General features: G+C 44.7%; 1 protein-coding gene and 1 pseudogene across 2 annotated transcripts in view; both read left to right on the top strand.

The window, feature by feature from the left end:
- Window positions 1–14,904, top strand: part of LOC311128830 (interleukin-1 receptor type 1-like) — a 17,916-nt pseudogene extending 3,012 nt beyond the window's left edge. Inside the window, exons 4-9 of the transcript in view lie at window positions 7,161–7,223; window positions 7,350–7,485; window positions 11,123–11,274; window positions 11,441–11,584; window positions 13,646–13,819; window positions 14,118–14,904. The product of the transcript in view is annotated as an interleukin-1 receptor type 1-like (transcript). The remainder of the gene's footprint in view (window positions 1–7,160; window positions 7,224–7,349; window positions 7,486–11,122; window positions 11,275–11,440; window positions 11,585–13,645; window positions 13,820–14,117) is intronic.
- Window positions 14,905–21,601: 6,697 nt separating this feature from the next.
- On the top strand, window positions 21,602–42,467 carry LOC311128829 (interleukin-1 receptor type 1-like; the record flags this gene model as incomplete). Its single annotated transcript, XM_084161055.1, has 10 exons — window positions 21,602–21,662; window positions 29,134–29,386; window positions 29,493–29,673; window positions 30,818–31,007; window positions 34,401–34,463; window positions 34,612–34,747; window positions 38,904–39,055; window positions 39,262–39,306; window positions 41,368–41,541; window positions 41,840–42,467. The coding sequence occupies 10 exons, from the start codon at window positions 21,602–21,604 to the stop codon at window positions 42,289–42,291; spliced, it is 1,707 nt and encodes a 568-aa protein (XP_084017181.1). The 3' UTR covers window positions 42,292–42,467.
- Window positions 42,468–66,035: the final 23,568 nt, after the last annotated feature.

The following is a 66,035-nucleotide window of genomic DNA, read 5'->3' as shown; positions in this document are numbered from 1 at the left end:
GGCCCCCCGTGGGAATCAATCCCACAACCCTGGCGTTGCAAACGCCATGCTCTACCAACTGAGCTACATCCCTGCCGGCCATTCCCTCCCCTACCCTGCACGACGCTGGGCCAATTGTGCGCCGCCCCATGGGTCTCCCGGTCGCGGCCGGCTACGACAGAGCCTGGATTCAAACCAGGATCTCTAGTGGCACAGCTAGCACTGCGATGCAGTGCCTTAGACCACTGCGCCACTCGGGAGTTTGCCAAAAGGCACCTAAGGACTCACAGACCAAGAGAAACAAGATTCTCTGGTCTAATGAAACCAAGATTGAACTCTTTGGCCTGAATGCCAAGCGTCCCGTCTGGAGGAAACCAGGCACCACTCATCACCTGGCCAATACCATCCCTACGGTGAAGCATGGTGGTGGCAGCATCTTGATGTGGAAAGGTGAACGGAGCAAAGTACAGAAGAGAGATCCTTGATGAAAACCTGCTCCAGACCTCAGACTGGGGCGATGGTTCACCTTCCAACAGGACAACGACCCTAAGCACACAGCCAAGACAACGCAGGAGTGGCTTCGGGACAGGCCTCTGAATGTCCTTGAGTGGCCCAGCCAGAGCCCGGACATGAATTCGATCGAACAGCTCTGGAGAGACCTGAAAATAGCTGTGCAGCGATGCTCCCCATGTAACCTTACAGAGCTTGACAGGATCTGCAGAGAGGAATGGGAGAAACTCCCCAAATACAGGTGTGCCAAGCTTGTGGCATCATACCCAAGAAGACTCGAGGCTGTAATCGCTGCCAAAGGTGCTTCAACAAAGTACTGAGTAAAGGGTCTGAATATTTATGTAAATGTGATATTTCCGTTTTTAATTTTTAATTGATTTGCAAAAAAAATGTAAAACCTGTTTTTGCTTTGTCAATATGGGGTATTTTGTGTAGATTGATAAGGAAAAAAACACATTTATTTAAGGCTGTAATGTAACAAAATGTGGAACAAGTGAAGGGGTCTGAATACTTTCCGAATGCACTGTATGGCATTGTGTTAAATATATATATATATATATATATATATATATATATATATATATATATATATATATATATATATATATATATTTTATGACAACATATTCATTTAGGATCTCACTTTTTGAAGTCCGTAGGTCCAAAAATGGATGAATGCAACAACCATGTCTCTGTCACTTACAGTGGTGGTAACTCTACAATTTGCTTGAAAGGCAAGGCACTGTGGGAATATTTGGAAAAGGCTTTACACTAATCAGTGTGTTAATTTAACACTGTTCTGGTGTCTATATGGGTCCACAGACTCAACACTTTCAGTATTGATTTAACACCATCAGTGTTCTTAGTTATTATTTGTTTTACTGGAGAATTTGTTGTGAAGAGATATATTTTGAAGGGACCATCTCTGTAAAGACTCTGTCTATGCATACTACATGACACGCGGAATAATTGCATAATTTCTTTGCCGTGCATCATTTCTCCAACATGTGTTTTTCTTTAAGAGGTGGCCTCAATAAAAAAGATGGTGGTCCGCAAACAGTCCCTGTGCCGCATGTTTGTCTTTACTTTACTTTATATACTCTTTGTGTTCAGATCTCTGTGAGGACAAAGGACGAGAGGTTGAGCGGGTGTTTTCAGTTTCCGGTGATGCTGCCATGTTAACATCCACCCTGGTGGACCTCAATGTGTTTGACTACCGCAGCATCCCCTATAACATCTCATGGTATGACCCAAGGACTGGAAGAGAGCTGACCAGGGAGACAAGAAAGACTCTGCCGCGGGGAAAGACACTGTGGATTTTTAACATCGCGATGGAGGATGCTGGAAACTATGAGTGTGTTGTGAGGTAGGGGCAATACTTTTGTCTGCTGTGTGTGTGTGTGTGTGTGTGTGTGTGCGTGTGCTGTAAATCTTTCCTGTTACCTTTGATAAACAGACTACCCTCCCAGTGCTATAAGAAATCGGCCTTACTGATTGTGAACCACACCAACCCAGAAGAATGCGGTCGACCAGAAAAGGCCGACCAGGTCCTGACCAACAAAGACACCGGTTTTCTGAACTGCCCATTGAGTGACCATATCAGGGAAGTGGACAATTACTCCATTCAGTGGTACAAGGTGAGTCCTATGGGGTAAACAGACAGTGCAGTGCAATGGGAGAGTGTTGAGAGGGAACGCCTGACAGCAGGGGTGGACTGGCCATGCCGGATGGGCTGATACATTTTTAGCCCAATGGGATTGTCATTTATTTTATTTTTTTACATAATTATAATTATCTGGCTAATAACCAAATTAGTTCACCCAAAGTTCACCCAAATTACAATGACATTGGTTTCCTTACCCTGTAGGCCAGTCTATGGACAAGGTATAACAACAACGTGCTTTGGTTTGGTTTCCCTTGCACTGTTGTCACATGGAAGCGTTTTGGCATTTGTGGCACAAATCTCATTCAAGTCATTTGACCGATATTGGCATTTGTCGCGCATCAGTATGAAAAATGTATGCACTCACTAACTGTAAGTCGCTCTGGATAAGAGCGTCTGCTAAATGACTAAAACGTAAAATGTAATCATGTTCAAATCAATTTGAGATACATTTGGACATGATGTAGTCCCCTGTAGCTCAGTTGGTAGAGCATGGCGCTTGCAACGCCAGGGTTGTGGGTTCGTTCCCCACGGGGGGCCAGTATGAAAATGTATGCACTCACTAACTGTAAGTCACTCTGGATAAGAGCGTCTGCTAAATGACTAAAATTTAAAAAATTTAAATGTAATAACGGGGTCCACAGTGACAAAAATGGGCCTTTTGGGGGCCTCAAGGAAAGAAAATGGGCCAATGTCGGGGCCTCAAGGGAAAAATGGTCTGGTGTGTCAGAAATGCCAGGGCGGATTTCTGGTCCCAGTCTGCCCCTGCCTGACAGTGCTGGAAAGCCTGTTTGAACTCTTTCTTTTCAGTCATTCAGTCTGTCTCTATGTATTCTTAATTTCTGTTTAAAACTATAGGAATGTGGGGTTATTACTACTAGTGACTACATTTGAACAATGTTCCATCAGATACGGTATATACTCTTTACATTGTTCATTGCTCTCACACATTGTACTGCATTGAATTGTTCTGAGAGTAGGTCTTCTAAGGTAAGACATTATCACAACTTATCTGTAATTGTGTATTCATTTTGTTTTATTAGCCATATTCCATTACTATGATATTCCATTCCATTACCACTACCTTTCAGTGTGGATTTCTACTTTAAACCTTTCAGGGCTGTGAACCCATTGTGAAAGATGACCCATTGTGGAACAGGTTTAGCTATGTCAATAACAGTGTTACGGAGTTACTCCTAGTAAAAGCGGTCATCCCTGAGGACCATGCGTTCTACACCTGCACCATGACCTTTAACTTGGAAGGGCTCAGCGGCAGGATCTCAGAGACCATCAACGGTATGGTGGACGGTGAGTTTTGTTGGCACAGCTCATAAAAGTTGTCCCTAACCACAGATTATTACCATATACCCCCAATCCTTACCACAGCCATTACAGAGATACAGTGCCTTCAGAAAGTATTCACACCCGGTGACTTTCTCCACATCTTGTTGTGTTACATAGTGGGATTAAAAGGGATTTAATAGTCATTTTTTGTTAACAATCTACACAAAATACCCTGTAATGTCAAAGTGTAAGAAAAAGTCTAACATTAAAAATAGAAAAAAATAGAAAAATAGAACACTAATATATCTGATTACATAAGTATTCAACTCCCTGAGTCAATATATGTTAGAATCACCTTTGGCAGAGATTACAGCTGTGAGTATTTCTGGGTAAGTGTATAAGAGCTTTCCACACCTGGATTGTGCAACATTTCCCCATTATTCTTTTCAAAATTCTTCAAGGTCTGTCAAGTTGGTTGTTGATCATTGCTAGACAACCATTTTCAGGTCTTGCCATAGATTTTCAAGCAGATTTAAGTCTAAACTGTAACTCGGCCACTCAGGAACATTCACTGTATTCTTCGTAAGCAACTTCAGTGTAGATTTGGCCTTGTGTTTAAGGTTGTTGACCTGCTGAATGGTGAATTCATCTCCCAGTGCCTGGTGGAAAGCAGACGGAACCAGGTTTTCCTCCCTGGTCTTCGTGGTTGAATCTGTGTTTGAAATTCACTGCTTGACTTAGGGACCTTACATATAATTGTACTGTATGTGTGGGGTACAGACATGAGGTAGTCATTCAAAAATCATTTGAAACACTGTTATTGCACACAGAGTGTCACGATCGTCAAAAGGAGCGGACCAAGGCGCAGCGTGGAATGCGAACATACTTTATTTATATTCACCACACGAACAAAAACAACAAAACGATACGTGAAGTCCTTGGTAACAAACACAAACCAACACGGAACAAGATCCCACAAAACACAACTGCCAAACGGCTGCCTATGTATGGGTCCCAATCAGAGACAACAAGCAACAGCTGATTCCCGTTGCCTCTGATTGAGAACCACCCCGGCCAACACAGAAACACATGAACTAGATACTGAAACAATGAACACAAAACATAGACTCTACACACCCTGGCTCAACATAAAAGAGTCCCTAGAGCCAGGGCGTGACAGTACCCCCCCCCAAAGGCGCGGACTGCGACCGCGCCAACATAAACCGAACAGGGGAGGGCCGGGTGGGCATTCCTCCTCGGAGGCGGATCCGGCTCCAGGCGTGACCACCACCCTCTAATAACCCCCCCGTAGTGCCCCTGGTCTGGTCTGGCCCCGCTGGCTGGAGCTGGACTGGACATCGGTGGAGCGGATTGCTTAGGCTCCGGTGTGGAGCAGCTGACCGGTACCTGACCAGGCACCGGTGAAACGGGCACGGGCTGTGCCGGACTGACGACGCGCACCACAGGCTTGGTGCGGGGAGCAGGAATGGGCCGGACCGGGCTGACGACGCGCACCCCTGTCTTGGTGCGGGGAGCAGGAACGGGCCGGACCGGGCTGATGACGCGCACCCCTGGCTTGGTGCGGGGAGCAGGAACGGGCCGGACCGGGCTGACGATGCGCACCACAGGCTTGGTGCGGGGAGCAGGAACGGGCCGGGCCGGGCTGACGAAGCGCACCACTGGCTTGGTGCGGGGAGCAGGAACGGGCCGGGCCGGGCTGACGACGCGCACCACTGACTTGGTGCGGGGAGCAGGAACGGGCCGGGCCGGGCTGGCGACGCGCACCATAGGCTTGGTGCGGGGAGCAGGAACAGGCCGGACCGGGCTGGCGGCGCGCACCATAGGCTTGGTGCGAGGGGCAGGAACAGGCCGGGCCGGGCTGGCAACGCGCACCATTGGCTTGGTGCGGGGAGCAGGAACCGGCCGGGCCGGGCTGACGACGCGCACCACTGACTTGGTGCGGGGAGCAGGAACGGGCCGGGCCGGGCTGGCGACGCGCACCATAGGCTTGGTGCGGGGAGCAGGAACAGGCCGGACCGGGCTGGCGGCGCGCACCATAGGCTTGGTGCGAGGGGCAGGAACAGGCCGGGCCGGGCTGGCAACGCGCACCATTGGCTTGGTGCGGGGAGCAGGAACCGGCCGGGCCGGGCTGACGACGCGCACCACTGACTTGGTGCGGGGAGCAGGAATGGGCCGGGCCGGGCTAGCGACGCGCACCACAGTCTTGGTACGAGGGGCAGGAACAGGCCGGACCGGGCTGTGGAGACGGACTGGAGGTCTGGAGCGAAGAGCTGACACAACCCGTCCTGGCTGAATGCCTATCTTAACACACTCTGTGTGAGGCATCAGCACAGGACGTACAGGGCTGTGTACACGTACTGGCACAACAACACGTGACACTGGCGCAGGATATCCGGGACCGAGGAGGGGTACTGGAGGCCACGAGCGTTGAGCCGGCACACTCCGTCCTGGCTGCATGCCCACCTTAGCACGACACGTGCGTGGTGCTCGCACAGGACGAACCGGACTGTGCCGGACCACTCGCGGCACAGTATGCAGCTCCGCATATCTCGGAACCTGCCCTGTCTCACACTGCCTAGCCTGAGTACGGGGAGTTGGCTCTGCTCTACCTCTAGTTTCCGCCAACCTCCCTTCCGGCCCCCCAAACCCGGTGGCCTCCTCTCCTAATCCCCAACCTCGCCCTGTAGCTGCCTCCAGCAGCCCCGTCGTCCATGCCGTGTGCCCCCCCCCCCCCTAAAAATGTATTGGGGTTGCCTCTTGCGTGTCCGACGTCGGCCCGGTTGGCGCCGCTGCTACTCTCTACGGCGCGCCTCCACCGTCTCCTCCCACGGACGGCGATCCATACCGGCCTGGATCTTCTCCCAAGTCCAGGCTGTCTGCTCCTGGACACGCTGCTTGGTCCTGTTATGGTGAGATCTTCTGTCACGATCGTCAAAAGGAGCGGACCAAGGTGCAGCGTGGAATGCGAACATACTTTATTTATATTCACCACACGAACAAAAACAACAAAACGATACGTGAAGTCCTTGGTAACAAACACAAACCAACACGGAACAAGATCCCACAAAACACAACTGCCAAACGGCTGCCTATGTATGGGTCCCAATCAGAGACAACAAGCAACAGCTGATTCCCGTTGCCTCTGATTGAGAACCACCCCGGCCAACACAGAAACACATGAACTAGATACTGAAACAATGAACACAAAACATAGACTCTACACACCCTGGCTCAACATAAAAGAGTCCCTAGAGCCAGGGCGTGACACAGAGTGAGTCCATGCAACTTATGTGACTTGTTAAGCAACATTTTACTCCTGAACTTATTTAGGCCTGCCATAACTAAGGCATTGAATACTTCTTGACTCAAGACATTTCATCATTTTTAATTAATTTGTAAACATTTCTAAAAACATTCCACTTTGACATTATGGGGTATTGTGTGTAGGCCATTGATACAAAAATCTAAATTGCATCAATTTCAAATTCAAGCTGTAACACAACAAAACGTGGAAAAAGTCAAGGAGTGTGAATACTTTCTGAAGGCACTGTATATGACCCTGAATCAGAGGTTATGAGTTCATAGAGGCTGCTTTGAAACTTTGCTCTTTGAGAGCTTAGAAAGGGTTGTTTTCTATAGGGTCAGGTGACTGAATATTTCTGTGTCTTTCTATGATGTTTATGAATCATTGTCATAATTTCAGTGCAGTATTGCCTGGAGCCCAAAGTGGTTGAACCTGCCAATGAGATCATCAAAGCAGATCTGGGTGAGTAAACCACTAGAGAATGTGTGTGTGTGTGTGTGTGTGTGTGTGTGCGCGTGCGTGCGTGCGTGAGTTTATTATTTATTTTCATTCATGATCCAAATAAAGAATTCAATGTTTGCCCCCTAGGTTCTTCCTTCAGTAAGATGTGTCGGGTGTTTGTGCCGAGTGTGGGGAATAAAAGTTGCACGGATTTGAATTGGAAAGCTAGCAAAAACTCAATTTCCAAAATTGTCTCAGAACGCATCTTTCAGGAATCACAAAGGTAGGTTGAGACAACACAACAGTATCGCAATACACACTGTAAGAATTCTACAAATGTGTTGCTTTTTAACCATTTTCATGTAGACTTGATTGTGTGTTTTGGATCATTGTCTTGCTGCATGACCCAGCTGCGCTTCAGCTTCAGCTCACAGACGGATGGCATGACATTCTCCTGTAGAATTCTCTGATACAGAGCAGAATTCATGGTTCCTTCTATTAAGGCAAGTCGTCCAGGTCCTGAGGCAGCAAAGCATCCCCAAACCATCACAATACCACCACCATGCTTGACTTACAGTATGAAGTTCTTACTGTGTAATGCAGTGTTAGCTTTTCGCCAGACATAATGGGACCCATCTCATCCAAAAAGTTGACTCAAGTTTGCCAAAAAGCACCTGAATCATCAAGACTATTTGAAGAATGTTCTATGGACAGATGAGTCAAAAGTATAGCTTTTTGGACGTCATGGGTCCCATTACGTTCTACAGGAGAATGTAAGGCCATCTGTCTGTGAGCTGAAGCTGAAGCACAGCTGGGTCATGTAGCAAGACAATGATCCAAAACACATAATCAAGTTTACTTGAAAATGGTTAAAAAGCAACACATTTGAAGTTTTGTAATTTACTAGTCAAAGTCCAGACCCAATTCCAATTGAGATGTTGTGGTAGGACTTGAAACTAGCAGTTCATGCTTGAAAACCCAAAAATGTTGCATGCAAGAGTTGGCCAAATTCCTCCACAGCGATGTGAGAGACTGATCAACAACTACAGGAAGCATTTGGTTGCAGTCATTGCAGCTAAAGGTGGCACAACCAGTTGTTGAGTGTAAGGGGGCAGTTACTTTTTCACACTTGCATAACTTTGTTAATTAAATAAATAAAATAAGTATAATTTTTGGGTTTGTTATTTGTACACTCAGGTTCCTTTATCTAATATTAGGTTTTGGTTGAAGATCTGATAACATTCAGTATAAAAAATATGCAAAAATAGAGAAAATCAGAAAGGAGAAAATACTTTTTCACGGCACTGTATATGCCTGTATTCTGTGTCATCCAGATGGATGTTCTACTGTATAGTATCTAAACTGTTGGTATCGTATCAGGTATACTACTGAGATTAAGATAGGCTCCATATACCTTAATACATAGTGCTTGCTTTGAAACTTTGGAACTTCACAAAATCTAATCAAATCACATTTTATTTGTCACATGCGTCGAATACAACAGGTGTAGACCTTACCGTGAAATGCTTACTTACAGGCCCTTAACCAACAATGCAGTTCAAGAAATAGAGTTAAGAAAATATTTACTAAATAAAATAAAGTAAAAAATCAAATAACAAGTAACACAATAAAATAACAATAACGAGGCTAAATACAGGGTGTACCGGTACCGAGTCAATGTGCGGGGGTACAGGTTAGTCGAAGTAATTTGTACATGTAGGTAGGGGTAAAGTGACTATGCATAGATAATAAACAGCGAGTAGCAGCAGTGTAAAAACAAAGGGAGGGGGGTGTCAATGTAGATAGTCCAGGTGGCCATTTGATTAATGTTGACACAAATGAACTTGAAACTCTCGACCAGCTCCACTACAGCCCTGTCGATGTGAATAGGAGCATGTTTGGCCCTCCTTTTCCTGTAGTCCACGATAGCTCCTTTGTCTTGATCACGTTGAGGGAGAGGTTGTTGTCCTGGCACCACAATGCCAGGTCTCTGACCTCCTCCCTTTAGGCTGTCTCATCGTTGTCGGTGATCAGGCCTACCACTGTTGTGTCGTCAGCAAACTTAATGATGGTGTTGGAGTCGTGCTTGGCCACGCAGTCATGGGTGAACAGGGAGTACAGGAGGGGACTAAGCATGCACCCCTGAGGGGCCCCAGTGTTGAGGATCAGCTTGGCAGATGTGTTGTTGCCTACCCTTACCACCTGGGGGCGGCCCGTCAGGAAGTCCAAGATCCAGTTGCAGAGGGAGGTGTTTAGTCCCAGGGTCCTTAGCTTAGTGGTGAACTTTGTAGGCACTATGGTGTTGAACGCTGAACTGTAGTCAATGAACAGCATTCTCACATAGGTGTTCCTTTTGTCCAGGTGGGAAAGGGCAGTGTGGAGTGCGATTGAGATTGCGTCATCTGTGGATCCATGGGGGCGGGATGCAAATTTGAGTGGGTCTAGGGTTTCCGGGATGATGGTGTTGATGTGAGCCATGACCAGCCTTTCAAAGAACATCATGGCTACCGACGTGCTACGGGACGGTAGTCATTTAGGCAGGTTACCTTCGCTTTTCTGGGCACAGGGACTATGGTGGTCTGCTTGAAACATGTAGGTGTTACAGACTTGCTCAGGTAAAGGTTGAAAATGTCAGTGAAGACACTTGCCAGTTTGTCCACGCAGGATCTGAGTACACGTCCTGGTAATCCGTCTGGCCCCGCGGCCTTGTGAATGTTGACCTGTTTAAAGGCTACGGAGAGCGTGATCACACAGTCGTCCGGAACAGCTGGTGCTCTCATGCATGCTTCAGTGTTGCTTGCCCCGAAGCGAGCATAAAAGGCATTTAGCCCATCTAATAGGCTCGCGTCACTGGGCAGCTCGCTGCTGGGTTTCCCTTTGTAATCCGTAATAGTTTGCAAGCCCTGCCACATCTGACGAGTATCAGAGCCGGTGTAGTAGGATTCAATCCTAGTCCTGTATTGACGCTTTGCCTGTTTGATGGTTAGTCTGATGGCATAGCGGGATTTCTTCCAGTCTGTGCTAGCAAAACAGTCCTGCAGCGTAGCATCCGCGTCTTCTGATATTGAGCGAGTCACTGGTACTTCCTGCTTTAGTTTTTGCTTGAAAGCAGGAATCAGCAGGATAGCATTATGGTCAGATTTGCCAAATGGAGGGCGAAGGAGAGCTTTGTATGCATCACTGTGTGTGGAGTAAAAGTGGTCTAGGGTTTTTTCCCTCTGGTTGCAGATGTGATATGCTGGTAGAAATGAGGTAAAATGGATTTAAGTTTGCCTGCATTAAGTTCCTGGCCACTAGGAGCGCCGCTTCTGTCCTGCCGATGCACGGAAATCCAGCCAACTGTATATTATCCGTGTCGTCGTTCAGCCACGACTTGGTGAAACATAAGCTATTACAGTTTTTAATGTCCCGTTGGTAGGATAGTCTAGAACGGAGCTCATCCAGTTTATTCTCCAGTGATTGCACGTTGGCCAATAGAACGGAAGGTAGAGGCGGGTTCCCCACTCGCCGAATAATTCTCACAAGGCACCCGATCTCCGCCCCCTGTACCTCTGTCTTTTCTTCACACGAATGACGGGATTTGGGCCTGGTCTCGGAGAAACAGTATATCCCTTCTGTAAGACTCATTAAAAAAAAAATATTTGTGCAGTTTGAGGTGAATAATCACTGTTCTGATATCCAGAAACTATTTTCGGTCATAAGAGACGGTAGCAGCAACATTATGTACAAAAAAGGTTACAAACAATGCAAAAAACCACACAAAATAGCACAGTTGGTTAGGAGCCTGTAAAACGGCACCCATCCCCTCAGGCGCCAATAACAGTGTATGTTATGTTAACTGTTGCCATGATGGTTTGATTGTGCGTTCACAAGGGGGAACTTGTCTGTCTTCCCCCCCCCCCCCCCCCCCCCCAAACCAGGGAGTGGAGAGAAGAAGAGGAGAAGGGTGTATGGTTGGAGCGTCATTTGAATTTCTTGATGGTGGAAGAGGAAGACTTTTACATCAACTACACGTGTTTGGTTTCCAGTGACAGAGGCATTTCTTTAGCCTTCTTCATACTACAGCCTACAGGTTAGACAATACTGTCTGGAGGATAACATAAAGGTGTTTCAAAAGAGATCACACACATATTATCCTGTCCCTTTACCGTTGTTTTGATAGTGTATTATAACAACTGCAACCTCACCACTTTTGAAAAAACTGTTATAAATGCTATCTTCTCTCTTTTTCTGCACAGATCCAAACTATCTGCTCCCTATTGGGGTACTACTGACCAGTCTGGTATTGGTGTTTACTGTTAGTGTTGTTATTTACCATCGCTTCAAGATCGACATCGTGCTGTCGCTCAGGAGGATGTTCCCGCTTCTCTACACAAACACAGGTACGCAATGAGAGACACTTTACCGCACATATACTGCGCAAGCACACTCATGGAAACATTAATAGAAACATGCCTGAGCGCGCACACGTAGACATGCACACACTCATGCACACACACACACTATCTGCAGACTCATTGCATACTGTGCTTTCACGAAATGGAAACTCGCACTAACATAAATATACATTCCTACACCAGATACAGACAGAAATGCACATACAGCATGTCTCCCCACAAACCCCCAGGCCCACACTTAAACCCACACACACACGCATGTTGCATTGCTTGTGTTAGGTTCTGAACAAACTGAGTAAAAACTCAAACGGACAACTAGAAAAAGCTCAAACAAAGTTTATTCACCCACTGGGTCATATAGCTGCAAAGACAAAGATGTTTACACAATCACATATATTTATACCTTCCTACTAGGCGGAGTCAACCCCTTGCATATCTAGACAGCCAATACATCTCTGTTGCTAGTCAGGAACGTATTTGGTTCCTCTCATTGGTGTAGCCTCCTGCTAGAACCTTCATGGGCATGGAAATATACAGTTGAAGTTGGAAGTTTACATACAGTCATTAAAACTTGTTTTTCAACCACTCCACAAATTTCTTTTTAACAAACTATAGTTTTGGCAAGTCGGTTAGGACATCTACTTTGTGCATGACACAAGTAATTTTTCCAACAATTGTTTACAGACAGATTATTTCACATATAATTCACAGCAATTCCAGTGGGTCAGAAGTCTACATACACTAAGTTGACTGTGCCTTTAAAGTTGGCTTGCAAGCTGAAGAACACCATCCCAACTGTGAAGCACGGGGGTGGCAGCATCATGCTGTGAGGGTGCTTTGCTGCAGGAGGGACTGGTGCACTTCACAAAGTAGATAGCATCATGAGGAAGGAAAATTATGTTGATGTATTGAAGCAACATCTTAAGACATCAGTCAGGAAGTTTAAGCTTGGTCGCAAATGGGTCTTCCAAATGGACAATGACCCCAAGCATACTTCCAAAGTTGTGGCAAAATGGCTTAAGGACAACAACGTCAAGGTATTGGAGTGGCCACCACAAAGCCCTGACCTCAATCCTATAGAACATTATGGGCAGAACTGAAAAAGCGTGTGCGAGCAAGGAGGCCTCTTACACCAGCTCTGTCAGGAGGAATGGACCAAAAGTCATCCAACTTATTGTGGGAAGCTTGTGGAAGGCTACCCGAAACGTTTGACCCAAGTTAAACAATTTAAAGGCAATGCTACCAAATACTAATTGAGTGTATGTAAACTTCTGACCCACTGGGAATGTGATGAAATAAATAAAAGCGGAATAAATCATTCTCTTTACTATTATTCTGACATTTCACATTCTTAAAATAAAGTGGTGATCCTAACTGACCTAAGACAGGGAATTTTTACTAGGATTAAATGTCAGGAATTGTGAAAAACTGAGTTTAAATGTATTTGGCTAAGGGGTATGTAAACTTCCGACTTCAACTGTATGTGTGTGACAGGACTGACTGTTCCTCCTCACTTCATCTGACCTGAACTCGGGCCGAATTCCTCACTCCTCCTTACTCCACGGCTGTCCTACCTTAGCAGTGACTGAAACCAGACTGTTGCCCTTTGCCTCTCTCCATAGGGTACATGAGATTTAAGAATAACATTTCCCAACAGAATGTAAGCTCTGCACTCCCCTTTCTCACTCAGTAACTTTCCATACACCCGGTTCTAATATGGTAACATGAATAAGTATATTCCAAGCTAGAATCCAACACTTGTTTCCCACTCCCCACCTGACCACAAGTAAAATCAGTAGCAAGTGTAGCAATGTATTGTAGCACATCCCACAGCTATGCAAGCACAGCATTTTCCATGACTCAGAGGAAACAGAGAGGAAGTTTGATACAAGGCACTAAATAGGCCATGTAACCATAAAACACAAGCAACTATGGTGTCATAAATAACCAAGCCTCCTCTGTTAGGCAGGTCTGTGGAGGCTTTTGCTCTAGCCCAGCACTAACACATCTATTTTGTTTTACCTGTCCCTATCCTGCATGTGGCAGACTCTGATGGGAAGTTGTATGATGCGTACGTGGCATACCCCCGTCTGTTTGGGGATGGGGGCGGAGCCTGTGGGGAGGCAGAGATGTTTGCCCTCCACATGTTGCCCCAGGTTCTGGAGGGGAGGTGTGGCTACAGGCTGTTCATACTGGGCCGGGACAGCCTACCAGGGGAAGGTATGACATCTCAGCTCGACCCTGAGGCTCCAGGTTCCAGAAGACTAAGTTAGCCTTGGCATTAGTACATAAGTAGCATGATGATGAAATATGTGAAACCTTTCTGAAATCATAAAGACCTTCAGAAACCATTTCAATGGTAGAACAATGTTTTAATAACAATTTCCCCTGCTCCCTGACCCCCTCTTCTCCTCCCTCCTCCCTTTCCCCCTCTTCTCCTCCCTCCTCTCTCCTCCCTTTCCCCCTCTTCTCCTCCCTCCTCCCTTTCCCCCTCTTCTCCTCCCTCCTCCCTCTCTAGCCATAGTAGATGCAGTGGAGGAGAGCATGCTGGCAAGCCGGCGTCTCCTCCTGGTCTACTCTGGCTCTACGTTCTGCAGTGGAAGCCACAGTGACAGCAGCAGTGGTGTCCTGGAGGCCTGGCAGAGCTTCGAGAGGCAGACGGCCATGCACCGTGCCCTGTTGGAGGGCTCCCTTAAGGTGGTCCTTGTGGAGCTGGAGGAGGTCTCCCCCACACAGCTGACCCTCTTCCCCGAGTCGGTGCGCCACCTCCGGGAGCGCCAGGGCGCCGTCTGCTGGTGGAAGAGTAGCAGAGGGTTGAGGTGTGGGAGGTGGGGAGAAGAGGAGGAGGTGGAGGAGAAGAGAGGGGAGCTGGCTTCGTCCCCTCTCTCCTCACCCTCTCTTTCCTTGTCCTCACGCTTCTGGAAGGAACTGAGGTATTATATGCCAGTGAGGGGCACGAGGACGAGGTGACCAGAGAAGAACAGCCTGATGAAGTTGTGATGGGATGGATGGGCTTTGGAGAGGACAGTGTTAGACATAACGAGGAAATCTGTTGAATGACTTCTGGTACCTGACTCTCTCAACACATTTTCATGAAAAATTATTGAATCAGACTTTGGAGGACTGATCTTCTGCTGTGAGATTTATTTGAGGTGGGAAAATGCACAGTAAACAGTGTATTCATTCTGAACATATTGGCAGAGCCACTCACACACACACGCACGCACACACACACACACACACACACAATTTACCACCATGTTGTACATACACACCACATCTGTGAAAGAGCTTTAATAAAGAGTGCCCAGTACATTCTATATAATGTATTTGTTGTCTTTGTTTGTCTACTTTCTAAAAAATCCCTCCAAAATGTTCCTTTATTTATTCAGGATTGTTGATATAATGTTTTTATTCGATTTGTTAATCATACATTGAGATAAACTATAAGTGTTTAAACTAATATTTATGAACGCAGTTATTAATTAATAGGCCAAAGTATTTATGAACAGCTTTCTGACATTTGATATTAAATGTTTTATAAGTGGTGAGCTGGCTATTAACAAATACCTTATATTATTTATTAAAGCACATTCCAGAAGGTGGTTGCTTGCTAGCTCTTTTGTTATGGCTAGCTTACATACAGGTAGGACTATAGCTGTGACTGGTAACCTGCTTTACTGTAATCCAATGGGATCATAAGATAAGCCATTTAAAATAAAGTGTGGTTAGGACTGGGGATTCTCACATCCAGCTGAGGTTGTTTTACACCTCAAGAAAACCTTCTGCAGCATCGTCTTGTCAACCTGAAGTATCTTCCTTAAAATCACTCTTCAGGGAGCCTGAAACCACACTCGGTGTGAAACGAAGAGAAGAGGAGCACCTTGGGTTTATCGTCTCTAAGAAGGTACATGGATTCATGTAAGTATTGTAATTGTTACTGCAAACTGTTGGTACAATTGGGCTTATTATGTAGCATGAAGGTAGCCATTAGGAAGGATTAACAGAAGGTTTTAAGTTAGTTATGATAAAAGAGTAAAACGTAGATTTTTGAATGGTCCAGCAGCTAAGTCATGAGGTCCACCTGGCTACCACAACACACTGTCTTCGGTAAGGTTTGTGGTCCCCACGGAGAAGCACCTTCACCATGGGGCTCATGTTGTGTCTCAATTGCACTGGCTCATTAACTAGTCCCCACCATGCAGCTCTGCCTGGAGGCTCTCTAAGGCCTTGTCATACATAAAAGGATACTTTGGAATTTTGGCAATGATGCCCTTTATCTACTTCCCTAGTCAGATGAACTTGTGGATACCATTTTTATGTGTCCAGTATGAAGGAAGCTAGAGGTAGTCTATGGGTATCTGTTAGCATGCTAGTAGATACCTATAGATTCCCTACACTATTCAGTGCTTGTTTTCTCACATGAACAGAAATTGAGCGAACAGTGTATGATTTTTGCAACCAGGAAATGACAGAGGCATTTCCACTAGATAACACAGCCACCAAGTCAGAACAGCTTTCCCATTTTGACAACTGATGCCGCTCCGGCTGGAGAAAACAATAAGCGAATTTCACAGCCAATCACAACACTGGCGGGTAAGTAATACTGTGAAACACTATCATTCCACTATTACAGTAGATATATTATGGACATTTTCTCAAATTAAAATACAAAGAAAATCCTATGTGTAGCACCTTTAACCAGTGATAACTAGAGAAGTATCTTTAAAGCTAGAATCCTTATTTGAAACAATAACAAAGTGGTCACGCCGCCTGAGGGATGAACCTGGAGAAATGTAAGTGCTCAAATTCATAGACAGAGCTATGGATGCAAGCACTGAATCAATGGGTATACAGTATATCACTAATTTATAAGTCCAAAAATGGATGTAGCAACTAAGGGTTCCAGATTTAACCATTAGCTTCTTGTAAGATCCATTATTTGAGGTTTCATGATTTTGAGGAACTCCCTCTCCTGGTGTTGAAACTCTTATCACAAACAGCACACTTCCTGTTGTCATGTATATGCTTGGAGAGAATTGTGTTGAAGGCTTTGAAACGACGACAAATGAATTCCTCTTTTCCTCAGTCAGGAAGTTGTGCTATGTGTGCAAGTGACAGAATGATTAACCTTATCTGTCTTACCATGTGCATTGCTATAGTGCTAAGAATGTGTTAGTTGTTGCTGGTTAGTACTCTGTATGATCATGGTGTAAAATGCATGGGCCATGCACGTGTTACAGAGAGAGTGTGCAGAGCTGCGCCTTGCATGATGACTAAAGAGTAACCTGCTAAAAGGTCAACTGTTGACCCCAGGAGTGGAATTTCCAGTCTTGTGTAGTGTTGTGTGGTGTTGACTTCGGAGTAAAGTGTTGACAAGGGTTCAATCAGGTAGTTGACATTTTTAGTTTTTTGAATTGTATATTTTGTACTGTCTTGATGTTCTTCTCTGTTACGTTCTTTTGTGAGTTGCATTATCTTGTTTTGCACTCTGCAGAGTTTTTCACTCCAAATCTTCTCTTTGTTTTGGCTCAAGTCATTCACGTCTCTAACATCAGTTATCAGGTTCATTGTGAGAGGTCAATCATGTCAGATATGAGTAATTACATTGACACAGTGTGGGAAAGTAACTTTCAATCATTTTCCCCTATGCCGGATGTGGCGATCGTCCACTAATTAAATTACTTACTATAACCATCTTAATAATCTACTTCTCTCACCAGAGAGCTTTTCCACCATCCATTTCAATGGGTAGACATTGTTACTGTAGCTGGTTGACTAAAGCCGTTAAGTGGCCATTTCGGTCAACACTTTACTGTAGGTGTCCTTATTCATAAAGCCTTTATAACAGCTATATTACACATTATACCATTTGTCATAAGCTGTCATAAGTAGTTATAAATAGTAATGAGTAACGGCATAAGATGATATAAAACGAGTTATAACTGTTCATCCTGTTGTCATATTCTCTAATGTCAACTGTTAATAACAACTGCTATTATACAGTCTGCATGACAACTTATATCATATGTTATTACATGCTACAAAAGAGTCTACATACCAGATGTTATAACATGTTATGTCATTTACCAACCTCTGTGTCCCATTATTTAATTGAATAATGAGCGTCATAACCGTGTCATATGGCTTTCTAAAGTGTGCACAGACACCTTCAGTATATTGACATTAATTTGAGGTGTTATGAAACAGTTACTGTATGAATGTGCTTATACCACAGGATGAGTTGAGTATCACAAAATGTTACCATACAAATGATTTCTAAGAAACATGGACAAATGGGAGCACAGATGTAGATTCGATTCTGGTGCCTACTAGCACTTTTGTCTCAACATTTTGTAGTGCTTCTGTCAAGGCACAGCCTTATCACTGTAGCCTAGCGGTTAACAGCACGGGCCAGTTACTAAAAGATCACTGGTTCGAATCCCTGAGCCGACTAGGTGAAAAATCGGTTTGTTCCCTTGAGCAAGGCAGTTAACTCTAATTCCTCCTGTAAATCGCTCTGGATAAGAGCGTCTGCTAAATGACAGAAATGTAAATGCGTATCGCCAATGGTACACCATCCAGAAATAGACACTATGCTGTTACATAATATAAAGCAAAGATATCGAACTAAACTTCAGACAAACTCCAGAATGTACATTTGATATCACTCTCATTACAAGTTGACATAAGTGTGACAGTGTGACACCTCACAGTTGATAACTTAGTAATAACAACTGTTATACAGTTAAACAGGTATACACCTCCACTGTGAAGTGTGTCTGTCAGACTTAGTATAAACTGGCCAGTCAACCAAACATCCCCCCTTGATAAAGAGTGAAGCTTGTATTGAAGGAGGGAATTGAAAAGTCCTAGACTCAAGTCAATCCAGACTAGCTGGAAACAGGAAACGTAGCTTTCACAATCCTGACCTCATGACTTTATAACATTTGCTAAACTGTATATGCGACCAATAAACTTTGATTTGATTTTTGATTCAACTAATCAACGTCCTGGTGAGCAGCAAGTAGAATCAGGTGTTCTTATTAAGGGTTTGAGTGCAGCAGGGTTGTTCTCCAGGGTTAGGGTTGCTCACCCCTGGTGATCATTTTCTCTCTCCGTTAGAGTTGTTCTATGTCTTAGCTTTAGTTATCCATTTAACAGCAGAGCCCTGGAGATGTTACCAGTCAGTCAGTCAGTCAGTCAGTCAGTCTTCCTGTGGTGGAATGGGGAATGTGTCTGGCCCTGTTCCAGGTATGAGGTATGAGGTATTAGCCTGCCTGCCTGCCCGCCACGGGCTGTGGTTGTTGACTACCGTGGTGACTCCTGTAGTCAAATATTATTTGTTTTCCGTAAAGGCCTTACCCAAATTGCCTCTACACAGCAAATTCCCCTATGGACTTCACCAAGTGAGATCCTAAGTGAACATGTTATCATTCAAATGTAACTATTTAAAGGTCATGAACAGTCAAAATCATGTTATTCATGAAATTTGATGATATTTGAAGTAAACCAGATCAAACTATGATGACCAAAGTATGAAAAATGACTGTAGATTCTACATTGATTACGTTTGATCATAAAGTTACTGGACTCGTGCCCCATGTCAAACGCTTGGATTCATTATTAACGGGACAAGTTGACATCTCCTTATCTCCCATTTTAACACACCAATGGCAACATGATATTATCTTACCTAATTTAAGGACCGCCTTGTAACCAACATCGGAGAAGGTATGTTTGCATAGGGACGTGGTTTATATAGCTAGACAGCTACTCTACTGGTACCAAAATTTGACTGTTGGGTGTCAGCAAATATAATTATGGCAAAGATACTTTTATGTTTCCCATTTCATCTCTGTCTGGTGTTAGCTAGTTACTGACTAGCTAGGTCTTCAGCCAGCATGGAACAAAAGGAGGGGAAGGGTCGTTCAAAGCTCTGACGCAGTTGTCAAGTCAACTCATCCATCAGTGCTCTTGTGAACTGCGTCACAAGAGACATGCCAAACGGGACATGTATAAAAAAAAATGTTGATATCATTGACACAATTTCAATGTTGTTTGAGTGTATCACCAAATTTGCTTGAGATGATTTTACTGCAACACTGCTCACTGCATCGAAGTTGCTTGACATAGAAGTTTCACAGATCTGTCAGTCAAGGCGAGCTCATGACTATAAGCTCCCCGTACACTCAGGGTTGTTTGGATGACCGAACTATTGGGTTGCAGGCATTGGGTCACTTAGTTTGGTTGTTTTTTTAAAAGAGCAAGGTTTGTTTGGTGATGCTGGGTTATTGAGATATGACCCAGTGGGTCAAATCAGAATGATGGAGGCATGGCGCAGTAGGGGCGTGGCTTTCAGGAAGTTATTTTTGGCCACCCGTGAGAGTAAATGTAAATGATGTTAATCTGTTCTGTTGAATTGTTAGCACATATTACGGTTGAACGCTGACTTTTTTGTAGCTTTAATTATGCCTGCAGAAGAATATGAGCTCCTTAAAAGCCTATGCAAATCATAATGCGATGTCCCCAATGGGATAGTAACCACTTTAGTGCAATACGTAAATAATAATGTATTAGAATATGTGATGTGCAATAATATTAAATGGAAATGTAACATTGCAGTGTACAGAATTAACATGATCAACAGGAATTATACTTACTCTCACAGATGGCCAAAAATAACTATCTAAAAGCCACACCCCCTGAAAATAACCTATGGATTATATTAAAAAGACCAAGCTGCTTGGTCAACCCAAAAAGAAAGTGAATAAACACCCAAATGATGGTTAAATTAAACCATGTTTGGATAATCCAAAATATCCAACATGTTGGGTTATTCACGCAACCTGTCACATTATGCTGGCTTGCAGAATTATGTCTAATTCCGATAGAAATCCAGCCGGAATGGGGATATCCAACCTTCTGAATTTTATATCACCCGCAACCTGCATTCAGAATGACTGCCAGGATTGGGAAAACTTAAATAATATTATGAGACTACCTGAAGCATCTAAACTGGAACAACCATTTCAGTAACGGGTGCAATAAATACAAGTAACGTACCGAATTAGTTTAGAAAATGTATGACATTTATATTTGAGAAGCATAACATTAATTAATCAATTCAATTCAAAAACATAGATATTGAAACAAAAATTCCTAAAATCAACCTGAAATAGAGCACGCTTTGAAATATGATTATGATGGGCGTGGTTTTGTTTCAACTCTGGTTATTAACATTAACAATGAGTGTTAATTCAACATTTGTTTTGGTCAGAGTGTAGGCCCTTAACATTAGGCCATATGAAATACATATTGCATTGTGTTAAATAATAAACTATTAATGATAACATATTCGCTCAGGATCTCACTTGTTGAAGTCCCTAGGACAAAAAATTGATGAATGCAACAACCATGTCTCTGTCACTAACAAATACAGTCATGGATAGTACTGTAACTCTACAATTCACTTGAAAGGCAAGGCACTCTGGGAAACAAATAATACAATAAAAAAAATATATATATATATTCTTATACCAAGCAGTGTGCTAATTGAACACTTTCCAGTGTCTATAGGGGTCCACACTTTCAGTGTTAATTTAACACTCAGTGCTGATTTAACACTGGATAATTTGCTGTGTAGCTCTGGGGTGTGTAAGGGATTCAGTGGATGGTCAGAAGAAAGCATGATACTTTTGTGTGTGAGATCATTTCGCTTGCTGAAGATTTTGGACAGTGTGATGTGACCCTTGATTCTGATAGTTTGTTTGAGCCTATTATGGCAATGCCTGACTAAAACTCACAAGTGATTCTGTGTGTCTCTTTGTTTCAGCTATGGCTGGCTATAGGGTGAATGCACCAATTTGTAAGTCGCTCTGGATAAGAGCGTCTGCTAAATGACGTAAATGTGCCCTTGAGCAAGGCACTTAACCCTAATTGCTCCTGTAAGTCGCTCTGGATAAGAGCGTCTGCTAAATGACTAAAATGTAAATGAGTCAGATGTTGCAGCTCTCACTCTTCTCACTCCTCTGTCTCACTGGCAGCGCCAAGGCAGTAGGAGGTCAGTAGCATGAACTTTACCAACAGAATTCATCAGCCATTAATTAATCAATCAATCAATCAATCATGTTACGAGGACAGCTAGAAGTACTGATTGAATTAAACTGTATCAATTTAATAGCTCTATAGGCAGAAACATAACCTTCACTTTGTCATGACTTAACTCTGACCTCTGGTGGGTGTTGATGGAATTATATCCTTTGATATAGCAACCCTGTAAATATCTGTGTGCATGTTTCTTGTTGTTCTGAAAGGTTTAGCACACAGCAAATTCTCCAGTGTTAAAAAAAAAATAGTTTTAAAGGTCCTGAACAGTCATTCTGAAAAGTACTTTTTCTCTCATGGCTAACTACCAGGAAGTTGAAAAAGACAGGCTGAGTGGGGGGGGAGCTTATATTAATTAGTTCGCCTTGACTGACAGCTCTTTGAAACGCCTATGTCAAGCAACTTGGATGCAGTGAGCAGTGTTGCAGTAAAATCATCTCAAGCAAATTTGGTGACACAAAAAGCAACTCAAACAACATTGAAATTGCATCAATGATGTCATTTTTATTTATTTATATATATATATATATATATATATATATATATATATATATATATATACACAGTGGGGAGAATAAGTATTTGATTGGCGATTTTGCAGGTTTTCCTACTTACAAAGCATGTAGAGGTCTGTAATTTTTATCATAGGTACACTTCAACTGTGAGAGACGGAATCTAAAACAAAAATCCAGAAAATCACATTGCATGACATAAGTATTTGATACATCAGAAAAGCAGAACTTAATATTTGGTACAGAAACCTTTGTTTGCAATTACAGAGATCATACATTTCCTGTAGGTCTTGACCAGGTTTGCACACACTGCATCAGGGATTTTGGCCCACTCCTCTATACAGACCTTCTCCAGATCCTTCAGGTTTCGGGGCTGTCGCTAGGCAATACAGACTTTCAGCTCCCTTCAAATATTTTCTATTGGGTTCAGGTCTGGAGACTGGCTAGGCCACTCCAGGACCTTGAGATGCTTCTTATGGAGCCACTCCTTAGTTGCCCTGGCTGTGTGTTTAGGGTCGTTGTCATGCTGGAAGACCCAGCCACGACCCATCTTCAATGCTCTTACTGAGGGAAGGAGGTTGTTGGCCAAAATCTCGCGATACATGGCCCCATCCATCCTCCCCTCAATACGGTGCAGTCGTCCTGTCCACTTTGCAGAAAAGCATCCCCAAAGAATGATGTTTCCACCTCCATGCTTCACGGTTGGGATGGTGTTCTTGGGGTTGTACTCATCCTTCTTCTTCCTCCAAACACGGCGAGTGGAGTTTAGACCAAAAAGCTCTATTTTTGTCTCATCAGACCACATGACCTTCTCCCATTCCTCCTCTGGATCATCCAGATGGTCATTGGCAAACTTCAGACGGGCCTGGACATGCACTGGCTTGAGCAGGGGGACCTTGCGTGCGCTACAGGATTTTAATCCATGACACGTAGTGTGTTACTAATGGTTTTCTTTGAGACTGTGGTCCCAGCTCTCTTCAGGTCATTGACCAGGTCCTGCCGTGTAGTTCTGGGCTGATCCCTCACCTTCCTCATGATCATTGATGCCCCACGAGGTGAGATCTTGCATGGAGCCCCAGACCGAGGGTGATTGACCGTCATCTTGAACTTCTTCCATTTTCTAATAATTGCGCCAACAGTTGTTGCCTTCTCACCAAGCTGCTTACCTATTGTCCTGTAGCCCATCCCAGCCTTGTGCAGGTCTACAATTTTATCCCTGATGTCCTTACACAGCTCTCTGGTCTTGGCCATTGTGGAGAGGTTGGAGTCTGTTTGATTGAGTGTGTGGACAGGTGTCTTTTATACAGGTAACGAGTTCAAATAGGTGCAGTTAATACAGGTAATGAGTGGAGAACAGGAGGGCTTCTTAAAGAAAAACTAACAGGTCTGTGTGAGCTGGAATTCTTACTGGTTGGTAGGTGATCAAATACTTATGTCATGCAATAAAATGCAAATTAATTACTTAAAAATCATACAATGTGATTTTCTGGATTTTTGTTTTAGATTCCGTCTCTCACAGTTGAAGTGTACCTATGATAAAAATTACAGACCTCTACATGCTTTGTAAGTAGGAAAACCTGCAAAATCGGCAGTGTATCAAATACTTGTTCTCCCCACTGTGTATATATACACTGCTCAAGAAAATAAAGGGAACACTTAAACAACACAATGTAACTCCAAGTCAATCACACTTCTGTGAAATCAAACTATCCACTTAGGAAGCAACACTGATTGACAATAAATTTCACATGCTGTTGTGCAAATGGAATAGACAACAGGTGGAAATTATAGGCAATTAGCAAGACACCCCCAATAAAGGACTGGTTTTGCAGTTGGTGACCACAGACCACTTCTCAGTTCCTATGCTTCCTGGCTGATGTTTTGGTCACTTTTGAATGCTGGCGGTTCTCTCACTCTAGTGGTAGCATGAGACGGAGTCTACAACCCACACAAGTGGCTCAGGTAGTGCAGCTCATCCAGTATGGCACATCAATGCGAGCTGTGGCAAGAAGGTTTGCTGTGTCTGTCAGCGTAGTGTCCAGAGCATGGAGGCGCTACCAGGAGACAGGCCAGTACATCAGGAGACGTGGAGGAGGCCATAGGAGGGCAACAACCCAGCAGCAGGACTGCTACCGCCGCCTTTGTGCAAGGAGGAGCAGGAGGAGCACTGCCAGAGCCCTGCAAAATGACCTCCAGCAGGCCACAAATGTGCATGTGTCTGCTCAAACGGTCAGAAACAGACTCCATGAGGGTGGTATGAGGACCCGACGTCCACAGGTGGGGGTTGTGCTTACAGCCCAACACCGTGCAGGATGTTTGGCTTTTGCCAGAGAACACCAAGATTGGCAAATTCGCCACTGGCGCCCTGTGCTCTTCACAGATGAAAGCAGGTTCACACTGAGCACATGTGACAGACGTGACAGAGTCTGGAGACGCCGTGGAGAACGTTCTGCTGCCTGCAACATCCTCCAGCATGACCGGTTTGGCGGTGGGTCAGTCATGGTGTGGGGTGGCATTTCTTTGGGGGGCCGCACAGCCCTCCATGTGCTCGCCAGAGGTAGCCTGACTGCCATTAGGTACCGAGATGAGATCCTCAGACCCCTTGTGAGACCATATGCTGGTGCGGTTGGCCCTGGGTTCCTCCTAATGCAAGACAATGCTAGACCTCATGTGGCTGGAGTGTGTCAGCAGTTCCTGCAAGAGGAAGGCATTGATGCTATGGACTGGCCCGCCTGTTCCCCAGACCTGAATCCAATTGAGCACATCTGGGACATAATGTCTCGCTCCATCCACCAACGCCACATTGCACCACAGACTGTCCAGGAGTTGGCGGATGCTTTAGTCCAGGTCTGGGAGGAGATCCCTCAGGAGACCATCCGCCACCTCATCAGGAGCATGCCCAGGCGTTGTAGGGAGGACATACAGGCATGTGGAGGCCACACACACTACTGAGCCTCATTTTGACTTGTTTTAAGGACATTACATCAAAGTTAGATCAGCCTGTAGTGTGGTTTTCCACTTTAATTTTGAGGGTGACTCTAAATACAGACCTCCATGGGTTGATAAATTTGATTTCCATTGATAATTTTTGTGTGATTTTGTTGTCAGCACATTCAACAATGTAAAGAAAAAAGTATTTAATACGATTATTTCATTCATTCAGATCTAGGGTGTGTTATTTTAGTGTTCCCTTTATTTTTTTGAGCAGTGTATATATATATATACATCTCCCGTTTGGCATGTCTTTTGTGATGTGTTTCACAACAGCACTGACGGATGTGTTGACATGACAACTGAGTCAGAGTTTTGAATGACCCTTCCCCCCCTTTTGTTCCATGCTGGATGAAGACCTCGCTAGCCAGTAACTAGCTAACACCAGACACAGATGAAATGGGAAACATATAAGAATATTTGCCATAGATTGATAGGGTAAACTTGTAATTATATTTGCTGACACCATTCAGTCACATTTTGGCGCCAGTAGAGTAGCTATCCAGCTGTATAAACCACGCCCCTCGGCAAACATGTCTTCTCCGATGTTGGTTAAAAGGCGGTACTTATTTAAATTAGGTAAGAGAATATCATGTTACAGTACCAGTGGTGTATTAAAATGAGAGTTAAGGTGATGTCACGTTGTCCCCTAAATAATGAATCCAAGTATTTGACATGGGGGAGGGGACCAGTAACTTTATGATCAAACTTTATCAATGTATAACTTATCATACTTTAGTCATCATACTTTGATCTGGTTTCCTTCAAATATCATCACATTTCATGAAAAACAACATTTTAACTATTCATGACCTTTAAATCAACACTGAAAGTGTTGTCTATGGACCCCATATAAACACCGGAACAGTGTTAAATTAATTTACAGATTAGTGTAAAGCCTTATTCAAATATTTCCCAGAGTGCCTTGCCTTTTGAGTAAATTGTAGAGTTATCACCAATGACTATATATGTTATTGACAGAGACATGGTTGATGTATTCATCCATTTTCGGTCCTATGGACTTCACCCAGTATTAGGTGAGATCCTAAGTGAATGTTATCATTAAAAATATATATGTTTAACACAATACCACACGTCATTTTGGGGGCCAAGTTTTACCCTTTTATAGGGGCCTGAAACTCATACATATCACTTTGAACCAAAACCACGTCATTATTATCATATTTCCCAGCATGCTCTATTGCAGGTTGATATTTCAGAATTGTTTGTTAAAATATCTATGTTTGTGCACGTACATTGATTGACTGATTAATCTTATGCTACACAAAGATAAATGACATACATTTTTCTAAACTAATCCAATCATTTAGGTCAAATCAGGAAGTTGAAAAAGACAGGCAGTCATTCTGAATGCAGGTTTCAGGTGAATAATTATTCCAACTGTTGGATCTCCACCCACTGATTGGATTCCAATAGGAATTACATATCACCTTGCAAGCTAGCATAATGTGACTTGCAGGCCTGATATGGCGTGTAAACCATGGGTTTCAGGCCCTTGTGTTACACTCTCAGAATAAAAGGTTTACATTTGTGACTAAAGGGATACAAACACTTATTTGTCTTTGTGTAGCATAAATTAATCAATCAATCAATGCACCTGCACAAATATAGATATTGAAACAAACAATTCTAAAAACAATCATCCTGCGATAGAGCAAGCTGGGAAATATAATAATGATGGGCATGGTTTTAGTTCAAAGTGACGTGTATGAGTTTCAGGCTCCTTTATTAGGTTAAAACTATGCCCACAAAATAAAGCCTTATGAAATAAATACAGTGCACTCGGAAACTATTCAGACCCCTTCACCTTTTCCACATTTTGTTACGTTACAGCCTTATTCTAAAATTGATTAAATGCACATTTTTCCTCATCAATCCACACACAATACCCCATAATGACAAAGCGAAAACAGGTTTTTAGAAATGTTTACCAAAAAAAAAGAAACAAGTATTTACATAAATATTCAGACCCTTTGCTATGAGACTCGAAATTGAGCTCAGGTGCATGCTGTTTCCATTGATCATCCTTGAGATGTTTCTACAACTTGATTGGAGTCCACCTGTGGTAAATTCAATTGATTGGACATGATTTGGAAAGGCACACGCCTGTCCCACAGTTGACAGTGCATGTCAGGGCAAAAACCAAGCCATGAGGTCAAAGGAATTGTCCGTTGAGCTCCAAGAAAGGATTGTGTCGAGGCACAGATATGGAGAAGGGTACCAAAACCTTTCTGCAGCGTTGAAGGTCCCCAAGAACACAGTGGCCTCCATCATTCTTAAATGGAAGACGTTTGGAACCACCAATACTCTTACCAGAGCTTGCAGCCTTGCCAAACTGAGCAATCGGGGGAGAAAGTTCTTGGTTAGGGAGGTGACCAAGAACCTGATGGTCACTCTGACAGAGCTCCAGAGGTCCTCTATGGAGATGGGAGAACCTTCCAGAAGGACAACCATTTCTGCAGCACTCCACCAATCAGGCCTTTATGGTAGAGTGGCCAGACGGAAGCCACTCCTCAGTAAAAGGCACATGACAGCCCGCTTGGAGTTTGCCAAAAGGCACCTAAGGACTCTCAGACCATGAGAAACAAGATTCTCAGGTCTAATGAAACCAAGATTGAACTCTTTGGCCTGAATGCCAAGCGTCCCGTCTGGAGGAAACCAGGCAACACTCATCACCTGGCCAATACCATCCCTACGGTGAAGCATGGTGGTGGCAGCATCTTGATGTGGGGATGTTTTTCGGCGGCAGGGACTTATAGACTAGTCAGGATCGAAGGAAAGGTGAACGGAGCAAAGTACAGAGAGATCCTTGATGAAAACCTGCTCCAGAGCGCTCAGGACCTCAGACTGGGGCGAAGGTTCACCTTCCAACAGGACAACGACCCTAAGCACACAGCCAAAACAACGCAGGAGTGGCTTCGGGACAGGCCTCTGAATGTTCTTGAGTGGCCCAGCTAGAGCCCGGACATGAACCCGATCGAACATCTCTGGAGAGACTTGAAAATATCTTTGCAGTGATGCTCCCCATTCAACCTTACAGAGCTTGAGAAGATCTGCAGAGAAGAATGGGAGAAACTCCCCAAATACAGGTGTGCCAAGCTTGTGGCGCCATACCCAAGAAGACTCGAGGCTGTAATCGCTGCCAAAGGTGCTTCAACAAAGTACTGAGTAAAGGGTCTGAATATTTATGTAAATGTGGTATTTCAGTTTTTAATTGATTTGCAAAAAAAATGTAAAACCTGTTTTTGCTTTGTCAATATGGGGTATTGTGTGTAGATTGATAAGGAAAAAAACACATTTATTTAAGGCTGTAACGTAACAAAATGTGGAACAAGTGAAGGGGTCTGAATACTTTCCGAATGCACTGTATGGCATAGTGTTAAATATATATATATTTTTTATGACAACATATTCACTTAGGATCTCACTTTTCGAAGTCCGTAGGACCAAAAATGGATGAATGCAACAACCATCTCTCTGTCACTAACAAATACAATGGTGGTAACTCTACAATTTGCTTGAAAGGCAAGGCACTGTGGGAATATTTGAAAAAGGCTTTACACTAATCAGTGTGTTAATTTAACACTGTTCTGGTGTCTATATGGGTCCACAGACTCAACACTTTCAGTATTGATTTAACACCATCAGTGTTCTTAGTTATTTTTTTTTTTTACTGGATAATTTGTTGTGAAGAGATATATTTTGAAGGGACCATCTCTGTAAAGACTCTGTCTATGCATACTACATGACACGCGTAATAATTGCATAATTTCTTTGCCGTGCATCATTTCTCCAACGTGTTTTTCTTTAAGAGGTGGCCTCAATAAAAAAGATGGTGGTCCGCAAACAGTCCCTGTGCCGCATGTTTGTCTTTACTTTACTTTATATACTCTTTGTGTGCAGATCTCTGTGAGGACAAAGGACGAGAGGTTGAGCGGGTGTTTTCAGTTTCCGGTGATGCTGCCATGTTAACATCCACCCTGGTGGACCTCAATATGTCTGACTACCGCAGCATCCCCTATAACATCTCATGGTATGACCCAAGGACTGGAAGAGAGCTGACCAGGGAGACAAGAAAGACTCTGCCGCGGGGAAAGACACTGTGGATTTTTAACATCGCGATGGAGGATGCTGGAAACTATGAGTGTGTTGTGAGGTAGGGGCAATACTTTTGTCTGCTGTGTGTGTGTGTGTGTGTGTGTGTGTGTGTGTGTGTGTGTGTGTGTGTGCTGTAAATCTTTCCTGTTACCTTTGATAAACAGACTACCCTCCCAGTGCTATAAGAAATCGGCCTTACTGATTGTGAACCACACCAACCCAGAAGAATGCGGTCGACCAGAAAAGGCCCACCAGGTCCTGACCAACAAAGCCACCGGTTTTCTGAACTGCCCATTGAGTGACCATATCAGGGAAGTGGACAATTACTCCATTCAGTGGTACAAGGTGAGTCCTATGGGGTAAACAGACAGTGCAGTGCAATGGGAGAGTGTTGAGAGGGAACGCCTGACAGCAGGGGTGGACTGGCCATGCCGGATGGGCTGGTACATATTTAGCCCAATGGGATTGTCATTTATTTTATTTTTTTACATAATTATAATTATCTGGCTAATAACCAAATTAGTTCACCCAAAGTTCACCCAAATTACAATGACATTGGTTTCCTTACCCTGTAGGCCAGTCTATGGACAAGGTATAACAACAACGTGCTTTGGTTTGGTTTCCCTTGCACTGTTGTCACATGGAAGCATTTTGGCATTTGTGGCACAAATCTCATTCAAGTCATTTGACCGATATTGGCATTTGTCGCGCATCAGTATGAAACATTTATGCACTCACTAACTGTAAGTCGCTCTGGATAAGAGCGTCTGCTAAATGACTAAAACGTAAAATGTAATCATGTTCAAATCAATTTGAGATACATTTGGACATGATGTAGTCCCCTGTAGCTCAGTTGGTAGAGCATGGCGCTTGCAACGCCAGGGTTGTGGGTTCGTTTCCCACGGGGGGCCAGTATGAAAATGTATGCACTCACTAACTGTAAGTCACTCTGGATAAGAGCATCTGCTAAATGACTAAAATGTAAAAAATGTAAATGTAATAACGGGGTCCACAGTGACAAAAATGGGCCTTTTGGGGGCCTCAAGGAAAGAAAATGGGCCAATGTCGGGTCCTCAAGGGAAAAATGGTCTGGTGTGTCAGAAATGCCATGGCGGATTTCTGGTCCCAGTCTGCCCCTGCCTGACAGTGCTGGAAAGCCTGTTTGAACTCTTTCTTTTCAGTCATTCAGTCTGTCTCTATGTATTCTTAATTTGTGTTTAAAACTATAGGAATATGGGGTTATTACTACTAGTGACTACATTTGAACAATGTTCCATCAGATACGGTATATACTCTTTACATTGTTCATTGCTCTCACACATTGTACTGCATTGAATAGTTCTGAGAGTAGGTATTCTAAGGTAAGACATTATCACAACTTATCTGTAATTGTGTATTCATTTTGTTTTATTAGCCATATTCCATTACTATGATATTCCATTCCATTACCACTACCTTTCAGTGTGGATTTCTACTTTAAACCTTTCAGGGCTGTGAACCCATTGTGAAAGATGACCCATTGTGGAACAGGTTTAGCTATGTCAATAACAGTGTTACGGAGTTACTCCGAGTAGAAGCGGTCATTCCTGAGGACCATGCGTTCTACACCTGCACCATGACCTTTAACTTGGAAGGGCTCAGCGGCAGGATCTCAGAGACCATCAACGGTATGGTGGACGGTGAGTTTTGTTGGCACAGCTCATAAAGGTTGTCCCTAACCACAGATTATTACCATATACCCCCAATCCTTACCACAGCCATTACAGAGATACAGTGCCTTCAGAAAGTATTCACACCAGTTGACTTTCTCCACATCTTGTTGTGTTACATAGTGGGATTAAAAGGGATTTAATAGTCATTTTTTGTTAACAATCTACACAAAATACCCTGTAATGTCAAAGTGTAAGAAAAAGTCTAACATTAAAAAAAGAAAAAAATAGAAAAATAGAACACTAATATATCTGATTACATAAGTATTCAACTCCCTGAGTCAATATATGTTAGAATCACCTTTGGCAGAGATTACAGCTGTGAGTATTTCTGGGTAAGTGTCTAAGAGCTTTCCACACCTGGATTGTGCAACATTTCCCCATTATTCTTTTCAAAATTCTTCAAGGTCTGTCAAGTTGGTTGTTGATCATTGCTAGACAACCATTTTCAGGTCTTGCCATAGATTTTCAAGCAGATTTAAGTCTAAACTGTAACTCGGCCACTCAGGAACATTCACTGTATTCTTCGTAAGCAACTTCAGTGTAGATTTGGCCTTGTGTTTAAGGTTATTGACCTGCTGAATGGTGAATTCATCTCCCAGTACCTGGTGGAAAGCAGACGGAACCAGGTTTTCCTCCCTGGTCTTCGTTGTTGAATCTGTGTTTGAAATTCACTGCTTGACTTAGGGACCTTACATATAATTGTACTGTATGTGTGGGGTACAGACATGAGGTAGTCATTCAAAAATCATTTGAAACACTGTTATTGCACACAGAGTGTCACGATCGTCAAAAGGAGCGGACCAAGGTGCAGCGTGGAATGCGAACATACTTTATTTATATTCACCACACGAACAAAAACAACAAAACGATACGTGAAGTCCTTGGTAACAAACACAAACCAACACGGAACAAGATCCCACAAAACACAACTGCCAAACGTCTGCCTAAGTATGGGTCCCAATCAGAGACAACAAGCAACAGCTGATTCTCGTTGCCTCTGATTGAGAACCACCCCGGCCATCACAGAAACACATGAACTAGATACTGAAATAATGAACACAAAACATAGACTCTACACACCCTGGCTCAACATAAAAGAGTCCCTAGAGCCAGGGCGTGACAGTACCCCCCCCCCCCCAAAGGCGCGGACTGCGACCGCGCCAACATAAACCGAGCAGGGGAGGGCCGGGTGGGCATTCCTCATCGGAGGCGGATCCGGCTCCGGGCGTGACCACCACCCTCTAATAACCCCCCCGTAGTGCCCCTGGTCTGGTCTGGCCCCGCTGGCTGGAGCTGGACTGGACACCGGTGGAGCGGATTGCTTAGGCTCCGGTGTGGAGCAGCTGACCGGTACCTGACCAGGCACCGGTGAAATGGGCACGGGCTGTGCCGGACTGACGACGCGCACCACAGGCTTGGTGCGGGGAGCAGGAATGGGCCGGACCGGGCTGACGACGCGCACCCCTGACTTGGTGCGGGGAGCAGGAACGGGCCGGACCGGGCTGAAGACGCGCACCCCTGGCTTGGTGCGGGGAGCAGGAACGGGCCGGGCCGGGCTGAAGAAGCGCACCACTGACTTGGTGCGGGGAGCAGGAATGGGCCGGGCCGGGCTGGCGACGCGCACCATAGGCTTGGTGCGGAGGAGCAGGAACAGGTCGGACCGGGCTGGCGACGCGCACCATAGGCTTAGTGCGAGGGGCAGGAACAGGCCGGACCGGGCTGGCAACGCGCACCATTGGCTTGGTGCGGGGAGCAGGAACGGGCCGGGCCGGGCTGACGACGCGCACCACTGACTTGGTGCGGGGAGCAGGAATGGGTCGGGCCGGGCTGGCGACACGCACCACAGTCTTGGTACGAGGGGCAGGAACAGGCCGGACCGGGCTGTGGAGACGGACTGGAGGTCTGGAACGAAGAGCTGACACAACCCGTCCTGGCTGAATGCCTATCTTAACACACTCTGTGTGAGGCATCAGCACAGGACGTACAGGGCTGTGTACACGTACTGGCACAACAGCACGTGACACTGGCGCAGGATATCCGGGACCGAGGAGTGGTACTGGAGGCCACGAGCGTTGAGCCGGCACACTCCGTCCTGGCTGCATGCCCACCTTAGCACGACACGTGCGTGGTGCTCGCACAGGACGTACCGGACTGTACGCAGCTCCGCATATCTCGGAACCTGCCCAGTCTCACGCTGCCTAGCCTGAGTACGGGGAGTTGGCTCTGCTCTACCTCTAGGCTCCGCCAACCTCCCTTCCGGCCCCCCAAACCCGGTGGCCTACTCTCCTAATCCCCAACCTCGCCCTGTAGCTGCCTCCAGCAGCTCCGTCGTCCATGCCGTGTGCCCCCCCCTAAAAATTTATTGGGGTTGCCTCTTGCGTGTCCGACGTCGGCCCGGTTGGCGCCGCTGCTCCTCTCTACGGCGCGCCTCCACCGTCTCCTCCCACGGACGGCGATCCATACCGGCCTGGATCTCCTCCCAAGTCCAGGACCCTTTCCCGTCCAATATCTCCTCCCAAGTCCAGGCTGTCTGCTCCTGGACACGCTGCTTGGTCCTGTTATGGTGGGATCTTCTGTCACGATCGTCAAAAGGAGCGGACCAAGGCGCAGCGTGGAATGCAATCATACTTTATTTATATTCACCACACGAACAAAAACAACAAAACGATACGTGAAGTCCTTGGTAACAAACACAAACCAACACGGAACAAGATCCCACAAAACACAACTGCCAAACGGCTGCCTAAGTATGGGTCCCAATCAGAGACAACAAGCAACAGCTGATTCTCGTTGCCTCTGATTGAGAACCACCCCGGCCAACACAGAAACACATGAACTAGATACTGAAACAATGAACACAAAACATAGACTCTACACACCCTGGCTCAACATAAAAGAGTCCCTAGAGCCAGGGCGTGACACAGAGTGAGTCCATGCAACTTATAATGTGACTTGTTAAGCAACATTTTACTCCTGAACTTGTTTAGGCCTGCCATTACTAAGGCATTGAATACTTCTTGACTCAAGACATTTCATCATTTTTAATTAATTTGTAAACATTTCTAAAAACATTCCACTTTGACATTATGGGGTATTGTGTGTAGGCCATTGATACAAAAATCTAAATTGCATCAATTTCAAATTCAAGCTGTAACACAACAAAACGTGGAAAAAGTCAAGGGGTGTGAATACTTTCTGAAGGCACCGTATATGACCCTGAATCAGAGGTTATGAGTTCATAGAGGCTGCTTTGAAACTTTGCTCTTTGAGAGCTTAGAAAGGGTTGTTTTCTATAGGGTCAGGTGACTGAATATTTCTGTGTCTTTCTATGATGTTTATGAATCATTGTCATAATTTCAGTGCAGTATTGCCTGGAGCCCAAAGTGGTTGAACCTGCCAATGAGATCATCAAAGCAGATCTGGGTGAGTAAACCACTAGAGAACGTGTGTGTGTGTTTGTGTGTGTTTGTGTGTGTGTGTGTGTGTGTGTGTGTGTGTGCGCGTGCGTGCGTGAGTTTATTATTTATTTTCATTCATGATCCAAATAAAGAATTCAATGTTTGCCCCCTAGGTTCTTCCTTCAGTAAGATGTGTCGGGTGTTTGTGCCGAGTGTGGGGAATAAATGTTGCACGGATTTGAATTGGAAAGCTAGCAATAACTCCATTTCCAAAATTGTCTCAGAGCGCATCTTTCAGGAATCACAAAGGTAGGTTGAGACAACACAACAGTATCGCAATACACACTGTAAGAATTCTACAAATGTGTTGCTTTTTAACCATTTTCATGTAGACTTGATTGTGTTTTTTTTTGTGTGTTTTTTTCACCTTTATTTAACCAGGTAAACCAGTTGAGAACAAGTTCTCATTTACAACTGCGACCTGGCCAAGATAAAGCAAAGCAGTGCGATAAAAACAACAACACAGAGTTACATATGGGGTAAAACAAAACAAAGTCAAAAATACAACAGAAATAAATACATATACAGTGTGTGCAAATGTAGCAAGTTATGGAGGTAAGGCAATAAATAGGCTATAGTGCAAAATAATTACAATTAGTATTAACACTGGAATGATAGATGTGCAAGAGATGATGTGCAAATAGAGATACTGGGGTACAAATGAGCAAAATAAATAACAATATAGGGATGAGGTAGTTGGGCGGGCTAATTTCAGATGGGTTGTGTACAGGTGCAGTGATCGGTAAGGTGCTCTGACAACTGATGCTTAAAGTTAGTGAGGGAGATAAGTGTGTTTTGGATCATTGTCTTGCTGCATGACCCAGCTGCGCTTCAGCTTCAGCTCACAGACGGATGGCATGACATTCTCCTGTAGAATTCTCTGATACAGAGCAGAATTCATGGTTCCTTCTATTAAGTCAAGTCGTCCAGGTCCTGAGGCAGCAAAGCATCCCCAAACCATCACAATACCACCACCATGCTTGACTTACAGTATGAGGTTCTTACTGTGTAATGCAGTGTTTGCTTTTCGCCAGACATAATGGGACCCATCTCATCCAAAAAGTTGACTCAAGTTTGCCAAAAAGCACCTGAATCATCAAGACTCTATGAAGAATGTTCTATGGACAGATGAGTCAAAAGTATAACTTTTTGGACGACATGGGTCCCATTACGTTCTACAGGAGAATGTAAGGCCATCTGTCTGTGAGCTGAAGCTGAAGCACAGCTGGGTCATGCAGCAAGACAATGATCCAAAACACATATTCAAGTTTACTTGAAAATGGTTAAAAAGCAACACATTTGAAGTTTTGTAATTTACTAGTCAAAGTCCAGACCTAATTCCAATTGAGATGTTGTGGTAGGACTTGAAACTAGCAGTTCATGCTTGAAAACCCAAAAATGTTGCATGCAAGAGTGGGCCAAATTCCTCCACAGTGATGTGAGAGACTGATCAACAACTACAGGAAGCATTTGGTTGCAGTCATTGCAGCTAAAGGTGGCACAACCAGTTATTGAGTGTAAGGGGGCAGTTACTTTTTCACACTTGCATAACTTTGTTAATTAAATAAATAAAATAAGTATAATTTTTGGGTTTGTTATTTGTACACTCAGGTTCCTTTATCTAATATTAGGTTTTGGTTGAAGATCTGATAACATTCAGTATAAAAAATATGCAAAAATAGAGAAAATCAGAAAGGAGAAAATACTTTTTCACGGCACTGTATATGCCTGTATTCTGTGTCATCCAGATGGATGTTCTACTGTATAGTATCTAAACTGTTGGTATCGTATCAGGTATACCACTGAGATTAAGATAGGCTCCATATACCTTAATACATAGTGCTTGCTTTGAAACTTTGGAACTTCACAAAATCAAATCAAATCACATTTTATTTGTCACATGCGTCGAATACAACAGGTGTAGACCTTACCGTGAAATGCTTACTTACAAGCCCTTAACCAACAATGCAGTTCAAGAAATAGAGTTAAGAAAATATTTACTAAATAAAATAAAGTAAAAAATCAAATAAAATTTAACAATAAAATAACAATAACGAGGCTAAATACAGGGTGTACCAGTACCAGGTCAATCAGCGGGGGTACAGGTTAGTCGAAGTAATTTGTACATGTAGGTAGGGGTAAAGTGACTATGCATAGATAATAAACAGCGAGTAGCAGCAGTGTAAAAACAAAGGGAGGGCGGGGTGTCAATGTAGATAGTCCAGGTGGCCATTTGATTAATGTTGACACAAAGGAACTTGAAACTCTCGACCAGCTCCACTACAGCCCTGTCGATGTGAATAGGAGCGTGTTTGGCCCTCCTTTTCCTGTAGTCCACGATAGCTCCTTTGTCTTGATCACGTTGAGGGAGAGGTTGTTGTCCTGGCACCACACTGCCAGGTCTCTGACCTCCTCCCTTTAGGCTGTCTCATCGTTGTCGGTGATCAGGCCTATCACTGTTGTGTCGTCAGCAAACTTAATGATGGTGTTGGAGTCGTGCTTGGCCACGCAGTCATGGGTGAACAGGGAGTACAGGAGGGGACTAAGCATGCACCCCTGAGGGGCCCCAGTGTTGAGGATCAGCTTGGCAGATGTGTTGTTGCCTACCCTTACCACCTGGGGGCGGCCCGTCAGGAAGTCCAAGATCCAGTTGCAGAGGGAGGTGTTTAGTCCCAGGGTCCTTAGCTTAGTGATGAACTTTGTAGGCACTATGGTGTTGAACGCTGAACTGTAGTCAATGAAAAGCATTCTCACATAGGTGTTCCTTTTGTCCAGGTGGGAAAGGGCAGTGTGGAGTGCGATTGAGATTGCGTCATCTGTTGATCCATGGGGGCGGTATGCAAATTGGAGTGGGTCTAGGGTTTCCGGGATGATGGTGTTGATGTGAGCCATGACCAGCCTTTCAAAGAACTTCATGGCTACCGACGTGCTACGGGACGGTAGTCATTTAGGCAGGTTACCTTCGCTTTTCTGGGCACAGGGACTATGGTGGCCTGCTTGAAACATGTAGGTGTTACAGACTTGCTCAGGGAAAGGTTGAAAATGTCAGTGAAGACACTTGCCAGTTTGTCCATGCAGGATCTGAGTACACGTCCTGGTAATCCGTCTGGCCCCGCGGCCTTGTGAATGTTGACCTGTTTAAAGGCTACAGAGAGCGTGATCACACAGTCGTCTGGAACAGCTGGTGCTCTCATGCATGCTTCAGTGTTGCTTGCCCCGAAGCGAGCATAAAAGGCATTTAGCCCATCTAATAGGCTCGCGTCACTGGGCAGCTCGCTGCTGGGTTTCCCTTTGTAATCCGTAATAGTTTGCAAGCCCTGCCACATCTGACGAGTATCAGAGCCGGTGTAGTAGGATTCAATCCTAGTCCTGTATTGACGCTTTGCCTGTTTGATGGTTAGTCTGATGGCATAGCGGGATTTCTTCCAGTCTGTGCTAGCAAAACAGTGACAGCCAGTGACTGATGTGGTGTACTCCTCAATGCCATCGGAAGAATCCCGGAAGACATTCCAGTCTGTGCTAGCAAAATAGTCCTGTAGCTTAGCATCTGCTTCATCTGACCACTTTTTTATTGACAGAGTCACTGGTGCTTCCTGCTTTAGTTTTTGCTTGAAAGCAGGAATCAGCAGGATAGAATTATGGTCAGATTTGCCAAATGGAGGGCGAAGGAGAGCTTTGTATGCGTCACTGTGTGTGGAGTAAAAGTGGTCTAGGGTTTTTTTCCCTCTGGTTGCAGATGTGATATGCTGGTAGAAATGAGGTAAAATGGATTTAAGTTTGCCTGCATTAAAGTTCCTGGCCACTAGGAGCGCCGCTTCTGTCCTGCCGATGCACGGAAATCCAGCCAACTGTATATTATCCGTGTCGTCGTTCAGCCACGACTTGGTGAAACATAAGCTATTACAGTTATTAATGTCCCGTTGGTAGGATAGTCTAGAACGGAGCTCATCCAGTTTATTCTCCAGTGATTGCACGTTGGCCAATAGAACGGATGGTAGAGGCGGGTTCCGAAAAATTCTCACAAGGCACCCGATCTCCGCCCCCTGTACCTCTGTCTTTTCTTCACACGAATGACGGGATTTGGGCCTGGTCTCGGAGAAACAGTATATCCCTTCTGTAAGACTCATTAAATAAAAAAATCTTTGTGCAGTTCGAGGTGAATAATCACTGTTCTGATATCCAGAAACTATTTTCGGTCATAAGAGACGGTAGCAGCAACATTATGTACAAAAAAGGTTACAAACAATGGAAAAAACCACACAAAATAGCACAGTTGGTTAGGAGCCTGTAAAACGGCACCCATCCCCTCAGGCGCCAATAACAGTGTATGTTATGTTAACTGTTGCCATGATGGTTTGATTGTGCGTTCACAAGGGGGAACTTGTCTGTCTCCCCCCCAGAGCAGGGAGTGGAGAGAAGAAGAGGAGGAGGGTGTATGGTTGGAGCGTCATTTGAATTTCTTGATGGTGGAAGAGGAAGACTTTTACATCAACTACACGTGTTTGGTTTCCAGTGAAAGAGGCATTTCTTTAGCCTTCTTCATACTACAGCCTACAGGTTAGACAATACTGTCTGGAGGATAACATAAAGGTGTTTCAAAAGAGATCACACACATATTATCCTGTCCCTTTACCCTTGTTTTGATAGTGTAGTATAACAACTGAAACCTCACCACTTTTGAAAAAACTGTTATAAATGCTATCTTCTCTCTTTTTCTGCACAGATCCAAACTACCTGCTCCCTATTGGGGTACTACTGACCAGTGCTGTCGCTCAGGAGGATGTTCCCGCTTCTCTACACAAACACAGGTACGCAATGAGAGACACTTTACCGCACATATACTGCGCAAGCACACTCATGGAAATATTAATAGAAACATGCCTGAGCGCGCACACGCAGACATGCACACACTCATGCACACACACACACTATCTGCAGACTCATTGCATACTGTGCTTTCACGAAATGGAAACTCGCACTAACATAAATATACATTCCTACACCAGATAAAGACAGAAATGCACATACAGCATGTCTCCCCACAAACCCCCAGGCCCACACTTAAACCCACACACACACGAATGTTGCATTGCTTGTATTAGGTTCTGAACAAACTGAGTAAAAACTCAAACGGACAACTAGAAAAAGCTCAAACAAAGTTTATTCACCCACTGGGTCATACAGCTGCAAAGACAAAGATGTTTACACAATCACATATATTTATACCTTCCTACTAGGCGGAGTCAACCCCTTGCATATCTAGACAGCCAATACATCTCTGTTGCTAGTCAGGAACGTATTTGGTTCCTCTCATTGGTGTAGCCTCCTGCTAGAACCTTCATGGGCATGGAAATATACAGTTGAAGTTGGAAGTTTACATACAGTCATTAAAACTTGTTTTTCAACCACTCCACAAATTTCTTTTTAACAAACTATAGTTTTGGCAAGTCGGTTAGGACATCTACTTTGTGCATGACACAAGTAATTTTTCCAACAATTGTTTACAGACAGATTATTTCACATATAATTCACAGCAATTCCAGTGGGTCAGAAGTCTACATACACTAAGTTGACCGTGCCTTTAAAGTTGGCTTGCAAGCTGAAGAACACCATCCCAACTGTGAAGCACGGGGGTGGCAGCATCATGCTGTGAGGGTGCTTTGCTGCAGGAGGGACTGGTGCACTTCACAAAGTAGATAGCATCATGAGGAAGGAAAATTATGTGGATGTATTGAAGCAACATCTTAAGACATCAGTCAGGAAGTTTAAGCTTGGTCGCAAATGGGTCTTCCAAATGGACAATGACCCCAAGCATACTTCCAAAGTTGTGGCAAAATGGCTTAAGGACAACAACGTCAAGGTATTGGAGTGGCCACCACAAAGCCCTGACCTCAATCCTATAGAACATTATGGGCAGAACTGAAAAAGCGTGTGCGAGCAAGGAGGCCTCTTACACCAGCTCTGTCAGGAGGAATGGACCAAAAGTCATCCAACTTATTGTGGGAAGCTTGTGGAAGGCTACCCGAAACGTTTGACCCAAGTTAAACAATTTAAAGGCAATGCTACCAAATACTAATTGAGTGTATGTAAACTTCTGACCCACTGGGAATGTGATGAAATAAATAAAAGCGGAATAAATCATTCTCTTTACTATTATTCTGACATTTCACATTCTTAAAATAAAGTGGTGATCCTAACTGACCTAAGACAGGGAATTTTTACTAGGATTAAATGTCAGGAATTGTGAAAAACTGAGTTTAAATGTATTTGGCTAAGGGGTATGTAAACTTCCGACTTCAACTGTATGTGTGTGACAGGACTGACTGTTCCTCCTCACTTCATCTGACCTGACCTCGGGCCGAATTCCTCACTCCTCCCTACTCCACGGCTGTCCTACCTTAGCAGTGACTGAAACCAGACTGTTGCCCTTTGCCTCTCTCCATAGGGTACATGAGATTTAAGAATAACATTTTCCAACAGAATGTAAGCTCTGCACTCCCCTTTCTCACTCAGTAACTTTCCATACACCCGGTTCTAATATGGTAACATGAATAAGTATATTCCAAGCTAGAATCCAACACTTGTTTCCCACTCCCCACCTGACCACAAGTAAAATCAGTAGCAAGTGTAGCAATGTATTGTAGCACATCCCACAGCTATGCAAGCACAGCATTTTCCATGACTCAGAGGAAACAGAGAGGAAGTTTGATACAAGGCACTAAATAGGCCATGTAACCATAAAACACAAGCAACTATGGTGTCATAAATAACCAAGCCTCCTCTGTTAGGCAGGTTTGTGGAGGCTTTTGCTCTAGCCCAGCACTAACACATCTATTTTGTTTTACCTGTCCCTATCCTGCATGTGGCAGACTCTGATGGGAAGTTGTATGATGCGTACGTGGCATACCCCCGTCTGTTTGGGGATGGGGGCGGAGCCTGTGGGGAGGCAGAGATGTTTGCCCTCCACATGTTGCCCCAGGTTCTGGAGGGGAGGTGTGGCTACAGGCTGTTCATACTGGGCCGGGACAGCCTACCAGGGGAAGGTATGACATCTCAGCTCGACCCTGAGGCTCCAGGTTCCAGAAGACTAAGTTAGCCTTGGCATTAGTACATAAGTAGCATGATGATGAAATATGTGAAACCTTTCTGAAATCATAAAGACCTTCAGAAACCATTTCAATGGTAGAACAATGTTTTAATAACAATTTTCCCTGCTCCCTTTCCCCCTCTTCTCCTCCCTCCTCCCTTTCCCCCTCTTCTCCTCCCTCCTCTCTCCTCCCTTTCCCCCTCTTCTCCTCCCTCCTCCCTTTCCCCCTCTTCTCCTCCCTCCTCCCTCTCTAGCCATAGTAGATGCAGTGGAGGAGAGCATGCTGGCAAGCCGGCGTCTCCTCCTGGTCTACTCTGGCTCTACGTTCTGCAGTGGAAGCCACAGTGACAGCAGCAGTGGTGTCCTGGAGGCCTGGCAGAGCTTCGAGAGGCAGACGGCCATGCACCGTGCCCTGTTGGAGGGCTCCCTTAAGGTGGTCCTTGTGGAGCTGGAGGAGGTCTCCCCCACACAGCTGACCCTCTTCCCCGAGTCGGTGCGCCACCTCCGGGAGCGCCAGGGCGCCGTCTGCTGGTGGAAGAGTAGCAGAGGGTTGAGGTGTGGGAGGTGGGGAGAAGAGGAGGAGGTGGAGGAGAAGAGAGGGGAGCTGGCTTCGTCCCCTTTCTCCTCACCCTCTCTTTCCTTGTCCTCACGCTTCTGGAAGGAACTGAGGTATTATATGCCAGTGAGGGGCACGAGGACGAGGTGACCAGAGAAGAACAGCCTGATGAAGTTGTGATGGGATGGATGGGCTTTGGAGAGGACAGTGTTAGACATAACGAGGAAATCTGTTGAATGAAAGGACTTCTGGTACCTGACTCTCTCAACACATTTTCATGAAAAATTATTGAATCCAGTTATTTATGTGTGACTGATACCGGTGTGGAACAGCTGGTCACTCTTAAAGGATTCTGAATGATTACCTTGCCAATAGGATGATTGAATATTATTGTCTTGCAGACAATTATTTTTTAGTGTGAGTTTCCTCCTAATACAGGATGTGGTTGGAATCGTAAGGGTCATCATCATCATCACACCTGTTAATACTTATTTTCTATAACTTTGTGTGAAATCTATTTCTTATTGCAACGGCAAGTAAAATATGCCCTTTGTGTTTTATAGAAACGCAAGGTGTTTAATGTGAATGATGTTTTGCTTACAGCTAATGTTTTTTATACTGTCTATGTTTTCATGTTTTCTATTGTTTTCTAAAAATACATTTTAATCTATTTTAGAATAAGGCTGTAATGTAACGAAATGTGGAAAAATTCAAGTGATCTGAATACTTTACGAATGTACTGTATGTCATGAGGTCCACCTGGCTACCACAACACACTGTCTTCAGTTGCCACGAAGTTGGAAGCACAGAATCATCTAGAATGTCAATGTATGCTTTAGCGTTAAGATTTCTCTTCACTGGAACTAAGGGGCCTAGCCCGAATCATGAAAAACAGCCCCAGAATATTATTCCTCCTCCACCAAACTTTACAGTTGGACACTATGCATTGGGGCAGGTAGCGTTCGTCTGTCGGACTGCCAGTTGGTGAAGCGTGACACATCACTCCAGAGAACACAATTCCACTGCTTCAGAGTCTAATGGAGGTGAGCTTTACACCACTCCAGCCGACTCTTGAAGGTAACAGCGCTCACTGTTGCCCCTAGTGGCCGGTTTCCACGTCATCTCCTGATGTCCTCAGACATGGAGGGACGTCAAATACTGACTTGTATGACGGGTGACCAGGCTGGATTTATCACCACCTTCAAGAAAAGTAACTTTGAATATGTCAAGATAAGAGAATATTCTGCGTCATTACCGCAACGGCTATAACTCATCTGGAATTGCTTCTATTTAAAAGAATACGTCTCAACATGTTGTGTTTGGAATTCATCAAATGATAACTGATCATATTAACCAAGTAAATTTGTTTTGTATCTCTCCATGTACGTTATCATTAAACTCACTTACTGCACCTGTTTCCTGACTCCCTGCGTCTCCGTTACGGAATACTGCCTCTACAAATGGAAGCAGCAGGTAATCAAGACATCTCCCAGATGGTAGGTGAACAGGGACGCCTACTTTGCAAACACCACGACCAGCTGCCGCAACTGGGGACGACTATAGATGAGGTCCTCCGCGTTCTTCAACACCTCGACATTACCCAAGGGGCGTCACCTCCAACTAGCGGAGGATTCTCTACCACGAGTCGACCCAGCGAGCTAGCACCCCAGCCCATCCAGCAGTCCTCCCAGGTCAACGATGTCCGATTGTCCCTCCCGGACAAATATGATGGGACTCCATCTAAATGCCGTGGCTTCCTACTCCAGTGCTCCCTCTATTTCGCCCATCAGATGGGAGCCCCCACCACCGATACGTCGAAAGGACCGACAGGGGGAGTGGGCCCGATTCCTCGAGGGGTGCCCCGCCTATGCCGTCAAATCCCTCCTGGGCTCCCGACGTCGTGGGGGTCGGCTCCAGTACCTGGTGGACTGGGAGGGGTACAGTCCAGAGGAGCGGTGTTGGGTCCCGGTGGACGACATTCTAGATCCCAACATCATCAGATATTTCCTTCTTCGCTGTCCGGACCGGCCCGCTCCTCGCCCTCGGGGCCGTCCCCCTGGCCGCCGTCCCCCTGTGGCTGGAACCGCGCGTCAGGGGGGACTTCATCACACCTGGACTTCATCACTACCTTGATTACTCCCCATTTATCTACAGTGGCTTGCGAAAGTATTCACCCCCCTTGGCATTTTTCCTATTTTGTTGCCTTACAATCTGGATGTGATGGGTGATTTGAAGGAGTCAGGCGCAGGAGGGTAAATCACAGAATAACAGGATTTATTCCGGAATACAGAGTTACGCAGTAAAGCGTCAAAACTGTCCTGTGCGCAAAACAGGTGCACTGGAACCAACAAGGCACATGGGGAAAATAACCTGGCGATACAAAATACAAGGAGCTCCACCGAGCTTCACTATCCTCACAATAAACAATCACACACAAAGACAAGTGGGCAGAGGGAATACTTGTACAGGTACTGATGAGGGGATATGAACCAGTTTTGTGTAATAAACAAGACAAAACAAATGGAATGATGAGATGAGGAGTGGCAGTGGCTAGAAGGCCGGTGACGACGAACGCCGAAGCCTGCCCAAATAAGGAGAGGAGGCAGCCTCGGAGGAAGTCGTGACAGTACCCCCCCCCCCTTGACGCGCAACTCCAGCAGCGCGTCGACACCGGCCTCGGGGACGACCAGGAAGACGCGGAGCAGGGCGAGCCGGATGGCGACGGTGGAAATCCTGCAACAGGGAGGGATCGAGGATATCTCTCACCGGGACCCATCACCGCGCCTCCGGACCGTACCCCTCCCAATCCACAAGGTACTGAAGGCCCCTTACCCGACGCCTCGATTCCAGGATGGAACGGACGGAGTACGCCGGGACCCCCTCGCTGTCCAGAGGGGGCGGAGGGACCTCCCGCACCTCAGACACATGGATTTTAATACGGTAATCTGGAGGGCGTAATGACATACAAGTAACCTCGTTTATTCTCCTCAAGACTTTGAACGGCCCCACAATCCGTGGGCTCAGCTTCTGGCAGGGTAGGCGGAGGGGTAGATTCCGGGTCGAGAGCCATACCCAATCACCCGGTACAAAGACCGGGACCTCACTGCGGTGGCGGTCAGCGTTGGCCTTCTGGCAACGCATGGCGCGTTGGAGGTGGACATGAGCAGCGTTCCACGTCCCCTCAAAGCGCTGAAACCAGTCATCCACCGCAGGAGCCTCGGTCTGGCTTTGATGCCACGGTGCCAGAACCGGCTGATAACCTAAAACACATTGAAATGGCATTAGGTTAGTGGAGGAGTGACGGAGAGAGTTCTGGGCATATTCGGCCCATGGCAAGAACACCGACCACTCCCCTGGCCGCTCCAGGCAGTAGGACCTACCCACATCCTGGTTCACCCGTTCCACCTGCCCATTAGACTCGGGGTCAAAACCGGAAGTCAGGCTGACTGAGACCCCCAGACGTTCCATGAACGCCTTCCAGACCCTGGATGTGAACTGGGGACCCCGGGTCAGACACTATGTCCTCTGGAAACCCCATAGTGCCGATAGACGTGTGTAAACAGGGCCTCCGCAGTCTGCAGGGCCGTGGGGAGACCGGGCAGCAGATGGAGGCGGCAGGCTTTGGAAAAGCGGTCCACAACGACCAGGATGGTGGTGTTAACTTGACAGAGGGGAAGATCAGTAAGGAAGTCAATACACAAGTGTGACCATGGCCGTTGTGGAACTGGTAAGGGCTGTAACTTACCTGCTGGGAGGTGCCTAGGTGCCTTACTCTGGGCGCACACTGAGCAGGAGGAGACATACACCATCACGTCCTTAGCCAAGGTAGGCTACAAGTACTTTCCGTTCAGACAGCGCACTGTATGACCGATACCTGGGTGACCAGAGGAGGGGGTAGTGTGTGCCCAATAGATCAGACGGTCACGGACAAGAGAAGGCACGTACTGCAACCCAGCTGGACACTGAGGTGGAGATGGCTCTGTGTGTAATGCCCGCTCTATGTCCGCGTCCATCACCTATACTACCGGCGCCACAATACAGGAGGCCGGGAGTATGGGGGTGTTGTCTATGGGCCTCTCCTCTGTGTCGTACAGCCGTGACAGTGCGTCTGCCTTCACGTTCTTCGTACCCGGAATGTATGATAGAGTAAAATCAAACCGGGTGAAGAATAGGGCCCACCTGGCCTGGCGAGGGTTCAGCCTCCTCGCTGCCCAGATGTACTCCAGGTTATGGTGGTCCGTCCAGACGAGGAAAGGGTGTTTCGCTCCCCTTGAGCCAGTGCCTCCACACGTTCAGGGCTCGGACAACAGCGAACAGCTCCCGATCACCAACGTCGTAGTTCTGCTCCGCCGGGCTGAGCTTCTTGGAGAAGAAGGCATAGGGGCGGAGCTTGGGTGGCGTGCCCGAGCGTTGAGATAGGACAGCGCCTATCCCAACCTCGGATGCATCCACCTCCACTACCAACGTTAGTGATGGTTCGGGATGGGCCAGTACCGGGGCTGAGGTGAACAGAACCCTCAGGTTACTGAAGGCCCTGTCAGCCTCAGCAGACCAGCGGAGTCGGGACGGCCCACTCTTCAACAGAGATGTAATGGGAGCTGCGACTTTGCCAAAGCCCCGGATAAACCTCCGATAGTAGTTGGCAAAGCCAATAAAGCGCTGCACCTCCTTAACCGTGGTTGGAGTCTGCCAAATACGCCCGGCTGAAATGCGATCTCCCTCCATCTCCACACCTGAGGTGGTAATGCAGTATCCGATAAAGGAGACGGACTGTTGGAAAAACAGACACTGTTCTGCCTTGGCATAAAGGTCATGTTCCAACAGTCGGGCCAGCACTTTGCGAACCAGGGACACATGTTCGCTGCGCGTATCGGAATACACCAGAATGTCATTGATGTAGACCACTAGACCACGACCAAGCATGTCCTGAAACACCTCGTTCACAAAGGACTGGAAGACAAATGGAGCATTCATCAAACCGTACGGCATCACCAGGTATTCGTAATGCCCCGTGGTTGTGCTGAATGCTGTCTTCCACTCGTCCCCCTCTCGGACACGCACCAGGTTGTACGCACTCCGGAGATCTAATTTTGTGAAGAAGCGTGCCCCATGCATTGACTCGATCATAGATGGAATGAGGGGTAGAGGATAACTATGAAGTATAGTCCCCTTGTTCAGTGCTCGGTAATCAAGGCAAGGGCGCAGACCTCCGTCTTTCTTCTTCACAAAAAAGAAACTTGAGGCGGGCGAAGTGGAGGGACGTATGAACCCCTGACGCAGGGACTCGGAGACGTATGTCTCCATCGCCTCCGTTTCAGACTGCGACAGGGGATACACATGACTCCTGGGAGGCACAGCGTCTACCCGGAGGTTTACCGCGCAATCCCCCGCCCGAAGAGGTGGTAATTTGGTCGCCTGCGTTTTGGAAAATGCGTACACCAAATCGAGGTATTCGGGGGGAATGCGCACAGTGGAGGTAGTGTCTGGACTGTCCACCGTGGTTGCACCAATGGAAACACCTAGACACCTACCCTGACACTCTCACGCCCACCACGTGAGAACCCTCTGCAGCCATGAAAAGGTGTGGTTGTGTAGTACTAACCAGGGAAGACCTAACACAACAGGGAAATCAGGAGACTCAATAATAAAAAAGGTGACTTGCTCGCTATGGGTCTTGTGCGTAACCATAGTGACTGGTGCTGTAACTTCCCTAACGAACCCGGACCCTAGTGGTCGACTGTCAAGTGCTCTGATGGGGAGTGGAATGGATAGGGGAACCAATGTAATGCCTAGACTATGTGCAAATGACCTGTCCATAAAGTTCCCAGCTGCGCCTGAATCGACCAGCGCCTTACACTGGGGAACTACAATGTAATCAGGAAAGTGCATGGGTAGGGTAGAGTGTGCAGCAGAGGGCTCTGAACGAGTGTGGGTGTTCGATACCTGGGGTGACGCGAGAGTGCCCTGCCTGCCGCCTCAAGACCCAAAAGAACGCCACGACAGCGTGCAGGAGAAAGTCCTCTCGTTCCACTAGAGGGACACTGGGGCTGTCATCCTCCGCTTTCCCGGATCGCCGCTCCACCCAGCTCCATCAGCTCGTGATCCGGGTTGGGGGGGTGGAACGGGCAGGCCCCTTCCAGGACGTCCTCTAGCAGCCAGCAGGTTGTCCAACTGGATGGCCATGTCCACCAGTTGATTAAAGGACAACATGGTGTCCCGGCAGGCTAGCTCCCTTCGGATGTCCTCTCGTAGATGGCACCAGAAGTGGTCAATGAGGGCCTGCTCGTTCCACACAGGCCCAGCCGGGGTCCTGCGCGGTCCTTGTCCCCTGCCTCAGGTGGACCAGCCGCTTGCCCGCCTCACTACCTTCGGGCGGGTGATCGAAGACGGACCGAAAGAGGCGAGTGAACTCCCCGTAGTTGTCCAACGAGGCTCCTCTTTCACTCCAGACTGCATTGGCCCACTCCAGGGCTTTCCCCTAGAGGCAGGAGACGAGGGCAGACACCTTCTCCCGCTCCGATGGGGCCGGGATGATGGTAGAATAATATAGTTCCAGTTGTAGGAGGAGTCCCTGGCAGCTGTCCCGTCTAAATCCCGTGGTCGGAATATATGGATCCCTCTGGGTGCTGGGATGTGGGTGGCTGGATCTGATACAAAATACAAGGAGTACCACGAGCTTCACTATCCTCACAATAAACAATCACACACAAAGACAAGGGGGCAGAGGGAACACTTATACAGGTACTGATGAGGGGATATGAACCAGGTGTGTGTAATAAACAAGAAAAAAAATAGAATGATGAGATGAGGAGCGGCAGTGGCTAGAAGGCTGGTGACGACGAACACCGACGCCTGCCCGAACAAAGAGAGGGGGCAGCCTCGGATGAAGTCGTGACACTGGAATTAAAATGGGTTTTTGGGGGGTTTGTATCATTTGATTTACACAACATGCCTACCACTTTGAAGATGCAAAAATATTTTTTCTTGTGAAACGAACAAGAAAGAAGAAAAAAAAAACGGAAAACTTGAGCGTGCATAACTATTCACCCCCCCCAAAGTCAATACTTTGTAGAGCCACCTTTTGCAGCAATTACAGCTGCAAGTCTCTTGGGGTATGTCTCTATAAGCTTGGCACATCTAGCCACTGGGAGCTTTGCCCATTCTTCAAGGCAAAACTGCTCCAGATCCTTCAAGTTGGATGGGTTCCACTGGTGTACAACAATCTTTAAGTCATACCACAGATTCTCAATTGGATTGAGGTCTGGGCTTTGACTAGGCCATTCCAAGACATTTAAATGTTTGCCCTTAAACCACTCGAGTGTTGCTTTAGCAGTATGCTTAGGGTCATTGTCCTCCTGGAATGTGAACCTCCATCCCAGTCTCAAATCTCTAGAAGACTGAAACAGGTTTCCCTCAAGAATGTGCCTGTATTTAGCGCCATCCATCATTCCTTCAATTCTGACCAGTTTCCAAATCCCTGCCGAAGAAAAACATCCCCACAGCATGATGCTGCCACCACCATGCTTCACTGTGGGGATGGTGTTCTTGGGGTGATGAGAGGTGGTTGGTTTGCGCCTGACATAGCGTTTTCCTTGATGGCCAAAGAGCTCAATTTTAGTCTCATCTGACCAGAGTACCTCCCGAGTGGCGCAGTACCTCCCGAGTGGTGCAGTGGTCTAAGGCACTGCATCGCAGTGCTAGCTGTGCCACTAGAGATCCTGGTTCGAATCCAGGCTCTGTCGTAGCCGGCCGCGACCATGAGACCCATGGGGAGGTGCACAATTGGCCCAGCGTCGTCCAGGGTAGGGGAGGGAATGGCCGGCAGGGATGTAGCTCAGTTGGTAGAGCATGGCGTTTGCAATGCCAGGGTTGTGGGTTCGATTCCAACGGTGGGCCAGTATGAAAAAAATAAATAAAAAATAATGTTTGCACTCACTAACTGTAAGTTGCTCTGGATAAGAGTGTCTGCTAAATGACTAAAATGTAAATGTAATGTTTGGGGAGTCTCCCACATGCCTTTTGGCGAACACCAAACATGTTTGCTTATTTTTTTCTTTAAGCAATGGCTTTTTTTCTGGCCACTCTTCTGTAAAGCCCAGCTCTGTGAAGTATACGGCTTAAAGTGGTCCTATGGACAGATACTCCAATCTCCACTGTGGAGCTTTGCAGCTCCTTCAGGGTTATCTTTGGTCTCTTTGTTGCCTCTCTGATTAATGCCCTCCTTGCCTGGTCCGCGAGTTTTGGTTAGTGGTGTTGCAGACTCTGGGGCCTTTCAGAATAGGTGTATATATACTGAGATCATGTGACAGATCATGTGACACTTAGATTGCACGCAGGTGGACTTTATTTAACTAATTATGTGACTTCTGAAGGTAATTTGTTGCACCAGATCTTATTTAGGGGCTTAATAGCAAAGGGGGTGAATACATATGCACGCACCACTTTTCCGTTATTTATTTTTAGAATTTTGTGAAAGAAGTTCTTTTTTTCATTTCACTTCACCAATTTGGACTATTTTGTGTATTACATTTTACATTTTAGTCATTTAGCAGACGCTCTTATCCAGAGCGACTTACAGTTAGTGAGTGCATACATTAAAAAAATGTCATACTGTCCCCCCGTGGGAATCGAACCCACAACCCTGGCGTTGCAAACGCCATGCTCTACCAACTGAGCTACATCCCTGCCGGCCATTCCCTCCCCTACCCTGGACGAAGCTGGGCCAATTGTGCGCCGCCCCATGGGTCTCCTGGTCACGGCCGGCTACGACAGAGCCTGGATTCGAACCAGGATCTCTAGTGGCACAGCCTTAGACCACTACAGCCTTATGTCCATTACATGAAATCCAAATAAAAATCCATTTAAATTACAGGTTGTAATGCAACAAAACAGGAAAAACGGCAAGGGGGATAAATACTTTTGCAAAGCACTGTAGCACTCATCGGGTCAGGCAGTATTGGTTATGTTTTCTTGTCCATACGCTTCCCTTGTTTTCGATCTGTCCATGTTCTTAATCATGAAACTCACTACTGCACCTGCTTCCTCTCTCCCTGCGTCTCCGTTACATAAATCCATGTCTTGTTGAATAAAATGGCCACAGTCAATACCAGTTTATGGTTCCTGACAAAAGTAGAACATTATTTATGTAAATACAAGTTTCTTTCAAGAAACTAAAAAAAAAAAAAAAAGCCAAAAGTGCCAGTAGTTGCAGAACCACCCATATACAAACTTTATTTGTGTAGTGTAAGGTTCTGTATTTATTTTCTTAGTCAACCTTTTGTTCTTGAATGTAGCCATGTTTCTCTGTGTTCTTGAACGTAGCCCTGTCTTTCATTTTTGTTCATTGATTTCACCTGTGTTTGTTACTCACCTGGTCTCATTAGCTCCTTATTTAGTTCAGTTCATTCTGTTTGTGCCTTGTGAGGTATTGTTCATTTTGACTCTACTAAACCTTTTCCTAGTTCGTTTGTGACAACCAGTTATAGCCTTCAGTCCTAGTTTTGGATTCTCCTGCCTGTTAGCCTACCTGTGTATGACCATTGCCTGCCTGTGAACACGATTCCTGCCTTTTGTGAAGGCGAAATAAACACCTGCCGCGCTCTGCGCGTGAATCTACACCCTTTTTCTCCCTGACTATTCATTACATGTAGTATCTTATTTATTGTTGGTTTCATAAATTTAAGTTGACCTATTTCCCTTGAGATCAGCAAGACTAAAATCAAACCAAAATGAGAGACGAATAAGAGAAAGTTGGTGGTTGCATAGTACCCCCCCCCACCTGAGTATTAACCGTTGTGTGTTTGAGCAAGAGTTTGTGTGCACCTGTGGTTGTGTGACTGCACGATAGGTTCCAAGAAGTGCCTTTATGTTACTGTGAATCTCTGTGGGAGAAGCCACTTCCTAGCTCCAGAACAGAAGCAGGGCAGGGCCCCTAGAATGCAGGGGTATCATGCATATTCTGACTCACTCCTGTACCTCTGCTTGGTTAGGACTGGGGATTCTCAAATCCAGCTGAGGTTTCACACCTCAAGAAAACAACCCACCGCATTGTCTTGTCAACCTGAATAGTATTCCTTAAAATCACACTTCAGCGAGCCTGAAACCATACTCACGGCGTGAAGAGGTGCACCTTGGGTTTATCATCTCTAAGAAGGTAAATTAATTAATATAAGTATTGCAATTGTTACTGCAAACTGTTGGTACACTTGTGCTTATTATGTATGTAGCCATTAGGAAGGATTAACAGCAGGTTTCAAGTTAGTTCTGATAATAGAGTAAAACGTTTTCCAGAATGGTCCAGCAGCTATGTCATGAGGCTTACCTGGCTACCACAACAGACTGTCTGTAGTATTTGTATTTATTAGGGATCCCCATTAGCTGCTGCCAAGGCAGCACCTACTCTTCCTGGGGTCGACACATATTAAAGCATTTACATTATATATAAAACAGTACATCATATGACATTATTACACCACTACCTATCTACAATACAAAATGTTTAATACCACCATACAACAATATCACAATGTTTGCGTATGCATGTGTCTACCCTTGTGTGTGTCTCTTCACAGTCCCCGTTGTTCCATAAGGTTTATTTGTACCTGTTTTTTTAAATCGGATTCTACTTTTTGCATCAGTTACCTGATGTGAAAACAATTATATAAGAGCGTCTGCTAAATGGCTAAAATGTAGTGTGGAATAGAGTTCCATGTAGTCATGGCTCTATGCAGTACTGTGCACCTCCCATAGTCTGTTCTGGACTTGGGGACTGTGAAGAGAACTCTGGTGGCATGTCTTGTGGGGTATGCATGGGTGTCCGAGCTGTGTGCCAGTATTCCAAACAGACAGCTCGGTACATTCAGCTTGTCGACACCTCTTACAAAAACAAGCAGTGATGAAGTCAATCTCTCTTCCACTCTGAGCCAGGAGAGACTGACATGCATGTCATTAATGTTAGCTCTCCATGTACTTTTAAGGGCCAGCCTTGCTGCCCTGTTCTGAGCCAACTGCAATTTTCCCAAGTCCCTCTTTGTGGCACCTGACCACACTACTGAACATTAGTCTAGGTGCGACAAAACTAGGGCCTGTAGGACCTGCCTTGTTGATAATGTTGTTAAGAAGGCAGAGCAGCGCTTAATTATGGACATACTTCTCCCCATTTAAATACTGTTGTATCAATATGCTTTGACCATGACAGTCTACAATCCAGGGTTACTCCAAGCAGTTTAGTCACCTCAATTTCCACATTATTCATTATGAGATGTAGTTGAGGTTTAGGGTTTAGTGAATGATTTGACCCAAATACAATGCTTTTAGTTTTGGAAATATTCAGGACTAACTTATTCCTTGCCACCCATTCCGAAACTAACTGCAACTCTTTGTTAAGTGTTGCAGTTATTTCAGTTGCTGTAGTAGCTGACGTGTATAGTGTTCAGTCATCCGCATACATAGACACACTGGCTTTACTCAAAGCCAGTGGCATGTCGTTAGTAAAGATGGAAAAAAGCAAGGGGTCTAGACAGCTGCCCTGGGGAATTCCTGATCCTACCTGGATTTTGTTTGAAAGGCTTCCATTAAAGAACACCCTCCTGTGTTCTGTTAGACAAGTAACTCTTTATCCACATTATAGCAGGGGGTGTACAGCCATAACCCATAAGTTTTCCAGCAGCAGACTATGATCGATAATGTCAAAAGCTGCACTAAAGTCTAACGTCCTTCTCTATAAGCATGCTGAAAGTTTGCTGTCAATTTGTTTACAGTAAAATTGTATCCGGTCAAACACAATTTTTTTCCAATAGTTTACTAAGGGTTGGTAACAGGCTAATAGTAAGGTTTGTGGTCCCTACAATGAAGCTATACACAGGGAGTACCGGTACCAGATCAATGTGCAGGGGTATGAGGTAATTGAGGTAGATATTTACATGAAGACAGAGTAGAGTGGCTAGGCATCAGGATAGAGAGTAAAATAAAGAATAGAGTAGCAGCAGCATAGAATGAGTGTGAAAGTGTGTGTGTGTGTGTGTGTGTTTGTGTTGTGTCGGTATAGGTGTGTTTGTGTTGTCGGTATAGGTGTGTGTGTGTGTTATGTGTGTCAGTGTAGTGTGTGTGTGTGTGTGTGTTTATCATGGTTCCCCAACTGGCGGCCCGCTGGCCGAATTTGGCCCGTGGATGACATTTTTTATATATACTGATATACAGTACCAGTCAAAAGTTTGGACACACCTACTCATTCCAGAGTTTTTCTTTATTTTTACTATTTTCTACATTGTAGAATAATAGTGAAGATATCAAAACTATGAAATAACACACATGGAATCATGTAGTTACCAAAAAAGTGCTAAACAAATCAAAATATATTCAAATAGCCACCCTTTGCCTTGATGACAGCTTTGCACACTCTTGGCATTCTCTCAACCAGCTCGATGAGGTAGTCACCTGGAATGCAGTTCAATTAACAGGTGTGCCTTCTTAAAAGTTAATTTGAGTTATTCTTCAACAATCAATGGGTGTATATCATTAATTTATACATCAAAAAATGGATGTAGCAACTAAGGATTCCAGCTTTAACCATTATTTTCTTGTAAAATCCATATTCTTTGAGGTTTCAGGATTTTGAGGAACTCACTGTCCTGGTGCCTCATTTATCAAAGTGCATATGCACAAAAAATATTATAATCATTGCATGCACCACTTTTCCCGCAAAAATGTGTTTCTCAAATTTGAACTTGACAGGAAAGTACGCGTATCACCACGCAAATCTCAGACCACGGGTACGCACAACTTCTAGTGGTTGAAGAATTGTATTACAAGCAAATATATATATTTTTTTTTTATTATCGGGGAAATTGAGTTGTTTGACAGTCAGGAATTAGAGAGCATTGTTTTGAAGGTTTGGACACCCTCCACAAATTAATTCCTCCTTTCCTCAGTCAGGAAGTTGTGCTATGTGTGCAAGTGACAGAAATATTAACGTTTTCTGTCTTACCATGTGTTATAGTGTTAAGAATGTGTTAGTTATTGCTGGTTACTACTCTGTATGATCATGGTGTAAAATGCGTGGGCCATGCACGTGTTACAGAGAGAGTGTGCAGAGCTGTGGCCTTGCATGATGACTAAAGAGTAACCTACTAAAAGGTCAACCTTCAACCCCAGGAGTGGAATTTCCAGTCTTGTGTAGTGGTGTGTGTGGTTGACTTCAGAGTCAAGTGTTGACTAGGGTTCAGTCAGTTCACATTTTGTGTTTTTTGAAACTCAAATGATATCAAATAAAAAATCTAATGAAATGTTATTTGTCACATGCGCCGAATACAACATTGTTTGTAACTTATTTTGTACATAATGTTGCTGCTACCATCTAATATGACCGAAAAGAGCTTCTGGACATCAGAACAGTGATTACTCACCTTGAACTGGATGAATAATTTTCCTTTAATGAGTCTTTGAGAGGGATTCGCTCCAGACACCCGACAGGGCCCTCATCCCCGTCATTCGCAGTAGGAAAAAAAGGAGATATCGCGGAAGGAGGGTGCTTGGTAAGGAGCCGGCGATACTATTGGCCAATTTACAATCGCTTGATAATAAAGTGGACGAACTACAGGCACGTATATCCTACCAACAGGACATTAAAAACTGTAATATCTTATGTTTCACCAAGTCGTGGCTGAACAAAGACATGAATAACATACAGCTGGCGTGTTATACACTGTATTGGCAGGATAGAACACCAGCCTCTGGTAAGACAAGGGGTGGCGGTCTATGTATATTTGTAAACAACAGCTGGTGCACGATATCTAAGGAAGTCTCGAGGTTTTGCTCGCCTGAGGTAGAGTATCTCATGATAAGCTGTAGACCACACTATCTACCAAGAGAGTTTTCATCTATATTCTTCGTAGATGTCTATTTACCACCACAAACCGATGCTGGCACTAAGACCGCACTCAATTAACTGTATATGGCCATAAGCAAACAGGAAAACGCTCATCCAGAGGCAGCGCTCCTAGTGGCTGGGAACGTTAATGCAGGGAAACTTAAATCAGTTTTTCCTAATTTCTACCAGCATGTTAAATGTGCAACCAGAGGGAAAAACACTCAAGACCACCTTTACTTCACACACAGAGACGCGTACAAAGCTCTCCCTCGCCCTCCATTTGGAAAATCTGACCATAATTCTATCCTCCTGATTCCTGCATACAAGCAAAAACTAAAGCAGGAAGCACCAGTGACTCTGTCAATAAAAAAGTGGTCAGATGAAGCAGATGCTAAGCTACAGGACTATTTTGCTAGCACAGACTGGAATGTCTTCCGGGATTCTTCCGATGGCATTGAGGAGTACACCACATCAGTCACTGGCTTCATCAATAAGTGCATTGATGACGTCGTCCCCACAGTGACTGTACGTACATACGCCAATCAGAAGCCATGGATTACAGGCAACATCTGCACTGAGCTAAAGGGTAGAGCAGCCGCTTTCAAGGAGTAGAACTCTAACCCGGAAGCTTATAAGAAATCCCGCTATGCCCTCCACTACAAAGGGATGCACAGCCGCGAGCTGCCCAGTGACACGAGCCTACCAGACGAGCTAAATCACTTCTATGCTCACTTCGAGGCAAGCAACACTGAAACATGCATGAGAGCATCAGCTGTTCCGAATGACTGTGTGATCACGCTCTCCATAGCCGATGTGAGTAATACCTTTTAAACTGGTCAACATTCACAAGGCCGCAGGGCCAGACGGATTACCAGGACATGTACTCCGAGCATGCGCTGACCAACTGGCAAGTGTCTGTAATACCAACATGTTTCAAGCAGACCACCATAGTCACTGTGCCCAAGAACACTAACGTAACCTGCCTAAATGACTACCGACCCATAGCACTCACGTCTGTAGCCATGAAGTGCTTTGAAAGGCTGGTCATGGGAGCCAGAAATCTTTCTGATTGAGAGGGGGTCAAATACTTATTTCCCTCATTAAAATGCAAATCAATTCATAACATTTTTGACATGCGTTCTTCTGGATTTTTTTGTTGTTATTCTGTCTCTCACTGTTCAAATAAACCTACCATTAAAATTATAGACTGATCATGTCTTTGTCAGTGGGCAAACATACAAAATTAGCAGGGGATCAAATACTTTTTTCCCTCACTGTATCTGTCACATGATCTGGCACATGATCTCAGTATATATACACCTGTTCTGAAAGGCCCCAGAGTCTGCAACACCACTAAGCAAGGGGCACCACCAAGCAAGGGGCACCATGAAGACCAAGTAGCTCTCCAAACAGGTCAGGTACACATTTGTGGAGAAGTACAGATCAGGGTTGGGTTATAAAAAAATATCAGATACTTTTAACATCCCACGGAGCACCATTAAATCCATTATAAAAATGTTTAAAGAATATGGCACCACAACAAACCTGCCAAGAGAGGGCCGCCCGCCCACCAAAACTCACGGACCAGGCAAGGAGGGCATTAATCAGAGAGGCAACAAAGAGACCAAAGATAACCCTGAAAGAGCTGCAAAGCTCCACAGCGGAGATTGGAGTATCTGTCCATAGGACCACTTTAAGCCATTTTACGGAAGAGTGACCAGAAAAAAACCCCATTGCTTAAAGAAAAAAATAAGCAAACATGTTTGGTGTTCACCAAAAGACATGTGGGAGACTCCCCAAACATATGGATGAAGGTACTCTGTTCAGATGAGACTAAAATTGAGCTTTTTGGCCATCAAGGAAAATGCTATGTCTGGCGCAAACCCAAAACCTCTTATCACCTCGAGACCACCATCCCTGGTGGTGGCAGCATCATGCTGTGGGGATGTTTTTCATTGGCAGGGACTGGGAAACTGGTCAGAATTAAAGGAATGATGAATGGCGCTAAATACAGGGAAATTCCTGAGGGAATGTCACGTTCGTTCATAGACGGGTCAGACCAAGGCGCAGCGTGATATGCATACATGTTTATTAAATGAATAAACACAACGACAAAACAATAAACCAACGATACGTGACGTTCTACGGTACACACAACAAACCTCACACGGAACAAGATCCCACAACCCACTAGTGCCAATAGGCTGCCTAAGTATTGTCCCCAATCAGAGACAACGAGCGACAGCTGCCTCTGATTGGGAACCACACCGGCCAACATAGATCTAGACATACTAGATCCTACAACATAGAATAAACACAACAAGGAATATACACACCCTGACTCAACATATAAGCGTCCCCTGAGTCAGGGCGTGACAGTACCCCCCCCCAAAGGTATGGACTCCGACCGCAAAACATAAACATAACAGGGTAGGGGCCGGGTGGGCATTCTGCCTCAGAGGCGGATCCGGCTCAGGCCATGACGACCTCTCACTCTTCGCCTCCCATTTGCGCCCCTGGTCTGGTCTAGACCTCGGCGCATGCTTCCCCTCTCCTTCCTCCCACTATACTCCAAGCCCTGTCTGGACCCTGGTGTGAGAGACCCCGAACCTGGAGAGGGGCTGACGTCTGGGTCTGGACTGGAGCCGCTGACCGGAGCTGGATCAGGCACCGGTGGAGCGGACTGCTCTGGCTCCGGAGTGGAGCCGCTGACCGGAGCTGGACTGGACCCCAGTGAAGCGGATTGCTCTGGCTCCGGAGTGAAGGCATGTTTGCATAGGGACGTGGTTTATATAGCCAGAAAGCTACTCTACTGGTGCCGAATTTGACTTTAGGGTGTCATCAAATATAAATAAAAGTTTTCCCTGTTTATCAATGGCAAAGATACTTATATGTTTCCCCTTTCATCTGTGACTGGTGTTAGCTTGCTACTGGCTAGCTAGGTTTTCAGCCAGCATGGAACAAAGGGGGGAAGGGTCATTCAAAACGCTGACGCAGTTGTCAAGTCAACACATCCATCAGTGCTCTTGTGAACTGCGTCACAAGTGACATGCCAAACAAGAGATGTATAAAAAAGAATTGATATCATTGATGCAATTTCAGTGTTTGAGTTGCTTTGTGTATCACCAAATTTGCTTGAGATGATTTTGCTGCAACACTGCTCACTGCATCCAAGTTGCTTGACATGGGAGTTTCAAAGAGCTGTCAGTCAAGGCGAGATCATGAATATAAGCTCCCTGCACACTCAGCCTCTTTTCAAACTTCCTGGTAGTTAGCCATGACAGAAAAAGTACTTTTCAGAATTACTGTTCAATACCTTTAACACAATACAATATGTATTTCTTAATGCCTCATGAGGGCTTACACTCTAAAACATCCTGGGTTGTTTGGATGACCCAACTGCTGGGTTGCAGGCATTGGGTCACTTAGTTTGGTTGTTTTTTAAAAAGAGCAAGGTTGGTTTGGTGATGCTGGGTTATTGTGATTTTACAGAGGGGGTCAAATCATAATAAGACTGGAGGCTTGGCGTAGTAGGGGCCTGGCTTTCAGGAAGTTATTTTTGTCCACCCATGGGAGTAAATGTAATTCCGGTTAATCTGTTCTGTTTAATTGTTAGCACATGTCACGGTTGAACACTTACATATTTGTAGTTATAATTAAGCCTACAGAAGTATACCAAAAAAAAAAAAAAAAAGTATATGAGTTCCTTAAAAGCCTATGCAAATCATAATGTGATATCCCCAATGGTATAGTAACCACTTTAGTGTAATATGTAAATAATAATGTTCATATTTTTGTATTAGATTATGTGACGTGCAATAATTTTCAAGGGAAATTTGACATTGCAGTCTACAAAATTAACATGATCGACAGGACTGACATTTACTCTCACGGATGGCCAAAAATAACTATCTAAATGCCACACACCTAATAAGCCACACCTCCTGAAAATAAGCTATGGATTACATAAAAAAAGATAGAACTGCTTGGTCAACCCAGAAAGAAAATGAATAAAAACCCAATGGATGGTTAAATTAACCCATGTTTGGATACTCGGAAAAACCCAACATGTTGGGTTATTCATGCAACCTGTCACATTATGCTGTCTTGCAAAGTGATGTCTAATTCTGATAGAAATCCAGCCGGAATGGGGATATCCAACCTTTTGAATTTTATATCACCCACAACTTGCATTTAGAATTCCTGCCAGGGTTGGGAAAAGTGAAATATGAGACTACCTAAAACATCTAAACTGGAACAACCTTTTCAGTAACGGCTAAATAAGTCCAAGTAACATATCGGATTAGTTTAGAATATGTATGACATTTATATCTGAGATGCATAACATTAATTAATCAATGTACATGCAAAAACATAGATATATCATTTCTTTTATGTTTTTTAAATCAACCTGAAATAGAGCACGCTGTGAAATATGATTATGATGGGTGTGGTTTTGGTTCAACTCTGGTTATTAACACCAACATTGAGTGTTAATTCAACATTTAATTGTTATGTTCAGAGTGTAGGCCCTTAACATTAGAGCATATGAATTACATATTGTATTGTGTTAAAGAATAAACCATTTATGATAACATTTTTGCTCAGGATATCCCTTGGTGAAGTCCCTAGGACTGAAAATGGATGAATGCAACAACCATGTCTCTGTCACTAACAAATACAGTCATGGATAGTACTGTAACTCTACAATTCACTTGAAAGGCAAGGCACTCTGGGAAAAAAATAAGGCTTTACACCAAGCAGTGTGTTAATTGAACACTTTCCAGTGTCTATAGGGGTCCACACTTTCAGTGTTAATTTAAAACTCTCAGTCTATAATTTGCTGTGTAGCTCTGGTGTGTGTTTGTGTGGGAAACAGACATTCAGTTGACAAGTAAGGGATTCAGTGGATGGTCAGAAAGAAGCATGATACGTTTGTGTGTGTGAGATCATTTCTTTTGCTGAAGATTTTGGATAGTGTGATGTGACCCTTGATTCTGATAGTTTGTTTGAGCCTATTATGGCAATGCCTGACTAAAACTCACAAGTGATTCTGTGTGTCTCTTTGTTTCAGCTATGGATTGGAGTCAAATGTTGCAGCTCTCACTCTTCTCACTCCTCTGTCTCACTGGCAGCGCCAAGGCAGTAGGAGGTAAGTAGCATGGACTTTACCAACATAATTCATCAGCCATTAATTAATCAATCAATCAATCATGGTACGAGGACAGCTAGAAGTACAGATTGAATTAAACTGTATCAATTGAACAGCTCTATAGGCAGAAACATGGTCCTTCACTTTGTCATGACTTAACTCTGACCTCTGGTGGGTGTTGATGGAATTATATCCTTTGAAACAGCAGCCCTGCAAATATCTATGTTTCTTGTTGTTCTGAAAGGTTAAGCACACAGCAAATTCTCCAGTTTAAAAAAAACAGAGTTTTAAAGGTCCTGAACAGTCATTCTGAAAAGTACTTTTTCTCTCATGGGTAACTACCAGGAAGTTGAAAAAGACAGGCTGAGTGGGTGGTGAGCTTATATTAATTAGTTCGCCTTGACTGACAGCTCTTTGAAACACCTATGTCAAGCAACATGGATGCAGTGAGCAGTGTTGCAGTAAAATCATCTTAAGCAAATTTGGTGACACAAAAAGCAACTCAAACAACATTGAAATTGCATCATTGATGTCATTTATATATATATATATATATATATATATATATATATATATATATATATATCTCCCGTTTGGCATGTCTTTTGGGATGTGTTTCACAGCAGCACTGACGGATGTGTTGACATGACAACTGAGTCAGAGTTTTGAATGACCCTTCTCCCCCTTTTGTTCCATGCTGGCTGAAGACCTCGCTAGCCAGTAACTAGCTAACACCAGACACAGATGAAAGGGGAAACATATAAGAATATTTGCCATAGATTGATAGGGTAAACTTGTAATTATATTTGCTGACACCATTCAGTCACATTTTGGCGCCAGTAGAGTAGCTATCTAGATGTATAAACCACGCCCCTCTGCCCCGATGTTGGTTAAAAGGCGGTACTTATTTAAGTTAGGTAAGAGAATATCATGTTACAGTACCAGTGGTGTGTTAAAATGAGAGTTAAGGTGATGTCACGTTGTCCCCTAAATAATGAATCCAAGTGTTTGACATGGGGGAGGGGACGAGTAACTTTATGATCAAACTTTATCAATGTATAACTTATCATACTTTAGTCATCATACTTTGATCTGGTTTCCTTCAAATATCATCACATTTCATGAAAAACATCATTTTAACTATTCATGACCTTTAAATCAACACTGAAAGTGTTGTCTATGGACCCCATATAAACACCGGAACAGTGTTAAATTAACTTACGGATTAGTGTAAAGCCTTATTCAAATATTTCCCAGAGTGCCTTGCCTTTTGAGTAAATTGTAGAGTTATCACCAATGACTATATTTGTTATTGACAGAGACATGGATGATGTATTCATCCATTTTCGGTCCTATGGACTTCACCCAGTATTAAGTGAGATCCTAAGTGAATGTTATCATTAAAAATATATATGTTTAACACAATACCACACGCCATTTTGAGGGCCTAGTTTTACCCTTTTTTAGGGGCCTGAAACTCATACATATAACTTTGAACTAAAACCACATCACTATTATCATATTTCCCAGCAGGCTCTATTGCAGGTTGATATTTCAGAATTGTTTGTTTCAATATCTATGTTTGTGCACATACATTGATTGACTGATTAATCTTGTGCTACACAAAGATAAATGACATACATTTTTATAAACTAATCCAATTAGTTAGTTCAAATCAGTTAGTTCCTAATGTTCCTAACCCGGTACTCTGAATGCAGATTTCAGGTGAATAATTATTCCAACTGTTGGATCTCCACCCACTGATTGGATTCCAATAGGAATTACATATCACCTTGCAAGCTAGCATAATGTGACTTGCAGGCCTGATGTGGCTTGTAAACCATGGGTTTCAGGCCCTTGTGTTACACTCTCAGAATAAAAGGTTTACATTTGTGACTAAAGGGAGACAAACACTTATTTCTCTTTGTGTAGCATAATATTAATCAATCAATCAATGCACCTGCACAAATATAGATATTGAAACAAACAACTCTAAAAACAATCATCCTGCGATAGAGCAAGCTGGGAAATATGATAATGATGGGCATGGTTTTAGTTCAAAGTGACGTGCATGAGTTTCAGGCTCCTTTATTTGGTTAAAACTATGCCCACAAAATAAAGCCTTATGAAATAAATACAGTGCACAACTATTCAGACCCCTTCACCTTTTCCACATTTTGTTACGTTACAGCCTTATTCTAAAATTGATTAAATGCACTTTTTTCCTCATCAATCTACACAAAATACCCCATAATGACAAAGTGAGAAAACATTTTTTTAGAAATGTTTACCAAAAAAAATAAACAAGTATTTACATAAATATTCAGACCCTTTGCTATGAGACTCGAAATTGAGCTCAGGTGCATCCTATTTCCATTGATCATCCTTGAGATGTTTCTACAACTTGATTGGAGTCCACCTGTGGTAAATTCAATTGATTGGACATGATTTGGAAAGGCACACACCTGTCCCACAGTTGACAGTGCATGTCAGAGCAAAAACCAAGCCATGAGGTCAAAGGAATTGTCCGTTGAGCTCCAAGAAAGGATTCTGTCGAGGCACAGATATGGAGAAGGGTACCAAAACCTTTCTGCAGCATTGAAGGTCCCCAAGAACACAGTGCCCTCCATCATTCATAAATGGAAGAAGTTTGGAACCACAAGACTATTACTATAGCTTGCAGTCTGGCCAAACTGAGCAATCAGGGGAGAAGGTTCTTGGTTAGGGAGGTGACCAAGAACCTGATGGTCACTCTGACAGAGCTCCAGAGGTCCTCTATGGAGATGGGAGAACGTTCCAGAAGGACAACCATCTCTGCAGCACTCCACCAATCAGGCCTTTATGGTAGAGAGGCCAGACGGAAGCCACTCCTCAGTAAAAGGCACATGACAGCCCGCTTACGTTTACATTTTACATTTTAGTCATTTAGCAGACGCTCTTAGCCAGAGCGACTTACAGTTAATAAAAAATATATATAATAATACTGGCCCCCCGTGGGAATCAATCCCACAACCCTGGCGTTGCAAACGCCATGCTCTACCAACTGAGCTACATCCCTGCCGGCCATTCCCTCCCCTACCCTGCACGACGCTGGGCCAATTGTGCGCCGCCCCATGGGTCTCCCGGTCGCGGCCGGCTACGACAGAGCCTGGATTCAAACCAGGATCTCTAGTGGCACAGCTAGCACTGCGATGCAGTGCCTTAGACCACTGCGCCACTCGGGAGTTTGCCAAAAGGCACCTAAGGACTCACAGACCAAGAGAAACAAGATTCTCTGGTCTAATGAAACCAAGATTGAACTCTTTGGCCTGAATGCCAAGCGTCCCGTCTGGAGGAAACCAGGCACCACTCATCACCTGGCCAATACCATCCCTACGGTGAAGCATGGTGGTGGCAGCATCTTGATGTGGAAAGGTGAACGGAGCAAAGTACAGAAGAGAGATCCTTGATGAAAACCTGCTCCAGACCTCAGACTGGGGCGATGGTTCACCTTCCAACAGGACAACGACCCTAAGCACACAGCCAAGACAACGCAGGAGTGGCTTCGGGACAGGCCTCTGAATGTCCTTGAGTGGCCCAGCCAGAGCCCGGACATGAACCCGATCGAACAGCTCTGGAGAGACCTGAAAATAGCTGTGCAGCGATGCTCCCCATGTAACCTTACAGAGCTTGACAGGATCTGCAGAGAGGAATGGGAGAAACTCCCCAAATACAGGTGTGCCAAGCTTGTGGCATCATACCCAAGAAGACTCGAGGCTGTAATCGCTGCCAAAGGTGCTTCAACAAAGTACTGAGTAAAGGGTCTGAATATTTATGTAAATGTGATATTTCAGTTTTTAATTTTTAATTGATTTGCAAAAAAAATGTAAAACCTGTTTTTGCTTTGTCAATATGGGGTATTGTGTGTAGATTGATAAGGAAAAAAACACATTTATTTAAGGCTGTAACGTAACAAAATGTGGAACAAGTGAAGGGGTCTGAATACTTTCCGAATGCACTGTATGGCATTGTGTTAAATATATATATATATATATATATATATATATATATATATATATATATATTTTATGACAACATACTCATTTAGGATCTCACTTTTTGAAGTCCGTAGGACCAAAAATTGATGAATGCAACAACCATGTCTCTGTCACTTACAGTGGTGGTAACTCTACAATTTGCTTGAAAGGCAAGGCACTGTGGGAATATTTGGAAAAGGCTTTACACTAATCAGTGTGTTAATTTAACACTGTTCTGGTTTCTATATGGGTCCACAGACTCAACACTTTCAGTATTGATTTAACACCATCAGTGTTCTTAGTTATTATTTGTTTTACTGGAGAATTTGTTGTGAAGAGATATATTTTGAAGGGACCATCTCTGTAAAGACTCTGTCTACGCATACTACATGACACGCGTAATAATTGCATAATTTCTTTGCCGTGCATCATTTCTCCAACATGTGTTTTTCTTTAAGAGGTGGCCTCAATAAAAAAGATGGTGGTCCGCAAACAGTCCCTGTGCCGCATGTTTGTCTTTACTTTACTTTATATACTCTTTGTGTGCAGATCTCTGTGAGGACAAAGGACGAGAGGTTGAGCGGGTGTTTTCAGTTTCCGGTGATGCTGCCATGTTAACATCCACCCTGGTGGACCTCAATGTGTTTGACTACCGCAGCATCCCCTATAACATCTCATGGTATGACCCAAGGACTGGGAGAGAGCTGACCAGGGAGACAAGAAAGACTCTGCCGCGGGGAAAGACACTGTGGATTTTTAACATCGCGATGGAGGATGCTGGAAACTATGAGTGTGTTGTGAGGTAGGGGCAATACTTTTGTCTGCTGTGTGTGTGTGTGTGTGTGTGTGTGTGTGTGTG

Source organism: Coregonus lavaretus (assembly GCF_964263955.1).
Source record: "Coregonus lavaretus genome assembly, chromosome: 5".
NCBI lineage: Eukaryota > Metazoa > Chordata > Actinopteri > Salmoniformes > Salmonidae > Coregonus > Coregonus lavaretus.
The sequence above is the reverse complement of the archived record's forward strand: the minus strand, read 5'-3'. Positions and strand labels throughout refer to the sequence as shown.